At 57.3% G+C, this 68,927-nt stretch overlaps 1 protein-coding gene and 2 long non-coding RNA genes across 7 annotated transcripts; 1 reads left to right on the top strand and 2 right to left on the bottom strand.

Annotated features, from left to right (window-relative positions):
* Positions 1-20,283: 20,283 nt before the first annotated feature.
* Positions 20,284-23,704, top strand: LOC311442740. The gene is made up of 2 exons (XR_014696817.1): positions 20,284-22,180; positions 22,319-23,704. It is a non-coding gene; the product is annotated as an uncharacterized lncRNA (long non-coding RNA).
* Positions 23,705-28,882: 5,178 nt separating this feature from the next.
* TLE3 (TLE family member 3, transcriptional corepressor) lies at positions 28,883-54,310 on the bottom strand. Of its 5 annotated transcripts, none has more exons than XM_084532306.1 (21): positions 54,042-54,310; positions 53,370-53,488; positions 53,144-53,244; positions 52,893-52,956; positions 52,185-52,229; positions 45,352-45,414; positions 44,877-44,981; positions 39,904-40,108; positions 38,824-38,840; positions 36,795-36,914; positions 36,542-36,592; positions 36,295-36,450; positions 36,043-36,175; positions 35,692-35,873; positions 34,867-34,943; positions 34,445-34,694; positions 34,099-34,346; positions 33,739-33,886; positions 32,602-32,752; positions 32,126-32,202; positions 28,883-31,981 (listed from the first exon to the last, which is right to left on the bottom strand). In XM_084532306.1, the coding sequence occupies exons 2-21, from the start codon at positions 53,391-53,393 to the stop codon at positions 31,874-31,876; spliced, it is 2,325 nt and encodes a 774-aa protein (XP_084388432.1). In that variant the 5' UTR covers positions 53,394-53,488; positions 54,042-54,310; the 3' UTR covers positions 28,883-31,873. The 5 variants fall into 5 exon arrangements, with proteins under 5 accessions (XP_084388432.1, XP_084388435.1, XP_084388431.1 ...); XM_084532309.1 differs by having other exon boundaries at positions 39,904-40,105; positions 44,907-44,981; XM_084532305.1 differs by having other exon boundaries at positions 35,677-35,873; positions 54,042-54,309.
* A 2,565-nt stretch (positions 54,311-56,875) lies between these two features.
* LOC311442741 lies at positions 56,876-64,585 on the bottom strand. Its single transcript, XR_014696818.1, has 2 exons — positions 64,319-64,585; positions 56,876-57,082 (listed from the first exon to the last, which is right to left on the bottom strand). It is a non-coding gene; the product is annotated as an uncharacterized lncRNA (long non-coding RNA).
* Between the last annotated feature and the right edge of the window lie 4,342 nt (positions 64,586-68,927).

Genomic DNA, 68,927 nt, shown 5'->3' with positions numbered 1-68,927 from the left:
GTTAGCACTTCTATGTATCACTGCTCCGGAGTTTTGGAAAGCAAATTGCATTACCGGCCTGCATGGAGGGAAGTTTCCCTCCCAGCTCTGCGGTTTGGGCAGCGCACGGGGGGGCTGGGGGCAGGTGGAGTCGTGCTGGAGATGGCTGCAGCCCCAGTTTTGGGGGCGCTGATGGTTTCTGTCAGATGAGAGACGTTCTTGTGATGCTCTGCATGGCCAGACCCAAAGCAGCGCCCCGGCAAGGCCATGCCCACGGGGCTGGGGGTGTCTGGGGGGGCTTTTCTCTCTGCCTGGTGCTGGTTTGGCAAAGAGACCTGTCAGAAAGCTGGGAAAGGTTTGCGACCTCTCCAAGTTACCGTACTGCCCTGCCTTTTATCATTAGCTTTTATTGAGCAGGCACTGGGTGGGAACACTGGCAATTTTATTTATTATGGGGTGGTGTGGCCTTGTAGCACAGGGGGAGCTCAGAGCATCATGGAGAGACTGCCTGTGTGCAAACAAACTCCAGATTGAATGAGCAAGCTGAGGTCACCCCAGTGGTGAGGCTGTTGAGGCCACCGGGGCTCTGTGCCCTGGGGCTGCACCCGTAGGCTTTCTGATGGCTGATTTGGGGCCACACATTGCCACCTTCGTGGCTTACTCAGGGCTCAAAACTTGGATGGAAATCTGCCCGGAGCAGCTACCAAGTAGTTGAGGATTACGGGCTTCAGGGGAGGTTTCCATATCCAGCACAGGGCAGGTTTGGATGCCACGTCATGCACCTATAACTTATAACCACTGCACGTGTGTCTGTCAGCCTGCAGGCCTGAAAAAACCTGCTGCTGCCCTGCCAGCACTGCGATCTGAGCCTGCCTGCTTTGCCCTCACCTCCAAAAGATGACGGTTTGCTCCCTGCACCCAGAGCAGGACTCTGAGCTGAGGTGGTATTTGATTACGAAGTGCGAAGTTTTCCACTCCAGCCCTTGTTTGCCATCTGGTATAGCACAGATTTTATTTTTATTTTTTTTTTTCCTCACTCTTTATTATTCTACTTGCTGTTTCCAGACCAGACCTGGACCAGTGGAGTGCTTGGTGTCAGCATCCAAGTGTGTGCTTTCATGCACGGCGTATGCAAATGCCAGGTAATTTGTTTTATAAAACTATTTTTATTGCGGTTCCCAGCTCCCCGACTCCCAGCTGCTGTGAGAATCACTTGGATGCTAAAGTGCTGTTGACAAAATTGTTCCCAGTGGCACGTGGGCACAGATGCGCGTCTCTCTCCCTGTCGAAACCCAGCAGATCAGGAGGGTGAAGGCAGGAATTGTGGCTTCGTTTTGAGCTGGAAAACCTTGACCAAGCATCAGCCTCCACCCAGGTCTGTGCTCGGACAGCAGGAACCCCACGGGGGCGGAGGAGGTGGGCTCCCAAATTCTCCAGGGCTTGGTGGAGCAGCGTGCGTGCCCTAACCACCCTAAAAACAGGGTCCAGCATGGGCTGGTCCTTCCCTTGCAGGGATGTCCCTCCTGCCAGCCCCCACGCGGCTCGGTTCGGCGGGGAGGGAAGGCTCTGACAGCTGAGTTTGGGGAGGAGGAGTTAACAAGCAAGGAAAATAGGAGATAAATAGCAAAAGAATGCTTCAGCCCATTCATCCCAGAGCCTTACTAAATGTACCATGAATGATTCCTTGCAAAATTGAGATGTATGTACACTTGCTTGATGGCACTGCAGTGAATTGCTTCTTCAGTAAATCTGTCATGTATGCGCAGACTTTATGGCTTTTTTTTTTTTTTTAATGTAAGAACTGTGCATCTCTTCAGGTTGAATATCTCTTGCCGTGAGCAAGGTTAGATTCCAGTGCATCATCCCGAATCCCTGGTATTCGTGCTGGGGGCTAGGGCAGAGGGGCCTGCATTCCTGGGGCATCTCTGTGCTTGCCTCAAGTGCTGTGATTTTGCCCCAAATGCAACGGGCACGGGGTGTAGCTGCAGGTGTCTGCATGCGTCCAGCACGTGGCCAATGTGGGTACCCAACCAAATTAGTCCAGCACGTGCAATAAATGTGTCCAGTGCATGCATCCACCTGGGTCACTGCACGTGGAAGCTGCGCCCGCAACCTTTTCATGCCCTGATTTCTTCCTTTGCTAGTCCAGAAGGAAGATTTCTTCTTTCTACTCGCAGGGTCACCGAGAGGGTAAATGCGTTAATGCTACTCCTGGACGGATGGTGCTGTTAAAACAAAGTCTTCCTGCTATTTGTACACTGGATTTTGCTCCGAGGGCTGCTCGCGGCCAGCCGGTGGCTGAGTATTTACACGCTGTGCTCCCAGTCCACGGGACAGAACAGATATATTTTTTAAGACACTTTCTTTTCCATAAAAAATATTTGATTGCGGTATTGACAGAACTACTGATGTAAAAGGGCAAGGAAATATTTCCAAATGGTTTATCTGACAGCTGTAAATTTCATCTCATGTTGCTTATTGACCTCTAATTGTTTCCAGTAGTAGCAGAAGACAGGAAGATCAATAGGGCCGGGGAGATAGTTAATATCCTCACGGTGTGCTTAACTGTAGTTAGAAAATACTGGAATTCATCTTCCTGCGATTTTTAGCAGCTTTATAATTGAAATGTTAGGTGCCTGTACCGTGGCCTTCTCCGTGCGATGGTTTCGGTATAAAGCAGTAATTTCTTTCAGAGAGATGAGGGTTTAGGATTATTTTCTCACTAAAGCATTCCCCCACGAATACAAAGAGAAAGAGGTGGGATGTGTGGAAAAAGGGCCAACCCGAATGTTGCCCCAAAACTAGTGCTGTCTTTAGGTCTTGTCTCCCTTCTCCCTGATTCTCCAAACCAACTTTTTCGCCCAAAGAGCCTGGCCACCTCATTTACTCAGTAAGAAAGGGGTTGTGTTATATTTGCTGAGTAATGAGGAAATGGTGTGCCATCGTCCACAAACATCCCTTCCCCGTTTAATTCCCATAGCCAACCAGTTTGAAGTTGCTGGGAGGGTTTCGGAGCCTCGCTGCTCCTCTCCCCTCCTCTTCGTGCTCACCCAGCCAGGCACCTTCCCCCACACACCGTGAGCTCAGCGCCCCTTCAGCCCTCCGTGCCACGGGGCGCTGCGGCTTCCTGCGCTATAAACAGCATTTTTTATTATTTTTTTTTTTTGCAATTTGCAATTTATGACCTTTAATGCCCAGATTAGTGGAATGATTTCCCGTCACTTCACAAGCTGGAAAGCATGCATATCGATCGGCTGCTCATTGCAGAGGCCCTGCTTTACGCCACAAAGGCTGCCCGTTGGGTTACCCTTGTGGATCCGGATACGGGCATGCCCGGCTCGGAGCCGTGCCAGCAGCTTGCACCAAAACTGCTGTCCCCATCCCACGCCGATTCCTAACACCTCTCTCATCATCCTCGGCTTTATTTCTCTGGCTCGAGCATCAGCTGCTCGATTTGCATCCCAACGGCTGCACACCCCAAAGGGCACGTTTATGATGCAAACATCAGGTTCGCTCACGGAACGGCGGCGCACCAAACCCCGCCTGCGCGCCGGCACTGCAGGCACTGCAAACACCACGGGCACTGCGGGCACCGTGGGCACCTTCCACTGCGGGCCAGCATCTCCTCCTGCTGCCCTCATTTCCCAGGAGCAGCTCTGGGATGTCCCCGAGGGCTCTGCTGTGGGCGCAGCAGCATTTGGTGCCCTCCCCGTGTCACCTGCAGGCCCTGGGCCACCCAACCACCAGGACGCAGCTCCCCGGGGTGCAGGGATGCCTCCAGCCTGGCAGCGGGGTTACTCTGAAGGCCACGGGGTGCAGGTAATGGCAGCGGGGTTATTGGCTGCCCGGCGGAGCACGAGCACCGCTCCTGCTCTGCCTGTCATCATGAATCACGGCGGAGCAGTAATCTTTCATTAGAGCATTCAGCACTAATTGCTGGCAAAATGCCACGTGCCTATTTTCTCATTTTAACAAAACATTTATGCATGAAAGATTTAATGCCAGGTATCAAGCATATCATTGTAAATTTACCACTAATTAAGCCTAATTAAAATAATTAAATGGCTGTGGAGTCACAATGTGAATTAAAATCACATTTCCTCTTGCGTGCGTGCCACTCTTCTTGCTGCCCTTACTCCGAATTTAAGATACAAATATTTTCCTATTCAGAGTCATGCAAAGTGTCTGTGTGGCAGAGGGGATTTAATCATTAAGATAATGCTGTGATTTGATGGCAAGTTTTTCAATTTCGGGACCTCTTGAGATTTTTCTTTATCTGGATGAAGTATGGACAATTTGACAAATCTGTTCCTCCGAGCAGTCGCTTGCTTTTGCATATTCATTACTCATTGGATTTTTAATCAAAGTCGCTGATGGACCCTTTGCACCGCAAATAACTCGGTCATGAATAATTTATCATGTTTAGCTCGGCGTTGTTTGGAGGCTGCGGGCGGCTGCGCGCTCGGTGCCCGCGCCACATGGCGCTGCAGATGTTGGGGCTCCACGTGCGCCCCGCTCAGCACCGCGGTGCTCAGTGCCTGCCCCGGCACCAGCTGCTCCCCGGCCCCAGGTGAGAGCAGCCTGCGGAGCTGGGGGCTCCAGCGCCGCTCTCCTGCTGCTGGTGCACGCGGTGTTTGGGGTTCTTCTTGCTGCAGAGTTCCTGCCTCGTTTACACGGCGCGCAGGCTCTGGAGCTCCTGAGGATTTATGGGGTGCTCGTCCCACATGAGCCTCGTCCATCCCCGGGGGAGGAGAGCTGCTCTCCCAGCCCAGAAAACCAGTGTTTGTTTTCTGGCCACATCTCATGGTCCCTCACCCCTTGCTTTAGGTGCTCAGAGCATGCAGGAGATGCAGAGCAGGACACGTGCTACGAGTAATTAAGGTGCCGAGGAGCGGCTGGAACAGCTCTCATCGCCGAAACAATTAGCCGTGTGATTTTGACCTAAAAGGACATGAGGAGAAGGGGAATTGTAATTGAGCACCTGAGAGCGAACACGCTGAGCCTGGAGAGCTTGGGCAGCCCCATCACAGGCAGAGCCGGGGAGGCTCCAGGCACTGACACCCCCAGTGCCAGTGGTGATGCTGGTCCCAGCGAGACCCCCGAACTGGGAAGGGCCCCAAGGCAGCGGGAGGAGGCAGAGGAGAGCCCTCCTCCCCTGCCCCCCAGCCTCTGCATTAAGCCCCGTCCACTCGGGGTCTGCTAATCCTCTCAGTCCACGGGGGAAATGCAAGAGCAGATAGAGGAAATCCCCGCTTCAAAGCAGGGATCCGACAGTCCTCCCAGCACTGTGATGAGTTTCGGGTGCCTGATAAAGAAGCTTGCGATGTGCTCCGCATCAAATTACAGCCGGGGTTACGAGGAGCTCGGAAATCCACCCCGCTTGCCCTGGGAAGGGGTCTTCCTAGGCACGTTTTCTGGGTGAACATCTTGCTGCTGCACTGATCCGTGCACTTGACCCAGTTTTCCCCAGATTTCAGGGAGGTGGGGAGCTGGCAGCTGGCTGTGCCGCTTCCTTGCTTTTGCTGCACTGCTTTTCTGCTGGGAAAAGCGAGCAGGAGCCCGGCTCTGCGGGGAAGCTGCTTGCCTTGGACGAGTCCTTGACACCCCTTGGAGCATCGCTGCTCCCCTTGCACCTTCCCCATGCCCTGTGCGTGTCTTCCACGTCTCCACCTGAGCCGCACTCTGCAAACCAGCAACGACTTCCCTGGGGCTGCAAAAGCCTTCGGCTCTCCCCCAGGCACTAGATAACGTCGGACCAAATGAGTTGTCACGCAAAAATCCAGCTGGCAGGCCGTTTCATTGATTTATTGCTGACTTTTACTAGCTGATTTATTGTTTTCCTCCATTAGCCGTGTTATTGATTCGCACCCGGTTCTCGTCTCGTGGCCCTGACTCACGGGAGATAGCACAGGGCCCCCGCTGGGCTTGGCACATCGCCGCTGGTGGCAGGGACATGGCACTGCTGGCTCGTGGTGTCATGCATAAAATGCTTTTTTCTTGCACTTCTAAACTCTCAGGGTTGTTGGCTGTGGGGTTTCGTGCCCTTTTTGGGGGTGCTCAGGCACAGCGGGTGCTGTCACTGCTTGTTGAGGTTTTGCAGCTGGAAACCCGCTTGGGTTTCTTGGTGCCATCAGCGTGGGGCTTGGGTTGGAGAGGGTGTGAGCATGGGCTGCCCCACGGGGAGGAATTTAAGTTCAGTCTGCTCCATATGGGGTGATTTAGTGACTGTGGTTACTGGAAGAGGATGGCTCTGGGTGCTGCAAATATCTGGGGGAAGGCATCCAAGGAAGCATCACTTGGATGCGCTCTGGAGGGACAGGGGGGGCACGGAGCCCTCTGCATCCACTCCCAGATCTTCCCGGGGGCTGCATCTTGCAGAACCAAACCCCTGTAAAAGAAATAAAACCCTGTGTCAAAGACCAGGGCTGAGCCACCCAGAGGCCATAAAACCCCAGCGATGTGCACCCCATGGGGTGCTGCATTTGGGGAGAGCTTTATCCCATCCCCTTCCCCGCAAGGAGCGGGGCAGGACGGTGCCTTTTCCGTCCCACTGGAAGGGGGGTGGTATTTGTTCCCCCGCGGAGATCATTCAGACGGGCAGCCTGGCACTGGGATCTGAAAAAGGAGGTTGACAGGGGAAAAAGAAAGGGAAAAAGAGCGAGGGAGCGAGGCTGGCCGGGGCGGCGATGCATTATTTACTGCTGCTCTCGCATGTGTGGTCTCGGCCAGGTCTCTGATGCGGCATAATGGGTTGCAAAGCCTCCTTTGTATGCTCGCTGTGGCCGCTGCTATATTTTAGACTTGAGCCATTCAAGTAAAGCCTGGGCCGTGCTCGGTGCGGGCTGATTAACCTTTTACTCCCCAGGAGCCAGCTCGTTTTCCCTCGCAGCGTGGCCCCGAACCCCGAGCCCTGCCTGGCCCCTGCCCTGCCCAACTGGCCTGGGAAGGGACCCCCAAAAACATGGGGCTGCTCCGGGGCTGAAGCTGCCCTCTTTTTGTGGCATTTAACGCTGAGCACCCTTGCTGCATCCTTTCACCCCAAATAACCTCCCCATCCCAACTGGGGCGGGCTGGGGGGAGCAGAGAGAGGCAGACAGCCCCCAGTGGGGTTATTGGAGGTGTAATGGGGACAAACCCATGCTGTGAGCCCACCCCACAGCCTGCAGACCCCGCTCCGCCTGCCCAAAGCCCCCCAGCCTGCTCTCACCCCGCAGGTCCATGGCAGCAGGCAGCTGCAAAGCGCCGCCCGTTTATCTCCTTCATCGCAGCGCTTCGCAGGATGAGGTTGGATTTCTCTTTTTATAACCTGGGAAAGAAGTAGCTAGGTTTTTTTTTTTTTTTTAAAGAAAAAAAAAAAAGAAAGAAAAAAAAAAAGAAAGAGAGGTGTTGGTTTTCTGAAGAGAGCTGCCTGTAATTGTATCTGTGAAGGTAGATGCTCTGCGAGCCTACGGGGAAAAAGCCCCTCCAGGGCCATAAATAATTCAGCTGTTCTGAAATAGACTGCAGGCACGTCAGAGGAGTTCCTCCGCTGCAGATAAATCCATTGATCCCTGTTTAGTTTCAGTCCTGGAGACGGAGCTTCCCGCACCGGCTGGGGCATCACCCCCATGCAGAGGGGGAGCTGTGTGCCCTCCACACCCCCCTGCTCAGGGTTTTTGCCCCAAATGCACCGTGCCAGATGTCACCTCCGGCACATGTCCCATGGGGAGCCACCACTCACTTCCCGCATGTTTCCATCCAGACGAGGAATTTGGGTTTCACTGGGAGAAGGCAGCTGGGCGTGCTGATGTGCACAGGAAAAATAAAAAATAAAAAATAAAAAATAAAAAATAATAATAAGAGTGATTCCAGAAGGGGAGGCAATGGGGCAGCCCCACTGCAGCACCAAGCTGGAGCCAGGAGCTTGGGCTGAGTCTCCTGGGCACCCAGGGATGCTGCATGGGGAAAATCCACTTCCCTTATCCTCTGTAGGGCCACGGCCTCCCAGGCACACTCCTGTTCCCCTCGATATTTGCAGCCACCCCTTTCCCCACGTGATAAAGCCAACACAACTCCCGCGCAGACCCCGGCGAGTTATTACAAAGGTATTCAGAGACACCTCTCCCGGCACAGTTCTCCTCCCCGTTGTTGAGCACACTGGAAAGATTCACATGCTTCAAATGGATTAAGCATTTGGTTTTACTTGGATTATTATTTTTTTTTTTTTTTCCATGAATATAAACCATTTTGCATTTCAAAATCCTTCAGCAAACAGAGCAGTTTGTCTTTGTGTTTGCTAATTTAAAAACAAATATTTGCCTGCCAAGCAAATATAGTCTCTTAGGATGTGCTATTAATAGGATAATTAGGCAGCCGGTAATGAAAAGGATTGCTGGTAATTATGGCAAGATTTGTTTTGGCATTTGAAGGCAGAAAGGGAGGCTGAAGTGCTAAAATCTACCTTAGAGTTAATTAGTGCTATTAGAATACACCTGAAAAAATAGGCCAACTAATGAACACTTCAGTTTATTTTTAAAGAGGCCATGCAAGGATTTTTCCTTGCGATGTTTAGACAGGAGACAAAACCCTATTTCTTACTGGCCTCCACGAAGTGTTTGGGGCTCGAGGCACTGCCATACGGCACGGGAGCAACCCGGCACCACGGGATGGGTTTGGGGCAAAATCGGTGGGTTTTGGCAACGGGATGCTGGAGCCATCACGGGGCGCCGCGGTGGTTTGTCTTCCAGGGCCGAAAGCTGGCTGTTACATAAAACCTCCCCTTGCTAGCAGTCGAATTTCGTGTGCATTTGTTGGTATACTAACAATGCAGTGGCTGGCTCCGAAATGATTAATTAGAAAATTACATTTATATAACCCTCTAATCTGTATTTATGTGTTGCCAAGGGCAGAGGCAGAGGTAGGGGAATTACATCCAGATTAGCTCTGAGCCAAAAGAAGCCCAGATCTGAGATTATTTTGAGGACAGAAATGATAAAATTGTACCAACCCAGGGAAAAAGAGCCAAAATTAGGATTTTTTTCTTAATTCTCCCCTCCCACGATTAAAAAAGAGAGAGAAAATGAATGGAGTGAGGTGGTGCCTTTCAGGGTTACTGGGTAACGGCCCCGGAGCCGGCTCTGTAAAGCAAGAGGTGAGATTATAGAAAAAGCTTATTTCCAGCTGAACATGGCCTTCAGTTTCCCAAACAAAATTGCTTTTATTCTTCTCAACATGTGTTCAAAAAGATTAAAGAGCTGTAAGCTTGCACAGCTTAATAAGAGTATGCATTAGAAGAGTGGCCTGGAACGGCGGCGCAGAACAAGTCCACCCTGGGCTGGGGAGGATTTGAAATCCTGTTTATTGAATTATAAAGAACCTTAAAGGATAAAGGATATTGAAGTAGGGATTTTAATACTTTGTGGTATTTGGGGGAGTTATTCGATCACAACAAATCATTTAAAAAGTATTTTGTTCGTTTTTTTTTTCTTCTTTTTTATGCAACTGGTTGGTTTTCCGAGAGTGAGGGAGCAGGACTGATTATGAAGAGTTAATTGAAAAATAGGACGTGGCTCTGATCGCGGTATCGATCTGGAATCTGACGGCTATAAAGCACACATTTGCTCTGTAATTATGCGGACAAATTAAAGATGAAGCCTGGAGGCTTTTTCAGATGCTCTGTTAACTGAAGACGTTGAGCTGCAGCAATGTTCTCGAGCTGAGCCCTGCGTGGGCTTCCCGATGGCAGGAAATTTGGGGTTAAGTTAATTCTGGAAGGCAGACGCAGTTGAACGCGTATCTTTAGCGTGTCAATCACGGCGGTATTTAAGTTCCTAATAAGATCTGGGGATAGGCAAATTGGTTGAAAGAAAAGAAGGGACTCAAAGCCCTGAAATACCCATCGAGCTATTTTGGGGCTGGAGGCTGACCCAGGGCCATGGCGCTGCATTCTTTGGGACCAGCAGGGCAGGGATTTCGGCACCTCCTGGCATCTCCAGCCCCACAAATGGATGGGATTTGGCCCCAGGTCTTCTATGGGGAGGTCACTGCTGCCCCCAAAGAGGAGCTGCTGGGGGGAGATGGGGCAAGGGGAACCAGCTGAAGGGGCACATCTCCCCGTCCCCGTCCCCTTCCCATTCCTCTGACAGAGAGGGGTGTGTTGGCAGGTGCCATGTCCTCTCAGGAGCGGGATTAACTCAAGAGTTAGGGGTTTGCCAGGGTGGACGGGCGGGTGGATTTGCAGTTCCTAAGCGGCCGCGTTGTCTGCGGTAACTTATGCTGTTCTGCTCCGTAAGAGGATTGGGCAGATTAAATGAAATCATGAGACATGCTATGCAAATTACATCCCAAACCAGATTTTCTGTCGGAGATTAGGGTTAAAACACTGGAAACTGTAAACTTTTCCTTGCCTGGCCTAGCAGGTACACTTTCCAAATGAGTCGGGGAATGCGAGCTCTCAAGCCACGGCTGATTCCTCGGCGTTTCCAGGTCTGGTGTTTAACCACACCGAAAATACCCCTCTGCTACTTTGCGTGGAGCCTCACCGCTTTTGTACCCTTCCCCTTCCCCGCTGGTGGGCTAATCTTCCTGAAAGTTCCTGGGAGCAAACCCCGGCCAGCACTGAAACGCCTCTGCCCGCATTATGCATGCGGCGGCTCGGGGCTTTCATTAGATCTGGCCCGCAGATCAATGGGCGCTGGGGCTTTTAGCAGCTTAGTGCTCCTGACAACTGCTCCTTACACCCGGGCTGCTGCGGGCGCGGACAGAGATGTAAATCTGCTAAATTTCCAGAGCGCTGCGCCCAGGGATCTGCTGGAGTTGCACATTGGGTTACTTTATGGCTTTCTAATCTCTTTTGTTCCACAGCCGGGCAATGACATATTGAGTGATGGATTTGAGGACGGAAGGCATTAGCAGTCCCCGCAGCTCCCCGTTTTGTAATCCCCCACAAACCGACCTCGTTTTCAGGTGCTCTGTGTTCTTTCCACGATAATTAGCCCGGGCACAGCACCAAGCGCCCGTTGTGCTCCCCCCGTGTGTGCAGCCACCCGTCCTGGCCAGGCACCCAGAGGTGGGTGCAGCAAAGCAAACAGAAATGAAAGTGGCTTTGCTGTTGACTCAAAAGGTCACGGGGCAGCCCGGCAGCCCCCGCGGGGACACCCCTGGGTCAGGCACAATGGTGGTGGGACGAGAAGAGCAGGCAGACCGGGGGAGAAAACCCGCACCAAAATCTCCGAGGAGCAACATAAATAAAGATAAATCGGAGTCTTTCCATGACTCAGAGGAATTTGTCATGGAAAATACGTTTTGGCCAGTTAGGAGTCTCTGTGGGGCTTGGCAGCCAGGCGTGGCAGAGCTGTGGTGCGTGCTGGGGGACCCCGAAGAGCTTGGATAGGGGCAGAATTTTGGTGGACACACACGTGCCTGGCCTCGAAAGCAAAGCAGCCCCAAAAGCAAGGTGGTGTTAGCCAGGGTACAGCTCCTGTTGGGGTCTTGGTGGTGCCGGGCAAGCTGGGTGAAAGAAATTGCTCCGAGTGTGCTTGCATTGACCCAGGAAACAACAAGCAGAATAAGAGGAGATGAAAAACCTGATGAGGGCAGGTTAGGAACTGGGCATCTCTGCGGCATGGAGGCAACGGGGAGCAGAGGCACTCGCTGGAGGCCGGCGTTTCCCCACGGGCCTCGTCCCGCAGCTAGCACCCTTTGTGCGCTCCTCTATTCAGGCCCAGATTTAGCCTTTCACGGCGGCGGCCTGGGAATCACTCAAATCTCTGCCTGGTCATTAACCCCTTTTGACGTTCTCATGTTCATTAGGCTTCATTATTTTTCTGTTTTCTTTTTAAAGCCCCGGATCGCAGCTCATGAACTCCATGTTCGGCTGGCTGCTCGCCACTTGGAAAACGGTTCCCGGTTTGGGGCCGTGAGTCAAGGCTGTCCCAGTAGAGCTCTCGGTGAGATTCACACTGGTTTGGGGTGTGAGGTGCTTTCTGACGGGTTTCTTGGGATGTTTCTTGGATGATCCCAGCAGCAGCTGGTGGTGCCATGGGCAAGGGTGCCCTGGGAGCTGCTTTTCAGCATGCGCCAAAAAATCAGCCCCAAACCCCCTGCCTGCTCCTTGCTTTGCCCCAAGCAGGGTCAGCCTGGTTTTATGGGATTCTTCGAAGGAAGAGCAGGCAGGGCAGAAGCAGCAGCCCCAAAATAAAGCTCATTCTCCCTGTTTGCACCACACCAGAGCTGGCAGTGGGTGCGGGTGGCAGGGCTGCTCTCGGCGGCTCCGCCGGTGTTTAATGTCCCGAGGTGTGGGGCGAAACGCTGCTGCGTGTAGCACGGGGTGCGCCGGGCTCTGCTTCTTGGCTCCCGCTTGCTCCGTGTTTCCTTTTAAACATTTCCAGCCTGGCTCAATTTGTTTTCTATTACCATCAGCTCCGGTGCCTGTGCAGTTTGTTGATCAAAGCAGAACACGTTGGCTGACATTGAAGCGCTTCCAAAACACAGGGGGAACACGACCTCCCCGTGAACTCGCTGCAGAAATGACCCAGCTTGGGGCTGAGTGCTCGCCAGGGTGGGCTCCGGATGATGCTGGCCCTTGGTGGGACCCGGTGCCATCACCTCATGGCAATTAGAGCAGCGTGGCAGCTGTCCCGAGCTTCTCCCCTTTGCAGGTTCCAGATGTGAGCCCCGTGCCCGCGTGTGGATGCCTTCGGTGCGTTACTGGAGAGGGGAGGGTTTCTGCAGAGACCTCGTCCCGCGAGCGCTGGGCAGGGACCGCTGCCCGCGGCCACTGCCGAGCTCCTCAGCTGCGCTGTCTGGCCAGGATTAGGCAACATTAGCGGCCACAGCTGAGGGCTTCCAAAGGCAGATGTATGAGCTGGCATCGCCTCGCCGTTTTATTTGGTTTTTTGATCCATTCCTGGAATGTAAATTAAGGCAGAGGAAAAACATATGGGGCCAAATCCTGCCGCTCGATAGGCGGGCACCCGGCCCGCTGGCTCCGACATCAAGGGGAGCTGCACCCGCGGCGGGGCCGGCTCTGGCGGGGGCTGTGTGGGGTGGGGAGCAGGGCTGGGGACACGGGGGGAGCTTTGCCCCAAGGAGACCCCCCCAAAGACCAGGTTCCCCAAAGTTCAGCAGCACAGAAGGGGATATCTTCTGCGGGGGGCTCACATAGCTGCCATCAGCTCGCAACTGACCTCAGCTTTTCCCTTTTTGCAGGGCTGCTCCCACCCCATGAGGGTCCTTCCCTTGTCCCAGAGGAGCCATCTGTATTTGGGGTAAAGCAGAGAAGGAATCGGGGCAGTGACCTGCTTTGAACTCAGCCTGAGGGGAAAATCCTCTTCTCCGCTGGCCCCATGGGCTTTCTGAGCTGCTTGGGCACCGAGCGATGGCCTCCTCTCCCTGGGAATCATCTGCTGGCTTTGTGCATGGAGAAGCAAGCTTTGGGGATGGGCTTCCACAGCTGGGCTGGTACACAGCTCAGGAAAACTCACGGTGGCTCTGCCAGGCCCCCAGCTGAAGCATCGGGATGCATTTATGTGGAGTGTCTCCTCCACTTAGCGCGCCTTCGGCATCCCCACGACTCGATACAGGAGCTGGTAGTTGTCAGGGAGAGCAGCCCTGCGAGCTGTACACCTTCAGCATCCTCCAGAGCATGTTTGAGGAGCTGACACTAGATAAATAATACTGGATTAAGATGCGGGGGGACTGCTGTTCTCAGGTACTGGAGCGTGGTGCTCAGCAATCGCCTGGCGTCTCTCCTGGAGGTTCCCTAACGTCTGCAATCTCATCATCCCAAAGCCAGGGTATATTAATGCTCAGGATGAGAAAATCTTTTATTTTTTTTTCCCCAGGTGGTGCACGGGAGCCCCACGTTGCTCCTCAGAGTCCCAGACCATTGGGAAAAGGAGGGGAGAGCAGCGTTGGGACCAGGGGGGGTCATCACCGAGGATGTGGCGCTTCCAGTCCCAGGGTGCGGTGTGCTGCTCGCTGCTGGGAGCTCCACACGGTAATTAACACACCACTAATAGGATTTACAGGGGCTGGAGCCAAGGTGCAGCGGCTGCAACAGGGGAAGAGACCGAGGGCTTTGCTGATTTCCCTGACTGCTGCTCGCCACGGGCGCTGTTTGCTCACTTTCACAAAAAACAGCCACCCCGTGGCCTTTACGCGTCCCCTTCCCAAGCACCAGTCCCGTGCACGTCCAGCAGGGATGCAGGGAGCTGCTCCCCCAGAGGCTGCCCTTACCCCTCCCAGGGCTTCAATTCTTCCTGTTCTTCTCCACGTTGGATCTGGTTTAACTCCTGAAAGGCACCACGAGCCTCCCCCACCCACCTCCTGCCCCGGGCTCCCCAAACCATCCTAATCCTGCACGCCGGGGTGCAGTGGTGCTGTGCACGGGGAGCTGCAGGAGCACGCGTTCCTGCACGGGTCAGGGCCCCAAATCGTGCTAAATTTGGCTCCCATCTGTGAGAACTCTCCATTAAACCCTGAACCTTTTTGGCCAGCCGCCTAACCAGCTCCAGGTTGGGTTTGGCGTTTTGTTGCTCTATATTTTTTTAACAGAAGAGGCCTTTCGGTCACATTATTCAAATAGGGGATTAAAATGTAACTCCCTGAATTCAAAGGTTACAGCCAGCCACGGTTCCCCCGCGTCCTTCTGGTCTGCCCCAGCAGCCGAGCAAAGTCTCTCTGCAGACCCACTTTAAATTATTCCAGAAGATGGATTATTGCCTCTTTTGTGTCCTGCAAACTTAAGAGGGGGAGGGACTTTTTTTTTTTTTTTTTTTTTTTAACTATTTTATTTTCATGGATTAATCATCGTAAGGGGAGCATAAAGGGTAAGTCATAATAATGTGGGTTTGAATTAAACTTCTAAACTTCAAGCCCCTAAGCCTAATAAGATTAGAGCGTGCATACCTCAATGCCACATTAAAAGGTCGCGTCCGCTGCCCGCGCCCTTCGGCAGCGCGCTCGGTGCCGTCCTGCTCGAGCCTCCGGTGGCGTCGTATTAAACTGGATGCTAATGAAACTTGCAGGGGAGGTTTATATTAATTCCAGAGGAGGAACTGCGAGGCACACCTCAGAGCAGGACCCGAGCCTCTGCGCAGGGCTGTTCGCAGCTTTTTGCCATTATCAGTGCGTTTCTGCTGCCGGGAGCGCAGCCCCATGCCGGAGGGACTCGCTAGGAGGCAGAAAAGCTCATTTGGGGGAAAATCCTTCGGTGTTCTGGCTGAGGGTTAGGCCAAGCCTGCGGCCATGGGGTCGAAGGGCTGTGTTTGTGGTCCAGCTCCCTCCTGCTCCAGTTTTTTTGGGGTGGCTTTGCCACCCGGCTGCGTGGATGGAGACAGGACCGCTGTGCCCAAACGTCTTCCCTTCATCCCACGTTGACTCTGTGTCTTTACACAGAAAGTTTTGCCACTTCCATCAGAGAAAGCTGAGGAAGGAGGTGAAGAAAGATTTCTTTTTACTGTCTAGGAGATGGAAAGGAACAGGCTCTGAGTTTTGGTTATCAGAGGTAGGAGATTTAAGCCCCGTTAGCATCCCTGCTGCCGCCGGCATCCATCCAGGTGAGCACGGATCCCATGGGGCTGGTTAATCTCTGGGACTTTCCCCTCCAACAACCCACAAAAAGTGTATTTCATTTAACCCGTGTTCAGAGGCAGCACCGGAGTTTATGCACTGTGGTTTCTCTTCCTGTCAAACAGACTAAGGAGATTACCACGCTGCAAATGTGATATAAAAGATTTCTTTTAAAGTCACTGATAGATCTCAATAAATAATGAGCTCGGTGTCTGAGGCTGCCTCACAGAGATATTAGACTATAAAAAAATTTAAATGGCTGTTGCTTAAAGTAAAATAAATAAATAAATAAACCTGTAGTGTATTGCATAAAAACAATACCGGTGGGAGAAAATGTGAAGTTCTGTCTACAGCAAAAGAAACATTTCAAATTGCTATCTATTCATACCTGAATACATAATGGTTTTGAGCTGCAAGTTTACATACATTTGCAGAAAGAAGGCTGTATTGAAAGGGAGAGCCAAGAATTTGTGTCTCATTTCCAGGAGACAAAAAGACGGCTGCAAAAATGTTTTTATGCATAGCCTGTGACTTGCCAACGGGCCCAATATAAAAAGATGAAACCCGGCTATTCTTGTTATGAGAGTCTTGCAAACACAGCGAGTACAAAAGGGGCATTTTAAGCGGTGCATGGCGAGAGCTGGGTTCCTTCTTGGAGAAAATTACAAATGTGGAAGGTAAAGCTGCAAAGCGAGCGGCTGCAAAAGCGGTTATGTGGCCAGAGAGTAATTCTTAAGCAAACATAACCCTATATGATTGCTCTTCTGGAGCTCTCCCTTCCTCGCCCGGCTTTCCTCAAGTCCCCATCCCTGGTTTGGGCGCTCGCAGCAGCCACCTTTCCCTTCCTGAGCTGCCAAGCATGGTTCCCAACCAAAATCACAACCTCCACGGGGGAAAGGTGCTGTATTTATGGCTGGGAGCAGCCCACGAAAGGTTTTTCCTCTCCTGACAAACCCACAAACCCCCCAGCACCGGTGGGCAGCAGGGCTGAGCTGTTGGGTCCCCAATTTGGGGACAATTTGGGATCAGAGGCAGAGCTGGACAGGCTTTGGGGAGGTGAAGAACACAGCATGCAGCCTTAACGAGGGATAGCTGAGGTGCAATTAAATGTTTAGAAGAAGTGGAACAGCACAGAAGGAGAAGGATCTGCCAGGGCAAAGCACAGCCATCGCTTCACCCCGGTGTTTTAGTGAGCACTGCTCGGTGTTCAGCCAAATTTAGCTGCAAACGTGCACATTTGCCCAGTGGTGGGGAGTGGCACTGAGCGGGTGCCCCACGCCCCTGGGTGATGCTGCACGCCCGAGCTGTGGTGGTGCTGAGCTGCTACGGTCCCACACCCTGGGCACCCTTGAGCAGCCTCCAGGCATGGGGTGAGGAAGAGGAGGGGGCTGCAGGGATGCAGCAGAGGCTGGGAACACGGCTGGTGCAGGGCAGGACTGGAATATCCTGCAGGGAGCATGCAAGGGGCAAAGGAGCCGCAGGGGTGTGCTCGCAGGATCAGTTCCAAGCAATCTGGGGTTTGCAAAACCACGCTGGTTGCCCAGATAATCAATATCTTCCTTCCTTTTAATGTACAGGAAATGTGGCTTTCTTTTTTTTTTATTTTTTTTTCTTCATTTCATTTTCACTTTTTCTTTTAGAGGATGCCTGCGTTGCATATCCATTTTAACCCAGGCTGCCCCGGGGGATTTATAGCCTCTATCCAGTTTTATTGTTGATACAGATCTTTATCTGCCCTGGGCTTATAACTGACATTTAAATTACACTGCAAACAATGAATCAATATTTATGGATTACTGGTCCAATACATTCGCCAAACGAGTTGTTATGGGATTCTGTCTCCCAGCAAACAGGACAATGAGGTCAAGGTCAAGGCTTTGTCTAATGAGAAATAGGCACAGACAGGAGCTGCCAGCCCAATATTGACTGCCTAATAGGAATGCATTTATGTTAGTCATTTAGCCGAATGTATTGAGCTCTTTGTTAATTTTCTCATTCTTGTCATTTTCCCGCTGATAATTGTTCATAATTTAAAGCCCCGAGCCCGGAGTGTTTCCCCCTGCCCGTAGCAACCCCGAGCACCCGGGCGAAGGAGCCGGAGAGCGGCTCAGCCCCTGGGGAGCGCTCACATCCCTGTGCACGCTCACGCTCACATGCACACGCGCGTGCACGCTGCTCTCACACACACGCTGTGCAGATTTGTGCTCTTCTCGGTTTTCCAGCCCTGTTTTTGGTGCCCCGGGCTGGCTGGCAGGAGGCGAGGAGCCTGCTGCAAACGGCTTCTGGGGTTTGGCCTGAGCATCCTCGGATGGAGCCCGCGTGCTTTTCATTAGCCGAAATCAGGAGTCGAGCTGGCAAGAATGAACGTGTCTTTTTTTTTCCTTTTATTTTTATTTTTTTTTTTGGCCCTGTTTTTGTGTAATTCTCTGCACATTATGCTTAGGTATCTGCTGTCTTAAAGCAGGAGTAGCGCCGTGGCTGCTTGCTGGCTATTTGCACGCCCGTGCCACTTAGCATTTCATAAACACCGATTCATTATGTTTCACGTGGCAATTGGAAAATAGGGGGGGGGAGAGAGCGTGTTTCTTTGACGAGAAGGCTAGCATTTGTTAAAACTCAGCTTCTGCTTTTCAAAAGCAGGAAGGCACGGCCAGCTGAGCGCAAAAGCAAGGCCAGCGGCGTGCTGGATTTTCCCACGCAGCGCCTCTGGACGCGTGCACGAGTAGGTGAGGGCCCAAGGTCACGGGGCAGGAAGAAAAACGGCAGCTCCCTGCCTCTGCACGCCACGGGGCTCGTCCTGGCAGCTTCTTGGGGCTCTTCTCTGCAGCCTCCATGGGGCTCAACCCTTCAGCCTCCATGGGGCTCATCCCCGCAGCCTCCATGGTGCACACAGCAGGGACCACGGCTGCAGTGGGGGGCACAAGGCTGGAGAGCGGCCCCCAAGGTTTTAAATCAGCATAAAGTGGCACAGGGCCATGCCCCCCACCCCCTGGCAGCCCCCACCCCCTGGCAGCCCCCCAGCCCCTCTTTTGGGGCTGTGCCCCCCGAGCAGCAGCGCGGCTGGGAGGGGGCGGCCGGTGGGGCGAAACGGGGAGGGGGCTGCGGGGTTTGTGACACCGCTTTTAAAAGCTGTGTTTATCCCCCTTGTTAAACGCCAGATGAAAAGTTTAAGGCCTAAATTAGTTTTGTCCTCTTCCATTCGTTTATTTACATTATAATAATCCAGCGTCTGCGAATTGTGTCAATTATTCTTTCCTCTTGGCAAGCCAAGAATTCTTTGTTCCTCGCTAGTTTACAAAAGTGAAATATAGGTGAGGTTTAGGACCTTTTAATCCTCCTATGTAATTACTGTTCCCTGCAGACACCGCAGCATTTTACAATCGCTGCGTGTAGCTGCTGGGCCCAGATTAGACACACAAAGTCCCTTCACTTCATCAAAGGTTTCCTTATCTGCCCAAGACAGCGAAACAACAAACGATCCACAAATCTCAGCGGACCCAGTGTTTATTTGACCACCGCTGAAATAAATAAATTTGCTTTAGACAAACACGCAAGGGCCTGGAAATTTCCCTGAGAACGCAGGGCTTGGCAGGCGTCTGGGTGGGAATTTTCAAGAGCATCAAGGGCCGGGGACTACAGTGGGGCTTTTGAAGTGCTTTTTCCACATTTTATGAGCCCAAATGAGGATGAAACTAAAATGACATGAAGAAATAATCCTTCATTCAGCCCTGAAAGGATTATTCTAATTACTTTGATTATTAAAGATCAGACAGATTTTTTTTTTTTTTTTTTTTTCAGCGTACGAGCGTAAGTAAACCAACCCAGAAATACAAATCCTCGCTGGGAATTGAAGAACGTCTTAAGTAAACAGAGGGAACAAATGGGTTGTGTGACAGATATACAGGGCTTCTGTCTGCAGCGCAATCAGCCGGCCCTGCCGCTGCCGTGCCGGGGGCCCGGCTTTTGTGCCCGCCTGAATAGGGGCTAAATATCCCTTGAAATCAGAACTCTTTGGCTTCGCGAGTGGAGGGGCCGCAGTCTTGCTCTTTTCAGATGCAAATGCAAGTGGTTTTCTTCTTTATCTCGCTCGTAAGATGGTGGTGTCAAGCTGGGCCTGGATGAATAAAACGGAGAATTTATGCTTTATTGAGATCTATTTTTCTCCCTAAGCCTCATTCCCCGCTCCCTGCCTGTGCCGGGGAGGGGGAGCACAGATGGTCCCTCCTGACCCGCTATTTATCATCCCGGCAAAAGCTTACTCAGTGTAATGCTCCGCAGCAATTCATTTAAGGACTCTGTTTGTTTCTGCTGATGAGGACTGTTAATTTGCACAGCAGTCTCATTAGGCCTAAACCACCAATTAATTTCTTTTGTTCTCATTAAATGCCTGATTCCGAAACATTTCGGCGCCGACAAGGGGCGGCCGGGCACCGCCACGCAGCCACCCCGGCGGAGATGCTCGGGGTGCCTGTACCCACCTTGCCTGGCCCCCAATGGGCACCCCAAAACCTGCTGAGCACCCCAAAACCTGCTGAGCACCCCGAAACCTGCTGAGCACCCCGAAACCTGCTGAGCACCCTGGCACTGAGGGCACCCCACTGCCTACCGGGCACCCTGGCACCGCAGGCACCCCACCACCTACCCAGCACCTTGGCACTGTGGGCACCCCAACACCCAGCACCTGCTGAGCACCCCAGCACCTCCGGGCACCCCAACACCTCCTGGCACCCCACCTCAGCCCAGCACTGAGCCGTGGAAGCCAGCCCATGGGCCAAGCCAGGCGTTTCGGCAGGCATTTCACCACGCTGAAAACGAGGGACTGGTGTCTGCGCACCATTATGGTTTCATCTGATTATGGGTGCGTTCAGGCCAAGAATATCTTGTGGCTTGTGTTTTTCCAGCTTGGTCACACAATTTGCAGCCGCATTGAAGAGTCCTTGACTGTCTCTTAGCAATTTAATGCCAGAAAGTGTCGGCTTTTGTCTGACGGTGATGCTAGGGCAACTACTTAGCCTCGTTTGACATTCCTGCAGTTCAAGCTTTCTTTGGAGAATAAAACACCCAAGGTGAGGTTACAAAATGGCTCGCCTTTTACCACAAAAAAAAATAAAAATAAAAATAAATAAATAAATAAAATCCCACAGGGAGGAGGTAACCTCTTTGCGGCAGCCTTGCATCAAGCCCTGCTGCAATCCAGCTGCTTTCAGGAATAATGGGCTCGGGCTCCAAGTAGTGCTGGAATCCATTTTCACGTGGCCGTGGACGCGCATTCAGGGCCCTGCTGCTCCTTTCACGCCGCTGCTCCGGGAGGGAGCTCGGGGGATGCCAGCCCCATCCCAGCACCATTGGTGCGGTGCTGGGGCTGCGAGCACACGAGGCTGAGCCCTGCACGGCAGCACGCTCACATTTTTCCTTCCCCTTCTTCCTCCCAGCAGCGGTGATGCTGCGCTTGGCTGCATAAATATTTTCTTTCCTTTGCTGCGCACACTTTTGTTCTTCTCCCAGCAGTTAGAAGAGCTGGTGCGCAGAGATAAAATGCGAGCAGGGAGAACACAGCCCTCGTCTGTCAGCTCGGGAGCCCAACAGATTGCCCTTTGTCTCGCCTTGGGCGCAAACACTGGTTTGTCCCTCGGTCTCAGTGACACATCTGGTTGTTGAGATGCTGCTGGTTGCTCCGCGGTGGTGGACAGGGGCCGGCTACGCCAACACCTTCAGACCCCATCAGCCTGGGCATTGCCCATCAGAGATTTCTGTGCTGGGGACAAGGTGGTGCGAGAGCTGCAGCATCCCTTTCAAAGCCATGGTGGGTGAGGTTCGGGTTGGGGGCTGCTGGCACCATCCCTCCCTGGGGACTTCCCTCCCCGGGGAAGCTGGAAGAGGTCCCTTGTTGGTAACCGCTCCCCATGCCCTGGCTTTTGGTGCTTTCCTGGTGCCTTCTTGTTTGTTTGTGTGGTGCTTTTCCAAATATTCTCCCCAAAAAGCCATCCCCGCTCCATGCAAAGCCAGGAGCACCTGGCGTGGCATCCTCTGCCCATGGCTCAGTGGCCAGGAGCTGCGGGTGAGCGCTGCGCCCCAGGGTGCTGGTGCCATCCCTCAGCAGCAAGAGGAACACCCTGGGTGAGTTCCCCCTTTACCAAACACATTTTCATCAGGCTCACGCCAAAGGGCACATATTTATTTTATTTTAATGAATTTGGGAAGGGTCAGTGGGGAAGCCTAGAGAAACAAGTCCCAGTGAGGCAGGTGTGGGCACCCATGGGCCAGGTGAGTCCCTCAGTGCTCTGCACTCCCCAAAGCATGTGCCTGGCCCATCCCAATTAACCTTCTTAATATAACGCTGTCCTCAGGTGGCTAGCCATTAGCAGTCAATTAAGAAGAGCTGTGCCTAGGTATAATTACCACCAGACTGGGCTGCAGGAAGGTGATGTCCCTGGAAGGGGAGGTGGCACAGCCCCAGCCTCCTGCCGGGGCAGGTTGGGTGACGGTTCAAACGCCATCCGTGCTCTTAAATAACAATTGCTCATTGTGTTTGCTGGGCTGGCCGGGATTTATGGGGTCACCGTGGCCTGGTGGCGTGAGTAAATATCTGCTGAGGAGTGTACAGCGAGTCCAGCAGTGCCAGGGTGGAGCTCAGCACCCATCCTGTGCGGTGGGTGCCAATGAAACCCTGCGGGGGGCTGCCCACGCTCACCCCTGGGTGCTCTCCTGGTGGAAAGGAGATGGTAAGTGTGGCGGGGATGACTTACAGGCATTAAGGGCGATTTGCATTCATCTCCATTACCTGCAGGAAGGGCACAATGATCCTTGAAAAGGGCCCGTGTCGGGCCGCACCGCTGCTCCTGCTCCTTCCCCGCGCTTCCTGCGCCTAATGAAGATGGATGAGTGTTATCGGGTGAATGTTATCACAGCGTGGCGGAGAAATTCCCCCTCCCCAGGCCCTGGGTGTTTGGAGGATGGGCAGTAACCCTTCTCTTGTTGTGCTGGGTGTCCCTGAGAGGGTGCTGGTGGCACCGGGAGCTGGGGAAGGAGCCGGGGAACCCAAACCGAAGGAATAGTGGAGGCTGGCGGAGGTAAGGCTGAGAAGAGCTGCTTGGAGCAGGACGTCGTGGTGATGTGCTCCTGCTCTGTGGTGATGGGGAAGCGAGGGCTGGGAGCAGTGGTTGGTGATGAAGGAGCCCCTGCTCGCACGGGCGTTGGGCACTTGCTGCCCGCGGGTGTTTGGAAATCAGCGGGTCTGGTTAAGCTGCTCCGAGGAGTTTTAAAACATCTGGTCAAGGAGAACGGTCGGGCCATTAATGTTGATTTTCAATAAGTCTTTGAACGCCGGGGTGGTTCCAGAGGGCTGGGAGAAAGCTAATGTTGTGCTGGTATTTTAAAAGGGCAAACAAGATGACCCAGGTAATTACAGGGCTGTCAGCCTGACATCGATCCCGGGAAAAATAATGGAGCAGCTGATACGGGACTCAATTAATAGAGAATCAGAAGAGGACAGTGCAATTAATGCCAATCAGCGTGGATTTATGGGAAACAGCCCCTGTCAAGCTCTTGTGATATCTCTTTGATGAGATTACGAGTTTGGTGACTAATCATAACCGTGGAGGCTGCGTGTTCCTCAATGTCACCCAACGCCAGGGCGCAGAGCGGCGCAAAGCCCAGCGGCACGTGGAGGGGCTGCTGCAGGGCTGCTCCCCCGGGGTACACCGGGGTTTCCAGCGGGACCCCCATGTGTGGGTGCTGGGGATTTGGGATACGGCCACCAGGGACCTGGAGGAACGACGGGAATCGCTCCTGGGGTCGGTGGGTGATGCGCAGGGTGAAGGGGATGGTGCATGGGGAGGAAGGGGTGGGTGAGTCTTGGTGCAGACTGTGTGCATTTCCACCAAAAAAAATTAAAATAATAATTAAAAAAAAAAAACCTACCTGAAGGACCAGGGCAGGTCAAAACACCTCTCCAGGAGGCTGACCTGTTTGAACAGCACAGCTGGGCTGCTGAGCGCGGTGCCAGCTAGGAGGAAGCAAGCACAGTGCTCTATTTAGCCCTCCGATTAACCTTTGGAATCTCACACAGTTTTTAATTTTAAAAATTGGGGGAAAAATGTAAATGCAAAGGCTAAATTTCTTCTTGAAACTGCCATGTCTAGAAATAAAACACATGAGCATCTTCAAAAGAAAATCCCTGCTCGTGTTCTTATTTCCAGGCGGGCTTTGTACCAGATCCCTGCGGTTTCCGATGCCCTTCCCATCCCGGACACGCAGCTGGGCTGCTCCTGGCACACGGCACAGGTGGGGGATTGGAAATGTGGATTTGGGGTCTGTGGGGCTGGGCTCTGTGGCAGGACCATGAGTGCAGGGCCCCCGGTGCTCGGCACGTTTGTCCCCGCAGATCGCCCTCATCAGCTCCTGCCATGCACTTCTGGGGAACCTTTTATTTAAAGTATTAGGCAGGTTATAAAAACGTCACCGATGATTTGCTCATGTTTTCTAAACTGTCGTTAAAGAATTTACAGTCAGGACAAAACGCGAAGGACAGAGGAGGGGGGGAAATCCTCGCGTTTTTAAGCCGAGTCTCTCCATAAATTAAAGAGATTTGCTTTTGAGGGTGGTCCGCGGAGCTGTGTGCCAAAATTGTGTGTGCTCAAAGAGAGAGGATCACGAGGTTAAGTGCTGGGAAAGGGGAGGAGGAAAGTAACTTGGTTCAGAGAGCGGCAGGCGAAGCAGGGAGAGGTCCTCGCACCGGCCTGGGGGTCCCTGGGGTCCCCGGGGCAGGGTTGGGATAACCCCGGCTGCCAGTGTGCGGGGCCGTGCTCCTGTGCTGGGGGATTTTGGGGGATTATTGGGGCACTGGGGGCTGCAGGGAAGAGATGCAAAGGGAGAAATGATGTGAACATGTGGAGCAGCACCACGGCCTCTCCCACCTGAATTTTGCACCAGGATGGGGCCCTTTGGGACTCAGCAGGGGCGCAGTGGGGTGGATGAAGACCCACAGATGAAGCAGTCCCTGCTCCTGCTGCGAGAAGTGTGTGCAGCCTTGGGCTGCTCCTGCCTTCGCTCCCCACCCTCCGAAAGCAGCAGGCAGGGTTTTTACGGCTCAGGAGAGCTCCTGAGCGGTTTATTAGCTGGGATGATTGCTTTTCGGTTCAGATGGCTCCTGCTCCCTGCAAGTTATTTATCACGGGAGAGAGAAATCTCCCTGCAGCTCGGTGCCGGGGTGCGGGCAGCGAGGTGCTCTGGGGAGGAGCAGAGACCCCCAGCCTGGCAAGGTCAGCGGGTTACTGACTGCACCTCCAAACCCCAGATTTGCAGTTTTCTGCCTCTTTTATGCTCCACAGAGGGTGGCCACCCTCCTGCTGTGGCAGAAGCCGAGCTGGGAGCTGCCGGCGTGCTCTGTGCACCTCTCCGGGGGGAGGTTTTGCATTTTGTGCTTTGCCCCTTCTGGCTCCTGCTGCTCCTCCAGGGCCAGGCAGGGCTCACAGCCCTGGAGCTGCCTGCTCCATGCCTCGAGGAAGGTGCACTCTGCCCTGCCTTGAAGTTTTGCACCTTTACATGGGTTTTTAATATCCAAACCATCAGGGAAATATAACACGTATGAATTTAGTGGCATCAATGGAAGATGCCATCCCTTTCCTGAGCTTGGGTGGCCAACACAAGACCAGCTTTCCATCCCTGTGCTCCCAAGCCATATCCACCCATCTCCTCACCCTGATGATGGGAGGCTGAGCCCTCACAAGGACGAGGAACCTCCTGTAGAGGCCAGACCCACTGCGAGCACCCACTGTGGGGCACCCCACAACCACCTCGGTCCTTGCTGGGCACCAGAGACGGAGGCACGAGCCCCTTTCCAAGGACGTGTCCCTGCCTGGAGCAATGAGCATCCATAAATACCACATCTGTCAGCAGGCTGGAGCCCGCTGCCTCCCCCAGATAGGCTGCTCAGGGGGATAATATATTTATCTGCGAGTAAGGTATAAGGCCACGAGTCCAGAGCTACAAATCCTCACAAGTGAGTATTAATGGATTATGCCTCTGCAATCCGTTGCATGTTCTAGTTACACAACAAAAATTGGGATAATAAAACAGCTCTTAGTGTCAAAATGTAATTAAACCGCTTCAATATGCCTCGAGAACAGCACAGCTGCTCCGTGCTGCCATAAAGCACGGGGAAACTGCGGGGCCCTCTGCTTGGGTGCCTCGCCGAGAGCTCCTGGACCTGGCGGGGGCTGCCTGGGGAATGACAGTGGCTGTGTCTGGGGATGCTCTGGGTCTGTGCCCACCCCACAAGGTGTGGAAAGGGGGTTGAGGTCCTCAGGGATGCGATGGGGGGACCCCCACCAGCCCTGCTCCTGCAGCAGGGGTCTGGTCCTCAGTATGAGTGATATTGGGGGGTCCAGGGTTCTCCTGCTGGGAGGGGAAAGGTGAGCACGAAGTGAGCAAGGCCCTTCAGTGCCCTCCTGTTTAGTGCCTCTAATGGCTAAATGAACCATTAATTAACCTCTCAGCAGAAGCTATCAGACCCGCACACACGAAATACCAATTATCAGCCGGGCGCAGCGGTTCTCCTCATCAGCCTCGTTAGTGTCCCAGGTGTGCCCGTGCCCCCATCCCCGTGGATGCTGTGGTGTGGGGGCAGCGTGGCCGAGCCCAGCCCTTTGGGGTGACCACCCCAGGTGCCACACGGGGTTTTTGGCACGGATTTTGGCACCGGGCACGGCTCCTTCAGGTGCGTGCGTGCGTGCACGTGCACCCTGCCCGCCGCCGGCGTTATCATCTCGCCCATCTTCTCCCCCCCCCTCCCCGGGGTGCTGGGGGGGTCGGCTTTTATGTGTAACAATCCCAACTTCCATTGTAGCAAAACATCGGCTGGTCAAAATTAGACTAGTTAATTCCAGAGAATTGTTTCATCTCGGCTCAACGGTAATAATGAATCTTTTTTTTACAAGGCGAGTTGGTGAGCAGCCAGCTTCCTCCGGGGCAATTCCTGTGCAGTGTTGATCCTGCTGGAATTTACCTTGGGAAAAAAAAAAAAAAAAAAGAAAAAAAGAAAAAAAAAAAAGGTTTAAAACTCCCAAATGCTACTATTCATAACACCGTGCTGTTTAGCTCAGCCTTTTACTGACAGTGTGCAGATGGGGCCAAGCCTTTTACAAAAGTGCTCACACAACGCTTTTTCTCCGAAGCCAGCCGCAGCCTGGAAGCACCCGAGGTGCACATGAGCCAGTTCTCATCCTCTGGGAGGCCAAAAAGCACGATGGGCGCTCTCAGGACACAGCTCTGCCTTTAAAAATTGATATTGGCCTGGCCTCTGCCTCAAAGATTAAAAGGGTCCCTGCTCGAGCGCTTGGTGTTGAACGCGTGAGCATCTCCTGTGCCCGCTGATCATGGCTTCATCCCCAAAATCCATGGAGGTGGTGGTCACGGGCACGGGGCTGGGTGCCTGGGCACAGCCAGCACACGGCAGCCGAGCCCTTGGCAAGCCCCCCAGGGGAGCCTCCACCCCTGGTGCCAACCAGTGCCAAAGGTGTTTTTAGTGGGCCAAAGCCCTGCAGGGTTTTTGTTGTGGTGGTTTGCTTTTTTTTTTTTTTTTTCCCCTTCCCTTTATTTATTTATTTTTTTTAAGAGGGATTAAGCCAAATTAGTTTTTATCTGTTTCTGCAGTTTTCCACCGGGATTCAGTGAAGCACCAGTGCCTGAGAACAGAAAAACGATAAACATCTAAACGCAGCCACTCTGAGTAGTGTTTTATCTGTGCCATTTGAAGTGATGACACCCTTCAACCAGATAAACAAAGCAACGAGGAGGGGCATGTTGTTAGATGGAGTGTGTAACGAACAGAATACTCCCTGCCACATTACAGACAATGGTAATGCACAATCATTCATTATAACTCAATTACAGTAATTAAAACTGGTGGGATGCAGAGGCAGAACAGACGAAGGGAGTAGTGCCAACAGAATTTACACTCCGTGTCATCAGCTAGCGATAACAACAGCTGACGGTGTCCCAGAGCCTCCTCCTGCCATCTGTTCGGAGAAGCCGCCGCCGAGGGATGGCACGAGGCGCCGCAGCAGCGCACGGGGGTGCAGGGGGGGGGACACGGGGCTCTCGGCCCTGCCCGGCACCGCGTGCGCGACGCACGGCACCCGACGGCTGCAGGCGCAAAGTGTGCTCGCTGCGGGCACCCCGCTTTGTCCCCAGAGCTTCGGATGTGGTTGTGGGGAGAATGGAGGGGGCGCCCCATAACCTGGGGGGCGGAGAGGGTGGCTGCCCTCCTGGGGAGCCCAGCCTGAGGGTGGCTTCTTGGTGCCCGAGGTGGGCACGGTGCGGCACGGCGCAGTTTGGCACAGTTCGTCACAGCACGGCTTCCCTACACTGACACCAACGCCTGGTGCTGCCCTGTAGGGACCAGAGGGACAGCATGGGAAAAGCCACGTGGCCAAAAGGCTCCTTGGGGACAGCGTTCCCATGGGGTGGCACAAGAGCCACCACCAGCAGGGTTTCAGCCCGCTCCAGCAGCCCAGAGCCAGGGGGTGCGTCTGGTACCCCACTTATTTTCTTTATGATATTTTTCAAGGCAAGCTAACGACCTCTGCCCCAGCGCCTGGGCCTGAACGCTGCAATTTGCTAATTAGCGGTTACTCAAAGTGTAATTTCACCTGATGGCCGCCCCAGAAAACTGGGCTGGGGAGGAGGAGCGGTGCGGGCACGATGCGTGGGCTACCTCCAGAGGGTAGCGGCTGGGCTCAGCAGCTGAGGGACCAAACACCCCACGTGCCTCCGGTGTGGGAGCCCATCCTTGGGTGAGAGAGCTGCTGCGGTGCTCACAGAAGGCAATGGAAATGCCTTAATGGAAAGCAGGTAACACAACCCAACGGGTGCTGCGGGCTGGGGATGGATGCAGCGCACCTGCAGCATGGTGCAGGCAGCCCCGGGTGCCCCACTGCGATGCCCGTGGGATCCAGGAGCACGACAGCTGAGGTTTGCACCAGGGTCACAGCAGCCTCAGCCACTGAAAGCATTAAATGCCAAAAAAAAAAAGGTCTTAAGAATGTATAATAATGAAAAAAAAAAATAGTGCGCAGGGCTCAGAATACTTCAACTTCAAAGTCCACACACCCGGCGCCTGGCTGATAACGTAAATGGAAATCGGAGAGACTGTGCCTGGCTTCAACACCTTCTCCGTCAGCACTTTTGGAAAGGTTGCAGTCAAACCAAATTAACTGCAAAGGGCAACAGTTTGCTGGGAACTGCTGAGAGCCTCTCAGCCGCCCGAAGGGGCAGCACCTGGTGCCCCCAGGCCGGGGCAAACCCTTCCAGTGCCGTGCGCCGGGCTCTCCAAAACCTTACAACAAAGGAGTTCTTGCAATTTTTATCTTTTAATGGTCCCCTGTGCCAGCCCCTCATTCCATCCAGCTTAAAATCAGCTTTAAATGCACTCATCACCATTTACCGGCGTACATTATCGGAAAGCCCGGGCAGTTAGAGTGCTGCTCCTGCTTTTTATTTCTCCCTCGCAGCAGGCTCTGTCATGTTCAATACATCACGGGGCAGAGCCCTGCAGGACGCTGCGTGTGTCCTTGCTCAAGGAAAGCGCTTCGGCTGCCGGGGTGCCCGGGGTTGGCAGCAGAGGAATGCGGGACGTTGGCGTCGGGCAATTTCGGAGCACAGAGGAGCCCCCAGCCCCACGCGGCAGCGGTGGCATCGTCCCCAGGTGTCACCGAAGGAGAATCCCCATCAGGCTGCAGGCTCACGAAGGCAAAAACCAAGCAGCAGGTGACGGCTTCAGGCTCATTTTGAGAAGAAAAAAGCGAGGATTGGATCAGGCGAGCCTCGTGTCCCTCCAAGGAGGTGGGGATGCCCACGCAGGAGGCAGCAGAGCCCTGAGGGGCACGGCCACCCCACGCAGCATCCTGGGGGCATGGCAGCAACCAAAAGCATCCGCAGCCGGACGAGAGGAGTCGAGCACCAGGGCCGGAGTCCAGCCGCTCCCACGCAGCACGGTTCGTGGTCCCAGCCCACTTCCACGGGTGGTCGCATCCTGCAGCACCCCGAGGCTGCAGGGAGGGGTAGGACCCTCCTGGCAAGGGGGGGTTCTGCACTCCAGCCCCTCCATGCAGGAACAACAGCCTCTCACTGTGCTTGCTCACATTTAATACCAACTCAGTGCAGGTTTCCAGAGGTCAAATCGTTTATAGACACTTTGCCTTCATTTGAGCCTCATTACATTTATTTTTTTACTTTTTTTCTCCACCCCCCATTTTTTTTTTTTTTTTTACAAAAAAAAAAAAATAATAATAATTGTAGTTATTCCCAGCTGTACACATCCTGCTACATCCTTTGGTGTGAAGTTGAGCAGTCTGACTCGGCCGCCCTCCACCACGTGCAGTTCCTCGCTGGCGGGGGGCTTGCGGGGGAAGCGAAGCGCCGATGGCACGGGGCGAGCAGGCAGGAGGGGAGCCGGCGGTGCCCCCAGGGCAGGAGGCAGCTGCCATCCAGGTTTTCCAGAGCTATCGACCCTTTTCCTGATGTTGCAGACACGGGGATGCTCCCAGAGGCTGTACCAGGGCTGGGGGGACGCAAATGCCCCCACTGGGACCGTCCCCGCTGGTGCCCCACAGCATCACCAAGCCCAGGAGCGCAGGGGGCTGTTGGGAACGAGCTTTTCCAGGCTTTTCCAGTCCTTTTTCTCGACCAAACCACCCTCAGAGCCGCCTTCCTTAAATGCAGTTTTTAAGAGCTTTTTTCTCCTCCGTTCCTTGCCGGGTAATTAGCGCACGAGAGCAATCCCATCTCCTCCGGCCGGGCACAGCGAGCGCTAATGAGCCGCGCTCTGCCTGGGACATCTCCCTCGGTTTGGAACAGAAAAGGGCAAAAAATCTCAGAAACGCCATCCTGAAGGGGAAAAGACATATTTTCCAGGAAATCTCCTTTCCACCCCAAATCCTCTCCCCCCGAAGCGGCCGCGATGGCCGGAGGGAGGCGATGCTGGAGGCACATATCCAAAGCTCACGGCCCGCCCGTCCCCAGCGGGCAGCTCTCACCTCGACCCTACGCGGGCTGTGACCAGGTTAAAAATCAAAAAAATTAAACGATAATCCATTAAAAACGTAGTATAAAAATTCTCTTCCATATGCTACAATACAGGGTGAGCACTTCTGCTACACAAATACTTTTATTTCCCGTTATTTCTTTTTTTTTTTTTCTTTTTTTTTTCTTTTTTTTTTTTTTTTACCCTTTAGTACAAAATGCTGAAATGCAGGCCTGTGCGGGGATGGGTTTTGCTTCATCGGAACCTATATACCAGAAGACACAAGACCATATAGCCACAGGACCCTACCAAAGCCAGCCCCTTCCCCCCACCACACACAAACCCTACTTGTTAGTAAACTTTGCTTTAAAAAACTGTATTTTAAAGGTTATCAATTCTAATTCTTTACTTTCATTTGAATACAAAACACATAAGTTGCTATTATCTTTCGTGGCTCCCTGAGCTGAATTTACTATGCTTTCTTTGAAATCACTCCTCATTGCTTATGTCCGAAGACCAAGAAGGGCTCGAGCAGATGATTCCCGGATCACGGGCTTCCCCTTTTCTTCAAACATACGAGCACAAAAATCCATATAAAAACGTGATTGTTTTGCTGATGTCCCGTCAGTAGCTGAGGATCCGACCGACTTCACCGCAGTCCGTACAGCGTCCGAACACGACTAACACACCGAACAACGCACGTGTACGACAGTAGGAACAACTTTCACCAGTGGACATCTTTGCTCAGTCTGGTTACACGCTGCATGTCCAGGTCGCGTCCCAAACGGACGCTTCGGGGCTGGGGGGGGGGTAAGGAAAAAAAAAAAAATAAAAAAAAAAATTGCCACCACCAAAACCATCAGTGGAATACAATTACAGCAGACGAAAAATACACACCTAGTGTACCGGGAGGGGTCCCCCACCCTTCCAATGCTATTTACTAGTCCGGTTATTTACATTTTTCACAAGTCTTATGCAGGATGCACCAAAAAAAAAAAAAAAAAAAAAAAAAAAGAAGTCACAATAAAAAAATAAGTCCTGTATAGTGCCACCAAAGCGCAGACGGAAAGAACCAGAAAACCAAAAAAAAAAAAAAGGCAAAAAAAAAAAAAAAAGAAAAAAAAAACCCTAAAACCAAAACCAAAAGTCGTTTAGGGCTTCAATGTGTGCCATATTTGCAGACCTCCAAATAAATCCGTGTGTAATCCCGGGCCGCCCGTCGGTGGCCGAGCCCCCGGCCGCTGCCTCCGTGCGCCGAGCCCTGCCACCGCCCGGCTGCAGCACGGCGCGCGGCGCCGCCAGCCCCGCTCCGCTCCGCGGCTAGTAGATGACCTCGTAGACCGTGGCCTTCTTGTCACCAGAGCCTGTGACGATGTACTTGTCATCCGCTGAAATGTCGCAACTTAAGACAGACGAGGATTCCTTGGACTGGAAGGAGCAGGGCATGGGGAAAAAAAAACAGGAATCGGGTCAGCGTGGTGGCCCAATGATGCTGCACCGAACCTAGAAGCCCCTGGGATGGTCCAGGAGCTGCCCACCCCCCCGTGCCCTCCCCAAAAAGCACCCACGCACCTGGAAGATGCTCGCTCCGTAGGGCGTCCTCCATGCGTTGAGCAGGTTGTCCTTCCCCGTGCTCACGAACCATTTCCCTGCGGCCGGAGCAAACGGCATCAGCAGGGGCCAAGCTGCCCACCCCGGCACCAGAGCCGGGTGGACACCCCTCTCCCAGCCCCAACGGGTCATGCTCGGGAAAGGGTTTGGGAAAAATTGGAAAATGGGGAGTTTTTGGACGCCCACCCCGGCACTGCCACCCCCTGCGCACGCAGCCGGCCTGCGGCTCGCCCTCCCCGCGTTGTCGGGGCTCAGAACCACGACCAGGTGGAGCAGCAGGATTGTTTCATGGCAAAAACCCCACCAACACCCTCACGGGGACAAACCCTGCCCGCAGCCTCCGTGCTCAGCCCCCTCCCAGCACCAAAACCTCGTGCGCAGCCCCAGGGCTCCCCGGGGCACCCATGGGAGCGCAGCGCCCGCTGCCCCCCACTCACCGCAGTAGGCGAACTTGAGGGAGAGGACGCAGCTCTCGTGGAGGTGCAGCTGGTACTTGTCGGGCTTGGTGTGGTGCAGCACTTCCACGTTGCTGCTCTCCATGCCCACCGCCAGCCACTCGCCCGTGGGGCAGTACCCCAGCGAGAAGATCTGTGGGGCAGACGGGGGCTCTCAGCGGGGTTTGTGTCTCTCCAGCTTTTGCAGGAGATGCCATGGGGACAGCACCAGTTGTGCCGTGCCGCAGCTCCCCCAGTTCCACCCACCCCGCTCTGTTCTTTCTTTTTTCTGGTTGATTTTAACCTGGTTTTGCTCACAGAGCTGACTGCAAAGCCAGAGATTCAGAAGGGAAACGACCTGGCAAGCTGGAAGGGACGGAGCCCTGTCCTAAATCATCACCCATCCCAGAGCTGGAACGGGGCTTGGCAGAGCCGGGAGCTGCAGGAGGGGCCCTGCTGCGGGTCTGCACCAGGCACCCAGCAGCATCCTGCAGGGACAGCACTCCCGGTGCTGACATTTAGGACAAAAAGTGTCTATCTGGCATGTCCAGAGCAGAAAGGCTCAGCGTGGATGGCAGCACGGCTACATGAGCTGTGAGTTTTGGCTCCTAGGGTTTGGAGAAGCACAGACACATCAGGGGTCTGGAGCCATGCAAAAGCTCGGGGGGCCAGCCACATGGGATGGACACATTTGCTAAGGGGCTGTGAGGTCCCAGATGTTTTTTTTTTGGGTTGGTTTTTTTTTTTGGAAGAGGGCTCTGGGAGGTCTCCAGGGGCACACAGCTGCCCGTGCCCTGCTCCCACCCCACGCACCGGGCTCCTCCAGCACCCCGGTGCAAACACTGCTCTCCTTATGGCAGCCCAGTCTTGCACCAGGTGAAAAAGCAACAAGAGGGGCTAAAAATGAGAGCCAGGGGTGTCCCACAGCTCCCACTGCCTCAAATGCTCCTGCATTACACCCAAGGCACCCAGGACACGCAGGCACCAAGCGAGCCAGGGCTGTGCAGAGCACATGCCATGCAGGAACCGTCAACTTCTGGGGCCATCCGGAGCAGGCAGGCTCACTTTTCACGGACAGAAAACCCCTGCACGAGGGCTCCACGAGGCCAGGAGCTTCCCCTCCGTAGCCCAAGGGCTCACCTGGGAGGTGAAGTCGTGCTGCTGGAGCTGCCGCCCTTCCCGCAGGTCCCAGGAGCGCACGGTGTTGTCCAGCCCCCCCGTCCACAGCTTCGTACCGTCATGCGAGATGTCTATGCAGCTGGCACCGTCCGTGTGGCCTTGGAATTGCCTGGGAGAAAAAATTAAAAAAAAAAACAAATCTTGAAGGGGGAAGGCAGGGCACAACCCACGGAGGTCGCTCGCTTCAAGGGAGCTGGGGAAGCTGCGGGATGGGGGCATCACCGCGCGCACCAGCACCCGGGCTGCACCTCCAGGGCTGTCCCCGCACCGAGCAGGTGGGAAACCCACACGGGGAGCCCAGGGAAGGTGCCGGCCGCTCACCTGACGAGCGTCTGGTTGTGCAGGTCCCACACGGCGATGTTGCCGTCGCTGCAGCAGGAGAAGCAGACTTTGGCGTCGGGGCTGATGGCCAGCGCGTAGCAGGCGGGGGCGGAGGAGGTGAGCTCGGCTTTGATGCGGGGCGTGGGGGAGGCCAGGTCCCAGATGGTGAGCGTGCTGGCCTCCCCCCCCACGATCAGCGTGCGGCCGTCGGGGAGCAGCTTGCAGGAGCGGATGTAGTTATCCCTGTTCTGGGGGAGGCAGTGGGGGCACGGGGATGCCGTGAGCACGAGGCTGGGGGCACCGCGCAGCGCGCCGGCGGCACGGGGACGGCCCCCTGACCCCTTACCAGGCAGTCGAGCTGGGAAATGGGGCTTTTGCTGCCCGGCTGGCTGATATCCCAAATCTTTACGCAGCCCTTGCCGCCGGTGTAGACGTGCCGGGTGGGGTTGCTGATGGTGACGGCGCACACCACCTCCCCGTGGCTCAGCGTGTTGATCTGCCGGGCGTGCCGCGGGATGCCGGGGCCGGCCAGGGCGTCGTGGGGAAAAGGGACCGGCTGCATCTGCCCGTCGGCGCTGACGTGGAAGGAGTAGGCTCTGCAGAAAAAGGGGGGACACACGGGGGTCAGCCCCGGGAAATGGGAGTGCTGAAACGCAGCACGGCCTCGCTGGGGGCACCACCGAATTGGGGGCCACCCGCACTCGACCGCGGTCCTCCCCGTGGAGAAACCCCGCACCCAACCCCGCAGAAAACCCTAAAGGTGCTTACGGCTTCCCTCCGGGGATGGATGCCAGGCTGGTGGGCAGGCCGGGGGCTCGCATGGGTGGGTGAGGATCGAAGCCAACCTGTCGGGAGACAACGTGGTGAGGGGGGCACGAGCTGGACACGGTGCACGTCAGCCCCCCAGCCCCAGCCCTGTGCCCGGCACGTGGATGTGCAGCCCCGCAGCTCCCCGTTTGCCCACGATTGCTCAATAGCTGGTTGCGATTTTACCCCCCACGCCACCAAGAAAGGGGAAGGATTGGGGAGATAACCAAAGATTTCAGGCCCTCCAGGAGCAGCGTGGGGCTCGCTCGCCCTCCCCACACCGTTCCCAAGTCCCTGGGCTGGCAGCAGGGAAGCTGCGCCCCAGTGCTGCAGAAACCCCAAACCCTGCAGCAATGGCAGTGCTTTAGTTCTCGTTCTGACTGTGTTTGGGTTTTAAAAACACACGATGAGGCATTTAACAGTACTAATCACGGGATCAGAGAACATCCCCAGGTGGAAGGGACCCATAAGGATCATCGAGCCCAACTCCTGGCTCCACACAGGTCAACCCACGGGGGTCTGAATGAAGGGGAAGCTGGCTGTGCAGTGGTTTTCCCATGAACCCAGGCCAGGATACCCCAACGCAGAGGGATACCCAAAGGTGCACACCCCAAACCCCGTGCCCAGCACCCCTCGCCAGCAGCCAAATCAAACCACGGCCGGCGAGGATCACCCCCACTCCCCCACCCAACACAGGGGAGCCCCCAAACATCCCCAAACCCCTCCCGCGCCCACCGTGAGCGAAAAAAAGGAGCTAAAAGTGCTACGTACAGCTCCAAAGCTCACCATTGGCGACCGGCCGTAGGCGGCGGCGGCGGCGGCAGCGGCGCTCATCTGCGGGGGGATGTTGTGCAGGCCGGCGTAGGCGCCGGGGCTGGTGAGCGAGCCGTTCATCTCGTGGTGCCCCATCATGGCAAAGGGGGCCGCGTACGAGCCCGCGATGGAGATGGGCGTCCGCAGGGCTGAGGCTGTAGGGTCAGGGATGCGGTCAGGGGGACGCGGCGCAAAGGCTGCGCCACCCCCTGATCGTCCCCGTGGAGATCGTCCCCATGCAAAGCGCACGGGGCTCGTGCCGAGCTGGGGTGGGTCCCCGATAACCCTCACCCCGAAGCCCTGGGGAGCCCCGGGGGTACCCACCCAGAGGGTCCATGCCGCTCGGCTTGCCGGGCATCGGCCGCAGCCCTGGGGTGCTGCTCGTCCCCGGGGTGGGGGCGTCGTTCCTCGGCGTCGGAGTGTTCGACTTGAGGCCGGGCGTTGACGATTTGTCGTTCTGGATGGAGAAGGGACCCCAAAAAAAAACATATAGGGGATGAGGTTCAACCACCAGCACCCACGGGAGGGCATCCCCTGCTCGGGAAGCCCAGGCAGGGGACAGGGCACGGCACGTACGTGGCCCAGGTCCTTAGTCTTGGAGGAGGGAGTGCTGCTGGAGGAGGCGACCGAGGCCGGGCTGTTCGGTGCGTCCCCCTTCTTCAGCCCGCGGGCTTTGTCGATGCCGTTCTCCGGGGGGGAGTGGGCCGGGCTGACCCGGGGGGTGGCGGGGTCCTGCAGGATGGGAGAAAGCGCTCACACCCTGGCATCATCCCCTGGGCCCCCACCCCAGCACGCAGAGCTCCCGAAATGCTGCTCGGCTCACCTCGTTGGAGACGTCGACGACCAGGTCGTCGCTCTTGTCACCATCGCTGTCCTGGAACACAGCAGGAGTCAGCACCCCAAAACCCCAGAGAAGCCCCCGCAGAAAAACCCCAAACCCCCTCAGCAGCACCAGGCAGGGCGCATCCACCCCGCGTTCACCACGTTTTGCCCAAACCCAGCTTTCTTTTACCCAAAGCCCTGCCCGAACAAGCAGTGCCCGCCCCTGCTGGCACATCCCGTGCCGTGCCACTCACATATCGGCTCATGCTGTCCTTCTCCTCCGCTTTCCGCTTCTTGGAGTCGATGCTGTAGTCTGTGGAGCTCCGGTGCTTCTCGCTGGCTCTCAGGCTTTCCGAGGGCGACACGGAGTTATTCTGCAAAAAAATAAAACAAAACAGCAGGCACGGCTGAGTTACGAGCACAAAGACTCAGGGGCTTGGAGAGCAGCAGCCCAAAAGGCACAGCACCGAGCCCAGAACCCAGCCCCAGAGCCCAAAACCCCAGGGGCAGGCGAGCCCCCGGCATCGCCTCCAGCCCCACGTGGCTGCTCGTGGGCACCTGAGCCTGTTTGCCCCAAAAAAGCAGGGAGAAGGGAGGAGCTGCCTGGTGTTCTGAATGGAAAACCCTGCGAGGAAGCTGGGGAGGCTGCTGGTAAATAGGGACACCAAACCCCAGCCCTCGAGAGCTTGGGGTGGCAGCAGAGCCAGGACCTCGTCCCCGGGTTTTATTAGGGGAGCAAAGGGCAGAGCGGGGCCCGGCGGCTGGAGAGCTGCTTTATCTCAGCCACAGCAGCAGCCGAGCTCCACCAAGCCAAAGGGCATTCAAAAAACATTTGGAAAAACACCCGGCAACAGGAGCCTGGCGGCAGAGCCGAGCTCGCTGGGGTTTTGCGCAGGAGCCCCGGGCACATCCGAGGCCGTGGCCCCACCAGGGACCCCCCTCGCCCACCAGCTCGGGGCTGGGAGCAAAAAACGGGAACGGGGAAGCGGTGCCGGGGCTGGCAGAACCCCGGCAGCCCGGCCCCGGGGCGATGGGATTCAATTAGGTTCTGGGAGCCGCAGGAGCAATCGCCGTCACCGCGCGTCTGGTCGCGGAGCTCGCCACCCCTGCTAAGCAGAGCTGTTTCTAAGCCCCTCTGCCTGCCTTTCTTTTCCTTCTGAAAGGGAGAACTAAAGCAGTTCATGTTTCTCCTCGGTACCCAATAAGCAGCTTTGGATAACACCGGGGTCTTTCTTCTCAGGCAGTCATGCTGAAAAACCTCGGAGCTACCAGAGAATCATGTCAAGCATTTAGAGGCATCGATCCATTCAGCCTTCTGCTGGCGCGCTGCCAAGAAACTAAATATTTTTTATTGCTCAGGCAAGGCTAGGAAAATATGAATGACTAACTCTGATTATCGTGCGCATTAAACCTCCCCGGGGAATGCCCCGTGTTTTATTTTATAGATCGGGAACATTCCCATCTTTCACGGCCCCCTCCCCGCCCCTGCGAGCAGGCAGGTTAATGATGCCCGATTCCCCTCTCCCCCCCCCCCCATCTTAAATAGCACTTTTCTTCCCATCCGCCCTCGGCTCTCCAAGGGCCCCTCCGCAGCGAGGGGCCGGGGCCGTGCACGGATGGCAGGAAATCACTGCAAAGCCTCGGCTCAGCCGGGCTTTGTGCCGGCAGCTCGGCTGCGGGATGCGGGCAGCAGGCACCCGGGGTGGGGGGCGAGGGCTGAACGTCCCCCCTCCCCAACCTATTCGAGCCCCCCATCGTGCCACAAAGCAGCCCCTGGCCGTAGCGAGAGCCACGCCGCTGCCATTAAGGCAGGGCCAAAAAAAAAATAAATAATTAATTAAAAATAAATGAAATCAGTGCTGGAGGTGGCAGTTGCCCTCGAGCACGGTTCTTGAGCTGGTTAGTTAACTGCTTGACCTTCCGAGTCCTACTTAACACGGCGTAATAGCCCCAACCGGCCCGGCAGATTAGATGACCCAAGATAATAGGAGAGTGATCGGGAATAAAATAGCTTTCCTAATCGCTGAAGGATTTTTTTTTTTATCCGCGCTCGCTCGTGGGGGGTGCGCCGCAGCCCCGGGGGGGTCCGAGCCCAGCACAGTGATCACATCCCGTAACGGGGTGGGGATTTCGCTTTTTTTTTCCCTTTTCTCTTTCATAAGACCCATCAGAAAGGCATCCCCCGAGGTGACGCCCAGGAGGCTGCTTTTTCAAGCGGTAACTGGAGCAAAACCGCGCAGCCATCGGCACCAGGATGGAGAGGAAAGGGGGCGCGGGACTCACCGCGCTCGAGTCGCGCTCTTTTAGAGGCAGCCGGTGGCAGAGGCGAGGTCGCAGCCAAACAAAAAGAAGACACAAAAACAACAGCGGTTAGAATGAGGCTTAGAACAGGAACAACAAACCCAGGGGCTCCCCGCTGCAGTGCCCTGCCCGAGCTCAGCCCACGCCGGGCTCCGCTCGGCTTCACTCGCAAACCCATCTCCCTCCCTCGTGCCACCTCCTCCCCCCCTTCCCATTCTCATTTAGATGGCAAAATGCACAAAGCATCGAGGAAAGGCATCGAAAGGCCCAGGGAAGGGCATGGGGACGGGGTCCTGATAGCCAAGGTGACAAACCCGGCAGGGTCCGTGCGCGTTTACGCGGCCCCGTTTCCCCTGGCACCTCCCGGTAACTCGGAGCCGTGCAGGAAAATGAAGGGAACTGGGTAATTGCTACCAGGATCTGTCTCCTGCTGGTGTTCACGGGGAGACAAACACGTGTGGGAACCTCACAGTGATGGGGAAAAGATCACAGGTCCTGCGTGCTAACACAGCGCTGCAGGGAAAACCTGCACCGCTTTTGGTGTGCAGCGGAACCCGTGCGTTGTTTTTTCCTCCCCAAAAGAATGATTTATTGCTAATAAGAAAAAAACGTGCACGATAGTGAACATCACCGGTTTCCAGGCCATCACAGCCTCTGAGCAGAGCTCTGATGGTGATGGAGGAGGAAGAGGAGGAGGAGGAGGAGGAGGAGGAGGAGGAGGAGGGGTGCTCTGCCATCACTGCACAGCTCTGTGCCTGCAGGGCTCAGCCTCGAGGGCGAGCTCAGGGCCACGGGAGCGAATCCACCCAACAGGGCTCAACCCATCAGTGTCACCTCCCGGGTCGTTTGCCTTCCCTGTCCTAAACAGGCACAGAAAGGAGCAATCTGGAGCCAACCCCCCCACCCCATGACACCCCTCAAACCCCAGCAGGCTCTGACCCACCGGGCACCCCTGGGTGACCTGGAGGCAGCGCCGCCGCGCACGGGGGGTGCTCCGGCACCGTTTTGGGACCACCCCACAACCCCAAGCAGCAGAGGGACGAGGGGGGGTAGGGCTCTCACCTCTGTGGTCCAGGTCGTGGTGGTTCTTCTCGTCCTTGACGGCCAAATGTGCCTGGCTGCCCAGGGCGCCGAGCGCCAGCAGCCCCGAGCTGCTGCCGGTGACGGGCGGGATGCCGGGAGGCTGCAAGCCCGAGGGGTGCGGCGGCAGCTGGACCGGGGGCCCGTGGGCGGCGTGGGAGAGGTGCTGAGCCTGGAGCTGCTGCTGCTGCAATGAGACCACCAGTGAGCCGGGGAGGGAGGGGGCAGAGGGACGGGGGAGGCTTGGAGCCACCCCGTAGGATCCCCGAGGCGCGCGGCGCCGGGAGGTGAGGCCGGCTGCAAGGAGAAGCCCCGTTAGCAGGAGGGACCCCGAAAGAGAGGGACCCCGGGGGTGGTCCCAGCCACAGCACGGGATGCATCCTCGATGCGAGGTGAGCTGCATCGTCGCTGCAAGCTTGGTTTTGCTCTCCCCGACAGACAGAAGCAAAAGCATCAGCGCTACCCGCGCGGCAGGGAACGGCTCTGGCCGGAGCAGGGGCCGCTCAGCCAGACCACAGGGACAAAAGCAGAGCGCCCAGGGGATGCCCGAGCTGCAGGTGACCCTTTTTGCCACTCTGCAACCCTGCCGGCACCCATGGTGTGCCCGGGGACAGCTGAGCTGAGGCTCTGGGGAGGGGAAGGGACAGGAGGAGCCGCATCCCTCGCGCCTCTGGGTCAGATCCGAACCAGCCTGGAGAAAGCAGGCTGAGATCTGAGTTAGGGGGTTACTGCTCCAAGCCTGGCTCAGAGCACTCATTCCCAAGCACCAAATTTCATCTCCACAGCTCCTGCTCCACCTCCCCACACCGTGGACAGCAGCAGGCTGCCCAGGAGGCTCCCCGGCACCAGCATCTCCCACCCCTCCTGCTGCACCAACCCCAGGAACGAGGGGCTGGGGGGGACCAGCAGAGCCCCCGCCTCTCCCCTGCCAGCCTGTGCTGGCACCGGCCACATCTTGTCCCTCCCCAGTGCCACCAAACGTGGCACAAATGGTCGCTGAGGGGGCAAGCAGGGGGTGAGGGTCCTGTGGCACGGCGAGCAGACGCACCGCCAGCCTGCGCACCCCCACGGGCACCCTGATGGGGGCACAGAGTGGGCAGGGGTCCTCTGAGAAAGCTCTAAAGGGGTTTTGACCCCTGCATGAAGCCCAGGTGACAGCAGCAGGCAGGGGCTGTCCTGCATCCTGACACCAGGGCCCTGGGTGCACCACGATGCCCAGGCAGCACGGGGCTGCTGCCAGCACCATCACGGCCCCGTTTGGTTTAATCCACGGGAACAGGGCACAAACAGCACCCAGCAGCCCTCACAGCCCCGTATTTTGGGGCACAGCCCCAAGAATTCCTGGGGGAAGCAGCGCAGGGGCCGGGCAGAGCTCGGGGTGGGCAGCCCACGCCTGCCCGCCGCTCGCAGCTGGGCTGGGTTTCTAAACCCCATGCGAGGAGAGAGGGAAATCCCCACCCAGCACACGACCCGGGGTCAGATTGGAAAGTAAGCAGTCGCAGTTTCGGGCCGAGGAGACGAATTATCTCCAAATGCAGCTTCTTCCGGGCAGCGCAAAGGTCTCGGCTGTGGCAGGAGCCGAATCCAGAAGGCAATTAGGCACCCGCAGCGCCGGCAGGGAAAAGGCACGAATCGTTTCATCCTCAAAAGCAGGAGCTCCGGACTTCTGCTGGGCTGCTCCATCCATGGTGCAGGGAGGGGGAGGCATCCTCAAGCCCTCCAAAAGCTCACAGACGTCCTCAGTCCGGCACGCACGAGGCAGCGGCACAAGGAGCCCGCGCTGGCAGGACCAGGGGGCACCATGGCTCACGAGGGGGTCCCCAGCCCCACGGCTCTGCCAGCACCCCGATATCGATCCTTCCCATCTCCAAGTGAGAGGCACAGCGCCTGGCCTCGTAGGGAAATCAGTGAGCCCTTTCCAGTCCCAGCCCTGCATGATTTCCACCCGTTTCGGGCTGTGGGACCGCAGCGTTCCCCGGATGCTTTCCAGCCCCCAAATCCAACGCTTTCTCCTCGTCTCTCCACGGCGGGCAGAAGCGTGGTTTCGGGATGCTCCTCCAGCCAACTCCATGGGGCAGCAGCAGCCCTGCAGGCAGGGCAGGGAGCCCTGGGCACCCCGCTGCACGGGCAGACCCCGCACGGTGCTGATGGCGCAGCCTTGGCACAGCCCAGGGACACCAGGGACACAGCACAGCCCCTCCGAGCACCCAGGTGGGGCAGAGCGAGGCAGGCAGGACGGCTCAGCCCCCTGAGCCTCTCCCTCCAGTGGAGCAGAAAAACGCTGTTTTCTTCCTTTTTTTCTCTTTTTTCTTTTTTTTTTTTTTCAAGCTGCTGGCAAACACGTCCAGCCAACGCTTCGCTGAGCTGCGTGGGACCGGCCCCATGGGGTACGAGCCACTGGGCGAAGGGGTAGAAATGAGCACCAAGCCACGATGTCCCTCCACAGCTTAAAATAATGTTTAAGAGCCGTTTTCCTTCCCTTTGGCAGGCAGGAACCGGTGAGCAGGAGGCACCTCGGGAGCTCCCTCGCCGAAGGGACCGAAGGTGCCAAAGGGACGACGAGCCCAGGGTGCCCACGCTGCGCTCCCAGCTCCGTCCTTCCCGGCTGCTTTGCTCTGCCACATCCACACAGGTGAGCCCACGGAGCTGTGAGCACGCATCCCACCAGGAATCCCATATCCTGGAGGACCCCGCAGCAGGGGGGACCCTGCCCAGGTGTCCGCAGAGCAGGGGGCTGAAGCGGAGTGCAGCAAGGCCCCTCGCTTTGTGCCTGCTCTGCCAAAAAGCACCATCCCTCCCCACCTTCGTTCCTTCCCAAAAAAAAGGCAGTTTCCAAACCCCACATCACCAAGGGGTTCATTGCCAAGCAGCCCCATGGGTGAAGCTTCAAGCTGGGGGCTGACGGGGTGCAGGAGCTCTTCGGCCACCTCCACCACCCCAAAACCATCCCCGTAACCTCAGCCCCGAACTGGGCACCCACTGCTGGCCGTGCTGGGAGCACCCAGGGATTCAAACCGGGCACCCAGCACCAGGGAGCACCCGGGGATTCGGGCAGCTTCCCCGTGGCACCCTGCAGCCCTCCTGGGGCAGGGAGCAAGGGTGGGCACCGAGCACCGCTCAGCCCCGGGTCCCGGCCAAGCGAGAGGAGGCGGCGAGGGAGGCGCAGGCGCAGAGCCCTTTTCCTCCTGGGGTCTCCCGGCGTGTGCCAGACAAATATGGTTAAGATATGAAGAGGTTACGGTTTACGAGAAAGGCTGGCAAGGAATATCTTGTACGTAGAGTGTTTTTAATTGGATTATGTACATCATGCTTCATGCCTTTGTTAACCGATTTAATGGTTCACCACTTAAGTTCACCACTTGCGTTAAATTTAGTAAAGTAGTCTAATCATTTCCAGAGCTATAACCAAATCAAGGGCTCAATTTCACAGAAGCCTGAAGCAGAGGAACTGTGAGACAATGGCCTAGATGCATAAAATTAACAGTTCTTGACCTCAAAAGGGGCGAAAAAAGGTTTTAATGGTTTGGTGCATTTTTTGTGCCGGTCGGTTTTGTTTTGGGCACCTGCTGGCGCGGTTACAAACACAGCCACCTCCTCTGGCCGTGAGGCCCCGTGGGGACAGCAGAGCCACCCTGTCCCCGCTGTCCCCACCCTGTCCCTAGAGGAAACGGGGTGCGGGGGCCGTGCACACCCCACGGGCTGCTCTCTCCCACCCCAGAAGCACGGACACGCGCGAGTGACCCTCCCCACACCAAAACCCTACAACAACAAGGCGGTGCGGGGAGAAATTCTCTCTGGTGAAGGGTAAAAAGCTCTGGTTTTGGGGACGGGATGACCAAAGCCCCATGCCACGAGGTGCCTGCTCCCCAGGGACCCCGTGCAGCCCCGCGCTCTCCTCTGCCCGTACCTCCTGCCTCGTGCAGGTTCGTCAGGCAGAGCAATTAACTGGCTGGCTGCTTAATGGCGGGATGACACTCGCCTTAGCTCTGCTCCGAGGAAGCAATTACCTTGAAAATGGGGGTCACAGGCCCCGCTCGTTTACCTTAATTGAATTCCGATATCTGCCTCTAGCTGCCTGCCTCCTGGCTAGGGCTAGGAGCAGCGAAGCAGCGCCGAGCTCCCCCAGCCCCTGCCCGGCCCCGCAGCCGCCTGGGGCTGCCCGTTAAAAGGGAAAACCACGGACACGCTCTGCACGTTTCCCAGGACACGCAGGATGCAGCGAGAGCTCTGGGCTCCCCGTGCAGCAGCTGCTGCAAGAAGCTTTCTGCCCCTGCGTCCGTGCAGCAGCGGGAGAAGGAGAGCGGGTTAAATGCAGGCAGAGAGCTCCCTTGTACCATAAGGCAGAAGTGCAGACAGTTGCTTCAAAAAAAATAAATAAATCTTCTATAGAAAACCAAAAACAATGCTCCAAAAAATTAAATGTTCTCCAGAAAACCAAGAGCTAAACCCAAAAGAGCTCTCGGGCCAGGACACTGCTCGGGGACTGCGCTGCCCCGCGTAGGGGAGCTCCGACAGGAGCAGGTTTCCTGCAGGACCGAGACCTTTGCATCAATTAAAGAGACAATTAAAGTCGTTAAGCCTTAAAAACGCTCGACAGACCCCGGCCACACCGAAGCGGGTAAGTCAATGCATGGAACAACTCCGGCAAGCTTACAGCACATTTCACATCAACAGTACAGGCAGAGGCAAGCCTGGGCTCGGGGGGCTGGGGGGACCTGGGCCCTGCTCAGCTCCCTTCGGACACCCCCCAGCCTCGGGGACGAGCAGCATTTGGCTGGAGGGGGGGCTCCTGGTGCTGCCTGGTGCCGGGGGGGGAATTTGGCTGCGACCCCACCTCGCCCAGTGCCGGATCGGGGGGGGGCTGGGACAGCGCAAGCTGCCCTTCCCTAACGCCGCCCGAGCGCAGGATTGCCTCTGGTTATGGTAAATGATAGGAATAAAAGGGGTATACACACGGTGAGAGGCAGATTGGGAAGTCCACGTACCCCGATGATAGCATTCAACTCCGTCATTGTCACTTGCTTGGCACGTTCAACAGCCTGTGCAACTTGCTGTTGGTGCTGCGGGGACAGAGGCTGGGTCAGAGCAGGACACGTGGCACCAGGACAGGTCCCCCCCATGCCCCAGGGCCACCCTGATCCCCTCCCCTTTTCATTTTTTTTATTATTGTTTTTAATTTTTTTTACACTTTTCCCTGCCCATGACAGGCAAGGGGCTGGTTTTGCATCACCAGCTCAGTCTGGGCACAGCAGAGCCCACGAAGCCTCTCCCGGGGTCCCCCCCTCTTCCCCACCAAAGGTTTTACAGCACCCACGGGGGACTGAGCCCCGCTTCCCTCAAACCAACCCCAGCCCCCCAAAAAGCTGCTCTGGTGGGGGAAGGTTCCCTGGGGAAGCACAGCCCCCACCCGGGGCACGGAAACGTCCTTACCTCTTGTGACAGAAAAGGCATGATCTGCGCTAAAATTGTATTCAGCCTTTTAGCAATTTCTGTCTGAAAAAAGGGAAGAAGAAAAGGCACGGGTTAGCACGAAGCTGCCTCCTGCAGACTGCGCCGGGCTTCCCAGCAGCAGCAGCAGAGATTTGCATCCCCTCCCATCCCCTCCCCGCGGCGCAGGAGGAAGCAGCTCCCCAAGAGCACAGCAAAAGCGCACGGGGCGCACCGTGCCCGCAGCACGGGGCAGGGGCTGCTCCCCCCTTCTGGCATCTCAGCCCCACTCCTCTCATGGGACCGTGCAGCACAAAGCCAGACCAGGCAGCTTCACGACTCCTGAAGCTGGAATGAAGATGGTGAAGGTCCGAGTGGATGCAGTGCCCGGGTGCTGGCACCGCTCTGGCCCCGCGCTGGGTGCGGCACGGCGCACCCAAGGGACACACGGGTGGCAGCCCGGCCCCACCGCCCATTTTCCAGGGCTGTGTTCTGCCAGAAACCTCTGCAAACACAGAGGCAGAGGCCACCCCAAGCACCAAGCAGCTAGCTAACAGTGACCTTGGCCGGTGCCACGTGTGGCCGATGGTTTCCTCCGATCCCAGCTGCATCGGGCTCCTTCCCCACCCCGAGCGCAGCCGCTGGGGTTACTGCTGCCATCCTTACGTCACACCCCAGATATTCAACCCGTAACCATCCCCACCTGTCAGCCTGACCACATTATTTAGGAGTTTAATAATAACAGCCTAGGCTGTCAAACTGTGGTTTCTGCGACGTCTCCATTAGCCGGGAATAACGTTTTCCTTGAGCACAAACCCCGCCGCGCGTTCCAGGCGAGTCAGCAGTTTGCATCTCAGCCCCCAGTGCTGGGAGCCACCGCCGTGCCCGCACCGAGCGCCCCGGGGATGCTCCCACCCCGCAGGGTGAAGGCAGCCAAGCTGTGGATAAAGGCTTGTAGGGGGGCCTCATCCTCTCCAGGGCACCTCCACACGGGAATCCGGTGCCCGGCACAGCCCGAGCTGTGCAGGAGCAGGGGATGGATGGGGAGCTGTGGCCGGTCCGGGGCAGAGCATGCCCCAGATCCCAAGAGTTAACGCCGGCCGCTTTGCTGGCCGCAGCAGCTGTTAAAACAGCTTCTGGTCCAACTCAAACAATTCCTGAGCAGCCGTAAGGCTTCAGCGCCGCAACAATGGTCAGAGCGGAGCCCTGGAGCGCAACCAAACGCCGAGGAATTCCTCCCGACAGCCCCGAGCGGTTACCAGTAAGGCAGAAGCGATTACCTGGTCTCGCTCCCATCGGCCAGCACCAGCTCAGAGCCCCCCCGCGTGCTCCCCAGAGCCCCCCGCTGCAGCCCCAGCCCCTGCGGGTGCCACACGGAGAGGGGCTCGCCCCCACCTGCTCCCCAAAGGCTGCAGTAAAAGCGAGAAATCCAAACTGATCGTTTACAGGGGAGGAGAAAAAAAAAAAAACACAGCAGAAACTCAACGCTGCTCTGAGGGACGGAGCAGAGGCAGGGGAACAACCAACGGGAAAACCAAGGGGCAGCAATGTGCAAGGAGGACCCCAAACCCTCCAAATAAACCCTCAGAAACACCCAGCAGCGAGGCAGCACCTGCAGCGGGCACCGTGCGCTCCGACTTCAAAGCGCCGGCGGTATTTCTGGACGCCGGCTTTTCAGAAAGCATCGTGGCGATCAGATGACACCTGATGCTTTTATTAGCCCTTTCAGAGGTCATGGGAATCGGCTGGTGCTGCATTTCAAGCAGGAGGCATCTCCCAGCTCCTGCCTTGGCGACTCAGGTGCATTAGCCGCAGCTGGGCGAGCGCCGCGGCCGCCAGGAGCGTAATGGACCTGAAAGCAAGGACGCAAGGCTCGCCTCGTGCTCGGTGCACTTAGGGTGCTCCTTCCTTCCAGCAGGAGCCTCTCAGTGCCTGCACCTCCCAGGCAGCAGCACCTCTGTCCTCACGCCAAATCCACGAGGAATTAAGCCAGAAAAACCCCGCCGAGCCCCGCATGGGGCTGATCCGGAGCAGCAGTGCCACGGGAAAGCACCCCGGGGCTGCACCGCCCGCTGCTCAGCCATAGGGAAAGCTCTCCCAAGGCCTTTTTGGCATTGACAGATCGATTAGACTCTATATAAACTGCAGCCCCATTAAATATTTATTCCTTCTGATGAAGCCGATTGGATTCTGGATGCCACGAGCGCTCGGTGCATGGCTCCTCCAGCGCGATCGCTCTCCGTGAGCAGATGCGTGGGCTCCTTTCTGCTGGCTCCTGGCAGGTTCCAGAACAAATTCAGCCCTAATTTGAATGGAGAACCACAGTGCCAGCAAGAGCAGCCCCTCGGGCTGAGTGTCGGGCAGGTCGTTTAGGTGCAGAGGGAAGAATCCTGCACCCCAACAGGCTGCGGGGAGCCCAGGGAGAAGCAAGCTGCTGCTGGGTCTTCCCTGGGCGCTGCCGAGCACTAACACCACCCAGACACACAAAATGCACCAAGAACAGCCATTCAAGTCCGATTTCGCCCAAATTTCCAACAAAGACTTGAAGAAAAGCTTCATCCCCTACAAAAAAAGACCTCCCACGTTCAGCAAGCAAGAATACATTAATGTCCGAAACGCTACAACCGCCACAGTTCCCGTTAGCAGGAGACTCGATAATCCTTAAATATTTGTTCACTTCAATTTTTCCCCTTCCCCAGCACATTAAACTCCAGTTGTCCCCGTTAGAAGTTTAATTGGCAGCACAAAGGGATGCTCTGGGGCTGCGGGATCAGGGCAGGGCTCCATACCCGACACCTTCCCCGTTCGTCGTGCCCTGCGGAGCCCCCCCCAGCCCCAACGGGCAGCTCCAGCCATGAAAAATCCCTATTTGTGGCACGGGGTTGCCATGGCGATGGCTGGCCCCGCATCCCCGTGTGCTTTGTCCACAGCAGAGGATGGAGAGCCAGGAGCCGTGCGGGATGCTGGCAGCACCGACACCCACCGGAGCCCCCCGAGGGATGCTCAGCCCCAGCAGGGATGCCCACAGCAGGTAAAAAGGGCGAGGAGAACCCAAAATCCCCACTAATCCCGCTCTGCCCTCAGCCCCTCCGGGGATCCGACCTGCTGCTGCACCAGAAATGCTTCCGGCTCAGCGTTTCGTGAGCATTTTTTGTGATTTATCTGATTTTTTTTTATTAGACATCTGCAGTGCCTGCATCACCCCCAGCACCCTGCTGAACCCCAACCCTCCCCGGCGTGCCGACTTAATCAGGTGGGACAACACCAGAGAGGAAGCACCAAGCACGAGGCAGCCCCAACCATCCATCCCCTCCACAAAACACCCCACAACAGCTTTAAGAGCCCCTCGGTGAGCCCCCAGCCCCCCGGCTCACAGGGCGAGGAGCCCCCCGGAGCCCCCCGGCCATGCCCCAGCTCCGCACCCGGCTCTGCCCCAGCCCGGTGTGGGAGGAGGACGAGGAGTAAATCACACCAGCCGTGAAGCACCAGAAGCGTTTGTTGAAGCCAGGATATTGTCTCTTTAAGCACATGAAAATCAGGCCCTTGAGCAGTGTGGTTCTCACTCCGGCACACAATTATGGGTACTTTCAGCTGTCTACCACTATTTCAAGTGCTCTCTCCAACCGGGCTGTCAATGGCATGTTGAAAGCTATTTGTGGCTGCTATCGTTATTAGCAAAGTGGAGAGCTTCGCTGATGAGAATTAAATTCGGGGAGGGGGCGCCGAGGGGCGGGCGCCCCCCCCCTCATTACAGCATTGCCAGAGGCCGGGCTGGGGGGGGGGCAGAGCCCAGCCGGGGGCACCCGCAGCTCCAGCGGGCTGGCACGGGCTCACTCCTACCTTGGGAGCCCTGAAAGCATCACCCTAGCAAATTACTTGGCTTCCGAAGTATTTAGCAAATTATTACCTGGCACTCCTCGCTAACGAGCATGACAGAAAGTATATTGTGTTCTTGGAATATTCTAGAAAAGGGGGGGAAAAAAAAATAAAAAAAATAAAAAAAAAAAGTAAGCCTCTCTTCCCAGGGAAGTGTCAGGAGGGTTTAGGTTTGTTCCAAAGCATTAAGTGTTTAAGCACGAAAACAAGAAGTGCTTATGTGGAGAGTTCTCAGCCATAAAAAAAAAAATACAAAAATAAAAAAAAACAACCACACAGCACAAAGGTTCCCCCTCGGAGGTGTCCTGTTTCCCAACGCAAAATTAGTTTTTCTTTTGGAATCGTTGCTCCCTCGGATGGCGTCTGGCGATTATCTGCCCAGATCTGAACAAAAACAATGCCGAAACAACACGGGAAAGAAGGGCTCTTTGTGAAAATCAATTAACCTTAAAAAGAGTTTCGCCGGGGTTTAGGAAGGGAAGCCCTGAGCAGCCCCGCGCCGGGGAAGCCGAGCGGGGTAACAGAGCGCTGCATTCACCGCCAGGCCGATGTAAGGAGCGATTGACTGCCTGACATGCAACAAAGTGGGTAGTCACTTCCTAAATATTTCCTTGCATATGGACTTGTTTATGAAACTGCATTTTTTTCTTAACGAGAAACAAAACGAGAAGAAAGGGGGGGGGGGGGGGGAAACACGACACAAAACGCGCACCCGGGCGCATATGCACGCGCTTAATATTCAGCGCAGAAGAGATAATCTGTTATATAAGCCCACAGCCAGACAATCCCCTTTTGCTTAAAGATGAAGTATCCATCAATGTTTGTCTCAAGCAGATGTAATCACAAGCAGTCAAGTCTGGAGGGCAGGACACCGCATGAATAATTCAGGCACTTCAGCCTCCTTGATTGTGCGCGGATAAACACGAGGCAACCGCCCAACAGGTCAGCCCCTAACTTCCTTGCTCGGACCCAACACGGCCACGCCGGGCTCTGGTGGGCACGGGGCTACCCAACTTGGGCATGGGGCTACCCAGGAGGGGCTCAGCACCCCGGGTCCTGGCTCCATCCCCAGCCCCGTGCCCGTTCCCACCCCGTTTTGGCCTGGAAGCGCGCTGGGCTCGCCGCGGTGTTTTCCTCCGGCACCACGCACGCCGCTGTCAATTGAAGCAGGAGGCAGCTTCGCCTCCCCAAACTTCTCACCCAACAAGCACGAGGCACGCAGTGTATGGCACCAGGAGCAACGCAGGCTGGGGGCACCCCGGGAATGCTCGCCTGCTGCGATTCACCCCCAGAGGAGCCCCCGGCACGTCTCGGGGTCCCCAGCACCGGGGTGCTGACACCAGCCCTCGCTGCCCTCCTGCAGCATCCAGGTGGGAGGTGGTGAGGGCAACCCCCTGCCTCCCTGCCAAAAAGCACCCATGGGTGCAGCAGGGCTCCTCTGTGAACTCCAAAACTGCCCCAGACCTGAGGCCAACGGGGAAGGCACGATGCACGGGGACACATCATGGCACAGAAGGAGCCGAGCATCCCACCAACACACCACCAAGCCAAGGCCAGCGGCCGGCCCCCATCCAGCAGCACAGCCCCTCCTGGAGCAGGGCTCTGCAGGCAGCCATCCCCGGTGCAACATCTCAGAGAACAGCAACTGCTTTCCTAAGCTCCCATCAGCAGAAACAGCGACATTTCGACACCTGCATGGGGCCAAACCATCACAGCACCAGAGACCAGGAGACAAAACGTGCTGCCTCCCCACAGCAAGGCTGGCAGAGAGCTCCCAGGGCAGCGGGCACCAGCCCTGCACGCGGGGGCATCCCGGGCCACACCACCACCGAAGGCACCCGAGGCAAAGCAGCCTCACACAGACACCTCTGGCCGGGCAGAAGCGACAGAGAAAAGGGAGTTGGGATAATCTGCATGGAAGAAGACATTAAAAAAAAAAAGAAAAACCAACACCCAAGAACAACAACCAAAAACCCAAGCCAAACAAAAGCACAACAAAAAGCCCTGACGGCTAAGCAGTAATTATTTGTGCTACTCTGTGACTACACACCAAAAAGCCGAAGGGAACCGTGTGTGAAGGAGAGGCAGACTCCCAGACACGCTGCTTTGAATTTAATCATCTGCTAACGACACTTCCATAGGCAGGACTGCGATGCTGCTATTAAGCAAAACCACTTTGGAGCTGAACGGGGCTGATCTGCGAGTTGCAAAGTTGATGTCAACTTGTATCTGCCTTCAGTTCTTAATTAGAACTACTTCTAAAACCAGTAAGCAGCAGCAGCACAAATAATCAGGTCTAATCTCAATAATAACTTTATTCCTTTAAGTTTTACCATCATGTGCCCAGCCTTTAGGCTCTTTAACTGTAATCTTATCAAGGTAGCACACCGCATTCTGCTCCGGCCTTCTATATTTTTCCTTCGGGCAAGTTACATATTAGAGGAGACCCAAAGGGAAAAAAAAAAAAAAAAAAAAAAAAAAGCACCAAACATTGCTTCATTTTTCCAGATGCAAAGACAAACCCGTGCCATTGAGCAACACACCAGCAGCTATCGGTATCCCGAAGATAATTCCCTGCAAGTCTCACGCCACGGCGCCGCGAGGGTCGGGGTTTGACCTCAGAGCGGGGCGCTTTGCGCCAACAAGCCGGAGGGGAAGGCTCCAGGTTATCCCCATTTTATCCCCATTTTTCCAAGCACCGGGAACCCACCACGCCGGGCACACACCTCCTGGCACCCCACACAAACAGATTTCCAAAATCTGAGTTTTTCCCCGAGCGCACACACCAAATCTGCTCCGCCAAACGGGGCTGCCGGGCCCCGAGGCTCCCCTGGAGCCACCTCCCCGACTCTGCCCTCGCCCCCCCTCACTGCTCAGGGTCTAATTCCCCCCCCAAACACGTTGAGAAAAGGGCAAGAGGAGAGCCCCCCTCCCCACCTCCCCCCCTCCCCATTACTCACCTGTTTGTGCATTTCAATATTCAAACCGTACGACATCTCATAGTACTGGGGGAGGGAGAGAAAACGCACACACACACCAAAAAAAAAAAAAAAAAAAAAAAAAAAAAAGAGAAAAAGGAGCCAAGGTGAATTTGAATTCATTTACCAGGAGGCGTTTGCATAAGGTCATTACCAGAAAGCATCCTGGTCGGGGCCGTGCTGGCAGCCGAGGAAATGACACCTTACAGCCAGCAGATGTTTCTGGCTCGCCCTGGCAGCAGCTCGCCCGGGGACACCCCGCGGCCCTCCCGTGTCCCCCCCCCCCAGGGCACGAAGCGGCTCAAACCCAGGGGTCGGGGGCTGGAGGGCTCCGGGGGGGGTTGGCAGCCCCCAGCCGGCCCGGGGGGGCACGCAGAGGGCTGGGCTGGACCGGACCCGGGGGCAGCACCGGGGGTCCGGGGGGTACCGGAGGGGGGGTCCCGGTGTTCCCACGCCCCCCCCCATCCCCCCCCAGCGATTAGGATCCTGCGGTTGGGAGCCTGGGGGGGGGCTCAGCGCTGCCACCCCGAGCCTGGGCTACCGCAGGGCGGGACAGGGGGGGGGACGACACACGATGGCGACCCCCCCCTCCTTATTTCTCCCTTTTCTTTTCCACCCCTCCCTCGGCCGGGGGCTCGTCGGCGGGGCCGCCCCCCCTCCACCCCCCTACCCCCCCCGCCCGCCGCTCACCATCACGTAATGGCGCTGCATCTCCGTCTTCTCGTTCGCCAGCTTGTCGTACTCCACTTTCAGGCTGGGGGGGGGGGGGAAGCAAAGCACAACCGGGTGTGTGTGCGTGTTGGGGGGGGGCCGTCAGCCACCAGCCACCACGGGGCGCAGCTCGCCACGGCACCCCCCCCCTCCCCCTTTATTTATTTTTTTTTATTTTTTTTTTATTTTTTTTTTTAAGGTGTCCCCCCCCCCCCCTTCCCAAGGCTCACCTGTGGTACTGGGCTTGCAGGAACTGGAACTCGTCCTTGATCCGGTCGCACGATTCGGCCACGGTGAATTTAAAGCCCGGCTGGCCCGGCTGGTGCGGAGCCTGCGGGGAGGGAGAGCGGGGGGGGGGGGGGGGGACGCTCAGCGGCTTGTGGAGGGGTGGAGGGGGGGGGGGGGAAAGGGAATTAGGGGAAGCTCAGCAAAGGGAAGGGGGGGTCCGGGACTCACCGGGTGCCGGCCCTGGGGGTACATGGCCGGGCTGGGGCGCGGTCACTGGAGCCAGCCGCGGCGATCGCGACGTGCGCTGCTGCCCGCCGGCCACGGAGCGCTCCCGGAGAGGCCGAGAACTGGAACAAAGAGACGAGAGGAAAGTCCGTGCGGGGGGCGGAGGAGGCGAGGAAGGAGGGGGGGGGAGAGAGAGAGAGAGAGAGAGAGAGAGAGAGAGAGAGAAAACGGGAGGGGTGAGGAGGAGAAAAGGAGGGTGGTGGTGGGGGGGGGGGAAAAGAAAAGCAGCGGGGCCCGGCCAGCCCCGCTCGCCCCCCGGCGCAGGCTCCGCACCGCGCGGCTCGGCCGGGGAAGGCGCTGCGCACCCGCGGAGCCCGGCCAGCCCCGCTGCTGCCGCCGCCGCCCGAGCCGCCGGGCTTTAACCCCCCCCCCCCCCCCATTCCCTCCTCCAAGAGCGAAACCAGGAAAAAAAAAAAATTAAAAATAAAAAAAAAAAAAATCAGCCAAAAAAAAGGTAATAATAATAATAATAATAAAAAAAAAATCAAAACAAAGCGGCGAGGAAGGAGCCCCCGAGGTAGTCCTGGGCGAGAAAGGGGGGGAAGCAAAGCCAGGAACTAACGGCGGAGCACGACGGCCATGGAGGAGAGGAGGAGGAGGGGGAGAAGGCCGTACACATCCGAGCGATCCGGCACCGGCCGCTCCGCTCCGCTCCGCTCCTCCTCCGCTCTCGGTTCAGCTCCGGAACGGCGGCGGCGGCGGCTCCGGGGCTCCTCGGGCCATGCTGGGCTTGGGGGGGGGGAGAGGGGCCAAGAAGAGATCCGGGGGGTCGGGGTCGCGGCGGGGTCGCGGTGTCTGGGGGCGCTCCCGGGGCCGGGGCCGGGGCCGGGTCCCGCCGCTCGGTGCCGCCGCCGCGCGCGGACTGGGGCAGCCCCGGAGCACGCGGCCCGCGCCGCCGCCACCGGAGCGCGCCCGCCGCTGGGCGGGGCCGCAGCCCGGGCGGCCTCGGAGCGCAGGCGGCCAATGGCAGCGCGGAGAACCCACGTGGGGGCGGAGGGAGAGGCCGCTGATTGGGCGCCGCCCTAGGGGACGTCACAATGGGCAGCGCGGGAGGGGCGGCCCCGCCACCGGGCGGCACCGGGACGGCCCCGAGCGGGCGGCGGCGGGGCTGGCGTTTTTTTTTTTTGGTGGGTTTTGCCCGTTTTTTTCAAATTTTTTGATGGTGTTTGAGGTCGAACGGGGGTAAAATGGTCGGCACAAAGGGAAAAAAAGCCGGGAAGGAGCCTCGGGAGCGGCTGCCCGCCCCGCTGCACCCCTTTCCCGAGGAACCACCGGGCTCCGCCGCCGGTCCCAGCCCCGTAGCGCTCGGGGGAGCCCCGGTCCCGGCCCCATCCCGGCCCCGTTCCCGGCCGAGCCCCGCGGCCCCGTCCCGGCGGCACAAAATGGCTCCCGCGCCGCGCGTCACCCGGAGCCTCCCCACCCCACGTGGGGGCACGTGTCACTCAAACCCCCCTCGGACCAATCAGAGCACGGCGCGGCCGCTTCCCGCCACCCCATTGGACGGCGCCGGCGCGGCTGCCACTCCGGCGGCGGAGCTGTCAATCAAAACCACGCGGGTCGGAGCGCTGACAAATGCCTCTGCTTTTCAGCCTCCCGCTTGCAAATAGTGCCCGGAATGGCTGCTTAATTAGCTCTGAATGGCTTTTCCTCCCAGCTCAAACAATCTGTCACTACCGCGCGGCGAAGGGAGCCATGCATAAAAAAGTAAGCAGAGGCTAAATATCAATTTGATTTTGTGTATCAAAGGAATATTTTAATTTTTTTTTTTTTTAATTTTTTTTTTTTACTTTTTTTTTTTTTTTTTTGGAGCTCCCTCGTAATGAAACGGAGCGATTTAAATTAAAAATATATATATATACATATATAAAAAAAAATTGGGGTGAAAAAGAAGAAAAATCCCCCCCAGCCCCAGCCCACCGCCGGCCTGCCCCCAGCGCCTCCTCTGCTCCCCCCCCCCCCCCCCCCTCCCGGGTCGGTACCGGGGGGCCGGGGACCCCCTGGCGGTGCAGCCCCGGGCACCCCAGGGGGGGTCCCGGGGGGTCCCTGGGGGGGTCCCCGGGGGGGTCCCGAGGGGGCCGGGGGCCGCCCCTTGCCCCCCCCCCCGCCGGTTGCCGCGCGCCCCGTGGCGGGGCCGGGCGCTGCCCGCGCGCCCCCTTCCCATTGGCCGCCGCGCCCGGGGCCGCCGTGCCCCACGTGGGGCCAGGGGGCGCGCCGCAAAACCCGGGCCGGATTCGCAAAGCGGAGCCGGAGCCTCCGCGCTGCTGCCCCCCCCCCCCCCAACCCCAGCCCCCCCTGTGCGGATGGCAGCGGCTCCTCGCCTCCCCCCCCGCCTTCCGCCTTCCCGCTGCTTTTATAATCCCCCCCTTTTTATTTTTTTGTAATTTATTTTTTTTTTTAATTTTATTTTATTCTAATTTTAATGTTTTATTTTATTTTTATTCTTTATTTTTATTTTATTTTTATTTATTTTTAAAATTCTATTTTATTCTCATTTTATTATTTATTTTAATTTCTTATTTTTTAATTTTTATTTTATTTTTATTTCTTTTTTTAATTTTATTTTTATTTCCTTTTTAATTTTTATTTTATTCTAATTTTACTTTTTTATTTTTTTTTTTTTTTAGTTTTATTTTATTTTTTATTTCTTTTTTTTTTTACATTTTTATTTCATTTTCAATTCTTATTTTTAGTTTGTCACGGCGGGGAGCTGGCGGTGGCTGCCAGCAGATCCCAGCAGGACTCAGTGTGCCAGAGCCCGGCCCCCAGCACCCACCACCGACCCTGGGGCACCCCCTGCCCACCGTGCTTGGGGCCCCCCAGCCGGGGCTCCCGAGGCCGCCAGCACCCCGAGGAGCGGCACAGGACCAAGGGCAGCCTGGAGAACCCCCTGCCCATCCCATAAGGCTCCCGCTGCTCCTGGGGGGCTACAAGGGCCCATCAGTCCCACCACCACACCCACCCCACCACAAAGGTCCCAGCCCCCCAGCAGCCCCCCAGCAGCCCCCTAGAAGCTCCCCCGATGGTGCTGAGCCCTACAAGCCCACGCAACCTGCTGGGCACTCGGTTGCCCATCGCTCCTCGCCCTGTGCCCATCAGGTTGGGGTGAAGCCCAGCAGCGTTATGGGGTTCCCACGGGGCCAGCCCTGCCCCATGGCTCTTGCCGTCCTGCTTCCATCCCCCAAAGATGAGAAAAGCCCCTGAGAAATGCCCCCCATGGGGGGAAAAGCACCCACGGCCGATCTCCCACGGGTGCTGGGCACCCACAGGGTCCCCATCCCGGCGCGGTGACCCACGGCCACCCCACACCGTGCGGCACCGGGAGCTGGGATGGGGCCGGCCCCACAGCCCCTGGTGCTTCCTGGGCCCCAATGGGGTGGAAAAAGGGGACAGGGAAGGGACGCGGGAAATTCGGTTCCGCTGCTGAAAATAGAAGGCATTAGACGAGCTGCTTCCCTCCCCCAGCGGTATTTATGGACAAATTCTGATTTTTATTTAATGGTTTCCCCGAAAAGGTTGTAATTTTCTTCACATTTCCATCCAGCCAGCGCTGTTGTGGTGAACTCAGACGACCAAGAATGCCTCTCGTTAATTGATATTCCTCACGCTAGGACTGCACTGAAATAGCAGATGTTTTATTTTAGGTTATTAAAGCTCACCTGGTTGAAGAAGAAAAAAAAAAAAAAAAAAAAAAAAGGAAAGAACAATTAGGGGTGAAAGGAAATGTTCTGGTTCATATTGATTTAAAATCTGCTTAAATTGATATTTGCACATCCCAATTAGAAACCATGATCTTTTCCCATAAGTTGTTTTTTTTTTTTTTTTTCCTTTCCCTGAGATTTTTTTCGTAACGATCTCAGAGGAAGCCTCGGCAGGAGGAGCGGCTGCCTCCCCTCCCAGCCCGACGGGCACCGTGCTCGAGGTGTGGGGTCAGCAGGGGAGCCCCAGCCCGCTCCTGCCCCTTGTCCTCCACATGCCCCAAGGGTTGTAGGGCCGAGCACTCCAGAGACAGGCGGTTTTGGGGTCTCTGGGGTGATGCAAGGTCCCCCTGAAGGTCCCACACGTGGCTTGGCCGAGCCGTGCTGCGTGCTTGAGGCCACGGCACCCCGCGAGGTCTCACAGCCACGGGAAGGGAAATGGGGAAGGGAAACGGGGACGTCCTCACCCACCCCGCTCGGGGAGAAAGCCCGGGCACGGCTCCCGAGCCGGGGGTGTTGTGACACCGAGCGGACCCACCGCAACGCCACCCTTTCAGGGAAACCCAGCCACGCTTCCCCTGCGCAATCGGCATCTGCAGGGAAGGAGCCACCAGGCCCCGTCCCCTTTGGGTCCCCGCTGTGCCCGCTGCTCGCCCTGCCCCAAAATCCAACCCCTGGCTGCTCGCAGGCTGCCCCCAGCACCGCTGCGGGGCCCTGAACCAAGATGTTGGGCTTTCCTTCCCTATCTTTTAACCTTCCCCTCGTGCCTCCCCGTTAATCCTGGAAGGGGCCAGGACAGCTTCATCAGCCCCGATTTGCCATTAGGATGCAGGGGAGGCGGCGAGGGGTTTGGGGGGGGGGGGGAAGAGGAGAAACCTGCACACACACACACACACACACGCACGCCCCGCCGGTAACTGAGTCGCTTCTGTTCCCATCTCATTTCCTGGCCGACGTTAATAGATTAACTCGCCAAACATGAAAGCGGCGCTCATTGTGTGCGGCTGTGTGAAGGCAGCCACCCCGTGAGGTGGCTTTATCGTTGACAAGCCGGTCCCGGCCCCAGTCAATAGCTCGTGTTTACATTTCAGGTGACACTATCTGCCCTCCGCGCAGGGCAGGACCCTGCCTGCCAAATTTCCTTTAGCTTTCAAGTTTATCTAAACAAGGATTTCAGAGCTGGAAAGGCAGCGAAACGCATACTAATGACCGAGCGAGGGGAGCTGGGCGAGCTATCAGCAAGTTTATTTGGCTTCGTGGGGAAGCTCTGTGGGTTTTATCTGCTCTTGGCAGTGAGGTTTCGCAGCCCCCCCTCAGCGCGGGCGGCTGCTCCTGGCACCAGCGGGGCCGTGCCTGCAGCCTGGGGACTGGGAGCACTGGGAGCTGCTGGGGCTCTTTGGGGACTTCCCCTTGGGGTGCTTTGAACCCTCGAACCCAGCACGGGCACCGCCAGCCTCCTGCGGGCCCCCAGCATTTCCCAGGCTGGGCTGCTTTCTCTTCCGATGCGCTCAGACACCTCGTTTCACCCCAGCCTGTAAATGTGGTGTTTTTTACCAAACCTTTCAGCAGAACTTTTGAGCTCCGGCTTTCCTGCAGGAAGTAAAACCGAAAAAGAACCAAAAATAAAGCCAAGGGAAGCGGTGGCAGGACACGGACACCGCAAGGAGTGCATATAAGCGTGGGCAGGGCTGTGCCTGGCAGCCAGGGGCGTCCCCCTGAGCCCCCCCTGCAGCCCCTGCCCCTAACCCTAAATTCGCTCAGTGCCCTGCGAGGGGCCACAGCCTCGCCCGGCGGCCAGAGGAGCGCATCGGGAGCTGGTGCTGTCACGACAGGCCCCGATTACCCGGTCCTTTCACAAGCAAAGCTCCCGTTGACCTCACCCTCATCCACGGGATCTGCTTGGGCAATACCCGTGCCGCCCAGCCCAGGCTCTGGGCTGCGCTGCCGCGGCCGGGGGCTGCCCAGGCAGAGGCGCCCGGCGGGTGGGAAGCTGCTGGGGATGTGCCACGACCTCGTGCTGGCACCGAGCGAGGGCCTGAGCCTCAAAAGCTGAACCTTTCTCCTCCATCCCCCCAAACTTAGGACAGGAGGGGTGAGAGGGGTAATGGGTACGACCGGCAGCAGAGGCAAGGTCATTTTGGCTTGGGAAGGGGCCGTGGACTTCCCTCGAGGTCCCAGGCAGGTTTCCCATGGAAAATCCCATAACCTCTGAGCTCACAGGTACCCACAGTAGGGCAACCCCCAGACAGCCCCGTGGCAGCAGGGGCAGCTCAGGGGAGCTGAGCTGAGGCTTGGAGCCAGGTCCCTGTGCCAGGACAGCCCCAGCTCATCACATCGATCTGGCCACGAGCTCGGGACCAACACGAGGAGGAGACGAAGGGATCAGGCCTGGGACTCCCTGGGGTGGGTGCTCACCACCTCCCGAGCCCCCCAGCACCCACCTGCCCTCCCCTCCCAGGGCAGCAGCTCAGCCCCGGCTTCGCTGTGCGCTGTCTAATTATAGATATTATATTGCAAATGGCTTTTGGGCCTGCTAATGGTATTACTGGTGTTATTCTTCTACGTGTTAATTATAACCAATTTGTTTGGGATGCCTTCCCAGTTTTCGGCTGTAATTGCTCTCCCCGTTCCCCGGTGGCTGTGACTCAGCAGAAAGCCGGCAGTTTCGCTCCGGGATGGGATGGGGATGGGGATGGGATGGGGATGGGGATGGGATGGGATGGGATGGGAATAGGGATGGGATGGGGATGGGGATGGGGATGGGGATGGGGATGGGATGGGGATGGGAATAGGGATGGGATGGGGATGGGGATGGGGATGGGGATGGGGATGGGGATGGGGATGGGGATGGGATGGGGATGGGGATGGGGATGGGGATGGGGATGGGGATGGGATGGGGATGGGGATGAGGATGGGATGGGATGGGATGGGATGGGATGGGATGGGATGGGATGGGATGGGATGGGATGGGATGGGATGGGATGGGATGGGATGGGATGGGATGGGATGGGATGGGGATGGGATGACTGCCGCTCTCCTCCTGCCAGCAGCCTCCGGGGGGCTGCGGAGGGGCTGCGGGGGGGCTGCGGGAGCGGTCCCGCAAACCCGTCAGAGGGCTCCGGTGGCTGGAAGCCTCCGAGGCTCGGCGTGACTAAAGGCTGAGCCAAGCAAATAGGGAAATATTAAGCGGATTGTTTTCTTTTTATTATTGCTAAACTCTAAAGAAGTTTGCTCTCCCCTCTCCCCAGCGCTGACTGCAGATAAGTTATTTGGAAAGCGAGTATTTCACCAGAGCAGCCATTCAAGTAGCCTAATACACACATTAGAGTCTATTTGCACTTAAAAGAAGTGGGAGGTATTAAATCAGCCTCTGGCCAGATAGTCATTGTATAAACAAGAGCTGTTAACTCCTACTTGATAGCAGCGATAGCAAGAGAAAGGAAAACAGCCCTGCAGTGTCACGACCAACCTGACACAACACGCTTTAGGTCTGGGGAAAGGGAAAAAAAAAAAAAAAAAAAAAAAAAAAAAGGAAGCAAAGCAAAGCAAAGCAGAGCCCGCAGAGTTCAGCACGGCCCGGGCCCGGCTGCTGCTGCGGGGGGGCTGCCGCTGCCGGGCTCCACCGGCTCCGGGCAGAGCCGCAGCCCCCGGAGCCCCCCGCACGGTGCCCGGTGCTTGGAGCCCGGAGCCCGGTGCCACTCGCCCGGTGCCCGGTGTCCTCCTCCCGGTGCCCAGAGGCCCCCACCCGGTGCCCGGAGCCCCCCACCCGGTGCCCGGAGCCCCCCACCCGGCACTGGGGCGATGCCGACCCCCGCAGCCGGGGGTGCCCGGACCCCTCTCCCACAGCCCTGGGGGGCTCTGCGCGGTGCCAGGCGGGACAAAGAGGCCGGGGGAGAGCGGAGAGGGGCCGGGGGGAGCAGAAAGGGGCCGGGGGGAGCCCCTGATGTGCCCGGCCCCGCAGCGCTGCCCTCCCGCCCGGCCCCATCCTCATCCTCCCCCAGCGCTCAGCACCGCGGCTGCTCCGAGTTTGCTCAGTCCCCGAGCCGAGCACTCTCGAGCCGTTCTCTGTGGCTAAGCAAATGTCACAACAAGCTGCCCCCCGTGATTTGGAGAGCTTTTCGGCAGGAAGCCGTTCGCCACCGATACGCCAGAGCCGCGCGCCTTTGTCTGGGGCTCAGCCTGGGCCGGGTTTCAGCGGCAGCTCAGCATCGGTTTCGGTCGCAGCGAGCATCTCCCGGGTAGGAGCCGTGTTGTGGTCTCCCTTTGGAGGAATAATGCCTATTCAAGCCCGTGGCAGCGATCCCACCGCTCGCCCCAAGCCGCTGCTGCTGCCTCTCGTGGGGCTCTCCGCTCTCACGGGTGGGCCGGGGTCGCTGCCCCGTGGGTGGGCAGCACCCCTCCGCCCCAGCACACCCCAGTCCTCGGCTCGATAATCCCTGCTTCACAGCCTGACCCTAAATCGGGTGATTTAGGTGATTTAGGACCGAAGCAGGGAGCTTTTGGGACTCACTCCGAGCTGCCCAGCACACCAGGAGCCGCTGTGAGAGGCACGAGGCGGCTTCTGGTCACCCACGGGTGACTCAGGGAGCCCCACGGTGGGGCAGAATGGGCTGAGGGGGCTGCAGAAAAGCTGCAAAAAAGCTGCAGAAAAGGACAGCCCTGACTTCACACCACCCGGCCCATCTCCACACAGGGCCAGCCTCGTGCAGCTGCTGAGGATTTTCCATTCTCTTCGTCCCCCCTTCAGCAGAGCAGAGGGAGCCCGTGCCCAGGTGCGTGGCAGGCTCAGGGCTGGCCCTGCCTGGGCTCTTCCCATCCCACACGAACCAAGGCCCTGCCAGCGCTTTCCAGCAACCACAAAACCACATTTCCATCACCAAAAACGGGACGCAGTGCCCAGCACGGGGCACAACCTGACGGGTGGCTCTCCAAAGCGCCGCGCACAGCCGGGTACCCGCTGCCCCCCAGCCTGCAGCGTGCCGGGCTCCGTGCAAGGGGGGGCAGAGCCAAGGCCTGGGGAGGGGGGGGGAGCTGTCAGCAGGACCCCCAGCCCCCTGACACGCCCCTGCCCAGCCCCGTACCACACACAGGCCGTGCGAGGAGCCGCCGGGGGTTCAGGATGCCCCGGCGCGCTGGCGGGGCTCCAGCATTGTTTGGGCTGAGTTGCGCTCGCCAGCCTCATGCGAACGCCAGCTGGAGCGCGGGGCTGAGACAAAAGCTTTGCTTTGCCCCAGCAACCCATGGCGCTGGGCTCCCAGTGAAGCGACAAACAATTCCGTGCTGCCTGCGGGAAGATGGGAGGGCTCGCATCAAAGCGAGATGGAAATGGGAGACGGAGAGACCCCCGTCACCTCCCGTCCTCACCGCCGCCACCGCCGCCGGCGGGATGGGTGCTGGTTTGGAGGGTGATGCCGCCCAGGTGTCCCCTCCTGCAGTGCTCAGTGGGGCAATGCCCAGCTCCAGCAGTCAGGATCCTGCTCCAAAGGGCTGCAGGAGCAGCAATACTCATGGCCCGGCCTTCAGAGCCATCTCTTGTCTCAGCTGAGCGCCAGGCTGCTCGCAGGAGCTGCGGGCCTGCACCGCGCTCTCCCTGCTTTCTGCTCTCCTCCCAGCACATCCCCAACATCTTAAAAAAAAAAAAAAAGAGAGAAAAAAAGAAAACAACCCACAGCTTCCTGAAGGCTCCACAACAGAGAGAGATGCTTCTGTTGCTCAATCTGTTGCTGGTCTGGAGCTGAAGCATCGCACTCAGAAGCACTTCACCGAACACGAGGCGCGCACGCACAGCCGGCAGCCCTAGCAGCGGGCGCTGATGCTGCTCTCAGCTGGGAGCACCCCGGGGCAGCACCCAGCACCCACCGGCTGCAGAGAGAAGCCCTGGGGTGCACCGGGACCGATGTGGGTCCTGGGAACGGGGACGTGGTTCTGGGCTGCCAAGGGGCTGCTCCACTGGGGGTGGAGGGGAGCAGCGAGGCGCAGTGACCCCGCAGAGCCCATCGAGAGCACCTGCCTTGCCACCTCCCCGCCTCGAAACACACCAAGATTTCAGGTTTCTGGTTTTGCCCGAAGGTCTCCCTTAAAGCTCCCCACCGAGCAGTGCTGGAGGGGCCGGGGCTGTGGCCGTGCTGCCCCACAGGGCCGGGGGGGCAGCGCCCGGTGCCCCAGCGCGCGGGAAGGGCGCTGGGAGCAGACAGGCACAGGCTTTGTTCCAGCCTGAGACAAGGAGAATGCTGTTGGTTTGCTTTTAGACAAATGAATGGATTTCACTGTTTGACCAACACTCATGAGAATGCCAGTCAGTGCAAATTTGGCAGGAGGGCTGACACTTGTCAGCTTTGGTTTATAACCAGAGAAAAGGAGCCAGCTCTCCGGAGGAGAATGACGTGCGCGCGTCGCTCTGCGTGTTTGTTCTCGGAAGAATGTGTGGCAACAGCAGATCAAGCAAATACTTGGGACCGCTACATCACGGAGGACTTTGTCAGCTCGCCGGAAAGTTTTAGAAAGGCTTCACACTCGTTAGAGACAGCCAGGGCACTGCCTGGAGCCCGGGCAGAAACGCAGCCGCGTGGGCTCTGTGAATAACAAGCGGCATTGCTGCGGCGTCCCGAGGGAGCGGCAGCCTGGCCAGGAAGGCCCCCGGGGAGCGATTTGAGCAAGCAGCGGGGTCACCCCCATGGCCCCCCCCGAGCTGTTGTGGGCACTGCCTGCGTTTCAGCCCCCCCAGGAGCCGGGCAGAGCCCCTGCAGCTGCTGCAGGATGCAGCCAGGGCTGGGCGCGTTGGCAAAGCAGCCTGAGGAGGGCAGGTGCTGCTCGTGGCCCCCGGGGGGGCACCGCCAGGATCACCGCTGGGACACAGGGAGGGCCCCCAGCCACTGGCAGCCTGCACCGAGCAGGATCTGGCCCCAGATCCTTGCACCCCCCCGGGCAGGGTCTCTTTCTGTTTAAAGAAATCTCCTTGGCCACATTTCCTGCGCTAAAGCCCAAGCTGGCAGACAAGACAAACACATGCAAGTGGCCTCGTTTGGGTTTTTAAAGGCTCTCCAGCCTGTAAAAGTGATCCGGGGTTTCTCTGCCAGCCGGGGCAGCTCTCGGCAGCATCTCTTCCAGGCGGTTCTTCCCCAGAGCCTGCAAAACGGCCCTGAGCAAACAGCCCAGGAGAGCTCCGGGTGACTCACTGCAGGCACTGCACGAACTCACCCCGCTCGCCACGGGCAGCAATCGCCTTCCCCTGGCTTGTTTGGAGCAGGGTTTAGGGACACGGGACTCGCTGCTGAGTGCAGTGGGAGCTGTGCAGCCGGCCGGAGGGCAGCTCCTTTCTTTTCTCCCCGCAAGAGATTTTCTCCGAGGCACGGCCAAGCCCCGGCTGCGACCTGCGGTGCCGAAGCTCGTCCTGCTCGGTGCTGACAGCCCAGGCTGGTGCCGCAGCCCGGCTTTGCTGCGGTTCGGGGTGGCCCTCGAGGAGTTGGGGCTTGGTTGGCTCCACCCAGCCCCTAATGAGTGTTTGCCTGCAAATTTGGCACGCTGGGCAGCTTCTGCTCGGGAGCTGCCCCAGTCTGGGAGAGATAAGGGTGGTGCAGGGCAGCCGCGGGGCAGGATGACGGAGCTGTTTGCACGGAGCTCCTCTGATCTGCCCAGCTCTGCTGTGGCTCCCCGAGCAGCCAGTAACAGCGCGGGTCATTAGGGGTGCTTTTCCCTTCGGTAACCTCTCTCAAGTCAAAGGAGGCCAGGAGGTTTCGTGCCTTCCCCGCCCTGCACAACGAGGCTGTGGCCGAGCCAAACGCAGCCCTGAGCCTGGACACGGCCAATTCACGAGGCTGCACGGGCACGGTGCTCCCCATCATGGGCTGGGCAAGCTCGTGGGGTGTTCCCGGCACCCCCTCAGGTCTCGCCCACCTTTGGGTGCCTCTGATATGGGCGCAGGGAGGTGCCCAGCCTCGTGGAGCAGACCTGTGGAGGATGAGGAGGGGCAGGAGCTGGCCCTCTCCTGGCTCCGTCTGCCTGAGCGGCTGGGGAGGAAGGAGGAACGAGCAGCTCCAAGGCTCCCAGGGGGTCTTGATTTCCATGTGCAGGGCAAGAACCCATTGCAGGACCCAAAGGCAGCCCCAAAGTGGCTTTTCCTCTAGCAAACGGGGTCTGGGGGGTGGCAGGGGTGGTCTGGTTGCTCCAGCAGCAGTCCCAGCAGCCTCCTGCTCGAAGGGATCACCAGGCCCTAAAACAGCTCGCTATCATTAGTTACATCTAATTGAAGGTGTTTTGAATGCAACCTCCACAACACACAAACCGAACGGGAAATGACATACCATCAAATTAATGCCCCCAAACCATGATAAATGGCTGGTTAGATGATTAATGTTTCTATTTCTTGTATTAAGAGAGAACAATGCCGCTCGGCCCAGCATTTATCTGCGCTGCCTGCAAAAGGTCGCCGGGCATTCCTGGAATAAATGGGATTCTCAGCCCGCTCCTATGCCCTCAGGTACCCCGTGCTCAGCCCTCCCAGGCTGTCCCTGTCCCCTTCCCACATCCCTGCCAGCCCCTTTGCTGCTGACACCCCAAAACCTTTCCCTGCTGGTCCGTGCGAGGAGGCCGCTCGTCAGAGCCGGGGCGGATTGCAGGAGGGTTCTGACATCTGAGAGGACTCGCTGCTAGGCCGGCGATTTTATTAAATCATTAAAAGACACTGCTCTAATAGCTCCAGAAACATCAACTTTTCATGTGGCTGGGGCGGCTCGCTGCGCTGCGCCTGGAAACGGCCCCGGTTCTCCGCCGGGTTCAAAGCCGTCTGCCTTCTGATACACCGCGTGTAATTAGAGGTAATTGGAGCCAGCGCCTTCAAAGGAGCCCGAGGAGCAGCAGAGCAGAGGCGCTGGCTGCACCGACCCGCACCGCCGGCCCCTGGGCACCGGCACCGGCTGCGCCCTGGTGGTGCCGTGGGACCCCCGGTGGTGCCATGGGACCCTTGGTGGTGCCATGGGACCCTCGGTGGTGCCATGAAGCCCTGGTGGTGCCGTGGGACCCCTGGTGGTGCCGTGGGACCCCCAGTGGTGCCACAGAGCCCCGGTGGTGCCACAGGAGCACGAGGGGAGCCCAGCAGGGGATGGAGCCTGGTGGCGAAGCCGGCGCAGCTCCGCACGGTGCAGCCCGCGCATCCTGCAGCTTGTCCCGACAAGGCGCCGTTTGTGTGCGGAGATTAAAGTCTCTTGTTTAGTAGCAGGGAAATGCAAATGCTGTCGAAACAAGCTGTTAATTGTTAAACCGCATTATTTAGGGGTAATAATCGCTGGAACACCTTGTACTGCTAAAATGAGGCCAAGAGTTCTCTGGTCATGGGCTCCGAAAGGGGAGGATGTGCCTTGTTTACGAGCTGGGTTTAATGAAAACTAGTAGGCAAAGACATGGGGAATGGGGGAAAAAAAAAAGAAGAAGAAAAAAAAAAAAGCAGGAAATGAGCAAAGTGTGAAAGGAGAGGTCAGAGGGAACAGCTCTGGTGGTGGCACTTCCCTGTTGGCCTCCTGGGTGGGCGCAGGCACCCACTGACGGGCGCTGGCTGCCCCCCCCCCCCCCCCCGCAGCTGGGTTGGGGCAGAAAAAGGGAAAACAGGGATGGAGAAGGAGATGCCAGGGATGGAAAAGGTGATCCCGCTGATGCAAAGGCTGATCCCGCTGGCTCAGCATCAAGGTGTTCGCAGGCGCAGGCACCTCTGCGTGAGGACAGGGATTTCCCAGCTGGCTGTCCCGGCGGGAGCAGGCGCCCTGTCCTTGCTTAACACCGAGCCCCCTGTGATCCTGCTGCGTTTTGCATTCGTTTGCGAGCGAGCCAGGCCTGCAGGCAGTTGTCACGGCGTGCTCGCCTGCGGGCTGGGTGCGTTCAGAGCCTGGGTGAGCTGGCCTCTCTCCGAGCCCCGGTGGCTTTGCCAAGGCTGGCATCATCCTCGGCAGCTCCAAGCCATGGGAAATCCCAGCGGGAAGGCTGGGGAGCAAAGCTGGCTCTGCCCGGCACTGGGCGATGGAGCAAAGCCCCAGGGCACTGTCCCCAAAATCCAGCACCCACAGCCCACCCCGTTCCCTGCGGCGGAGGGGCGTGGGCACGCTCGTGCCGCTGTTGGTGCTGCGGGGTGCGTGCACAGGGCTCCCGGACCCACCGCGCAGAGCCGAGAGCTGTGCCAGCCCCCAGCTCCCCAGCTTCACACCGGGAGCAGGCGTTGGCAGCCGCTGCTCTCTCCCCATCCATGCCCTCGTGCCAGGGGCTGAGCTGCTGGAGCTGTTTCCTACCCAGCTGCAGCAGGAGCGAGGGGAGAGGTTGCCCAAGCCAGCCAAAAAGGGAGCCCCGGCCACGCCGCGGCACCTTTGCACTGGAGCAGAAACGGTGCAAAATGCCCCAAAGAGCCACCGTGCAGGGAAAACACCGCAGTGAGGTGCAAATACAGGAGCCTCTGGGTTGGGGGAAGGTGGACGAGCCCTGGGCAGGACGCTGCTCGCTCCAGAGCCAGGGCTCCAGCAGCCGGGAAGCGATGTGCGGCTGGGACTGCCTTCAGCACGGCTGGGGCCATGTGCAGGATGTAATTTAAGCTCCAGCTCAGGGTCCGAATGTTCTCCAAGCGTGGAGGTTTTGGCACCGGCGTTTTGGTCCAGTCCCAGCGTTCATGGCAGGTTGGATAACCGTGTGAGGGCGAGGCAGGGGGAAAGAGAGAGAGAGAAAAAAAAAAAACACAACTCTCAACAGCTCTTCCAACAGTGGGAAGAACCAAAGCACATTTTGGCTCCACAAACTCTCCAAAAGTTATTTCCCTTTAGATCTGGAACAGGCTTTTGAACAACGCTCTTCAATTTAGCTCTTTATTAAAACAAAGCCATGCTCTGGCACATCCTCGCCGAGCTGTGGTGCCCGGCAGCAGAGGTCCCTGGGTCCCGGCACCCCTGGATGTGGGGCACAAAGAGAGGTCCCTGGGTGCGTATTTAAATCACCTGCTGCTGTGCTGGCTTTCTGGCCCTGTATATCTCTAACTACTCCAAAGTTTATGGTTTGCTGCAGCATAAAGGACCTTTTTTCCCCTGGAATACCTGTTTTCCCAACAATTAGTCCTGCTGGCTGGAAGAGCACGGGGGAAGAGCTGGAGACAGAGATGAACCCAACCACCAAACCCAAACCGCAGCGCCCCATCCCCGGTGCTTTTGGGAGCCCCCAGCCGAGTGAGGCAGGGTCCAGCCCGGTGTGTGGGGTTGGTTTCCCCCAGCCCCTCCAGGAGAACAGCGGGGGAATCCCGGGGCTCCCCCCGTGCTGCCCCAGCCCGGCCGTTTCTCGCTCTGACTCAGGCGCCTCCTGCACGGTGCCCGCTGGAAACTCCCGGGGCTCACGCGGGGCCGCCACGTGCACGGGCACTGCGGGGGGAAACGTCCACGCTGGGGAGGGCGAGATGCAGGCAGACCCCGGTCCCAAAACCCTATCCCCAAAAAAACCACTCGGGGCCAAGAGCCTCAACGAGATGCTGGGGCTGGGGCATTATAGGGGCAGCCAGCCCCAGCTCAGCCCCGCTGTGGTTGCCCCGGGCTGTGCCCGTGCTCTCTGTGGCCTCGGATGGCTCGTGCTGGAGCAGAAATCCTCTGCACCTCGGCACCTGAGGAAATCCCAAGCAGCAGCCCCAGCGTGGCTGAGTCAGCGGGGATTTACGGGTGCGCAAACAGCCCGGACCCGGCGGCTGGCTGCGTTGGGGACAGGGCACAGGGGAGGTGACCTGGGGCGGGACGGGCACAGCAGGGACTTTGTGCCACCCCTGTCACATCACCCCGCAGGCCCGCTGCCCTCAGCT

This window comes from Aythya ferina (genome assembly GCF_964211825.1).
Source record: "Aythya ferina genome assembly, chromosome: 11".
Taxonomy (NCBI): domain Eukaryota; kingdom Metazoa; phylum Chordata; class Aves; order Anseriformes; family Anatidae; genus Aythya; species Aythya ferina.
Note: the sequence above shows the minus strand (reverse complement) of the source record. Positions and strands in the feature narration are given on the sequence as shown.

Coding starts and splice junctions, on each gene's coding strand:
- TLE3 (XM_084532305.1), bottom strand. CDS start 53,393: ATGTACCCCCAGGGCCGGCACCCG. Junction 44,982..45,351: donor TGCCTTTTCTGTCACAAGAG/GTAAGGACGTTT, acceptor CTGTCCCCGCAG/CACCAACAGCAAGTTGCACA. Junction 33,887..34,098: donor CACAACCAGACGCTCGTCAG/GTGAGCGGCCGG, acceptor TTTTTCTCCCAG/GCAATTCCAAGGCCACACGG.